A 69,086-nucleotide genomic window follows, 5' to 3' on the forward strand; every position below is an offset into this window, starting at 1 on the left:
ATATTATAGTTGAACTTTTTTTTAAGGTTATATGATTTAAAATATCAAATAAAATATCGTAATTTTAGACATTAAAAATAATATTTTAATATTCATCAAATAGAATTTTTTTTATTTTATTTTTGTAATTTAATTGAGATACTATAATATGATAGTTGAATTTCTTTTAAGATAATATAATTTAACATGTTTGAACAAGATAATATTTTAATAATTATCCGCGCATCGCGCGAATACGTATACTAGTAAATAGTAAAACCTTAGGCATGTCATATTTGATGCTAAGGCATGTTGGTTAATTTATTGATATAATAAACGTTTGAGAACACGTGTAAAAAAAAAAATTAAAAATTTACAGCAAAAGTGTCAAATAAGGAATAATTAATTATGTGTCTAGGTACTCAATTGAAACATATCACAATTTAAGTATCCAAATAAAATTTTTACTAAAATTCTTAAAAAGTTATCAATATATTCTAGCCTAATAAAATCTTGTTTTTCTTTCATATGCAATATATTTAATTAGCCAAACATCCCTAATTTTATACAAGTACCCTATAATATGTTAGGGAATGCATATCTTAATTAACCACAACTTCACCGATAATAGTATAACAGAGTGATAAGTATTCTTTCATATTTACTAAAAAATACGTGTTAAAGTTCATGAATATGAAATTACTTTTAGTATAAAACGTTTTATCCCAATGTGAATTCAGATTTAATCTGACCTAAATATGATAATAATAAAAAATAAAAAGAATCATAACCTCATTTTTATAAAATTAAGGGCTTCCTAGGAAGGATCAACTAATCCAGATGAATTGTTGAATCTCCAAATACAACAAATAAAAGAAGAAAATAACATTAAATTATGGGTATTGTTGTATATATCTTGAAGGTCATAAATTAAATGTGCAGATTCTCTCATAAACAAAAATTATAAATATGAAATGCAATTAAAAAAATAATTTATTTTGCGGCATAATACATAAACATTACCTTTAACATGACCTCAGTTGTTATCTATGTCGTCCTACTTTGAGCGTGCAAAAGTAGACACTTAAACTTGTATAAAGTTGAATAAGTAGATACACGCGTACCACGTAGCGTCCTACGTGGTGCCTTACGAGAATGATCACGTAGGAGCTACGTAGCACGCGTGTATCTATTTGTTAAACTTTATACAAGTTTAAGTGCCTACTTTTGCACACTCAAAGTATAGGGGAGTGCAAAAATCGAACCGACCGATAAACCGAACCGATAAAAATGTTATTGGTTTATTGTTATTGGGGTATTGGGTTAATGATATTTTAATGGTTTTATAAAAAAAATTATTGGGTTGTTGGTTCGGTTCGATTTTTTCTTATTGGGTTATTGGATAAACCGACAACCCAATAAGAATATATATATATATATATATATATATATATATATATATATATATATACGACTTATTATATATTTCTCTTTAATTTCTATGAACTAACAAATCTATTATTTCAATTATACAAACTTTTGATTTTTCCTAACAACATTTAGTTCAAACTTGAAGATTCTTATAATTAAAACACATCATATAGTATTTTTGGTTGTAACTAAGATTCGTTTTTTTTTTTCATGTTAGTTACTACTATTTCTATTTTATGAGTATTTTCTTATCGGTTAAAACGAAAATCGAACCGTTAAGGACTAAAAATCGATAAATCGAAAACCGATAAAAAATATCTTATTGGTTTAGCATATTTAAAAATCGAAAATCAATAAACCAAACCGATAGTATATAAAACCGAACCGAATTGACCGATGTACGCCCCTAAAGTAGGAGGACATAAATACCCGCACTGGAGTTCGACTTATTCAGCTTCGCGCCGCGTAGCACCCGTTCGAAAAAAAACCTCCTTACTAAGAATTTTTTTCATATCCAGGGCTCGAACCCGATAACTCTGATTCTTTTTAACTTGTTATACATCAATTCCATAGCCTAACCAAGCGAAAAATAGACTCTTTTCCCTACTCTCTCTAAATTAAATACCACTTAATGTTGTTCTTTAAGAATCAATTAACTTGCAACTCTTTTTGTTACAAATTTGGTCACTATGACAACCAATAGACAATTGGACAAAAATATAGAGATTTGTCAAATTTCAAATCTTATACATATTGGAAAAAAATTGGTTCTTTCTTTAAAAATGTGTGTATTTTTTTTTTGTTTCTCGTTTGGTGTTCGATAACTGTTTAGGGCCCAATTAGTGCCAGAAACTCGCACTTTGGTGTAAAACGCTCCCTACCAAAGATGACTTCATATCCAGAACGCAAATTTGTACTTTTGGATACAAACGGTATGGCATTGACACAGTTAACACTATTTTTCAAATACAGGACCGAAGAGTGGACAGTTAACACGATTTACAGCGTCTGGCTTGACAATGTGAAAAGGTGTAGCAGAGAGCTAGACAATAGATAGAATATGTTTGCTCTGTTCCAGTTTATGTGACACGGTTTTCTAGACTAATGGAGTATGATGCAACTTATAATGGACGTCTAACAATAGAGTTTCGGTTTTTTACGTCATCAGGTCATCCAAATGATATCTATAGGTAAGTCTCCTTAAGATGTGAGACGTGAAATCTTTAAAATAAGATACGTTACCTGCTACAACATAAATTATTTGCAACGACAATATATATTACTTAAACTCTTATCATATACCACAAAAAAAGATAGATTTCTTATTAAAAGCAATGATCAAAGAACATATGCAAACTCAACAACAACAACAATAATAACATATCCAGGATTGCCCTACAAGTGGGGTCCGGAGAGGACAGGGTGTACACAGACCTGACCCCTACGTACCTTAGCGAGGCAGAGAGGTTGTTTCCGTTACACCCTCGGCTTAAGAAAAAAACATATGCATGCAAACTCATCACACATAAATGAATGTTCCAATGAAGGATACATAAGTTATTCAAATATGTTGCCTTTGTGAAGCAATTTGACATCTTAAGGCTTTATGTTTATAGCCTTGGCTGAGGAAGAGCAGCCCGCGGAGTCTCCCAATCGGTCACAACATGGTTACGTGTGATCTCCTTCAGCGAACGACAGCCACTCAATGCCATTGTTAGCTCAAACTCATCGCGCATCATCTGCAGTACTTTCTTGATACCGTTTTCTCCATCAGCAGCCAATGACCAAATGACTGGCCGCCCAATCTGCAAGCGCGATCACAAACATCAGTTCTCTTAAAACATGTGAGTTATATGAAGTAACAAGAATAGAATGTCATAAAAACATGAGTATATATGTCCATTTCTCCGAAAAGCTGGCCTTATATACAGGGTCCGGACTGTATTATCGTTGTATATTAACTTAAGGTCGTTGTAGGACTCCCTAAACTTCAACTTCTGAATCCGCCTCCATTAATATATGTACGCCTCCGTTGCAAGTTGTCACAAGTGGAAGTGACATTATTGATGGAATGTCACATTCTTGCATCACAAAGGTAGAGTTAGTTATCATCCCAACGACACACAAGCTTCACAGTAACTTTCAAAATGGTTCTAAACTGAGGCGGATCTAGGATTTAAGCTTGAAGCGTTCAACCTTATAAAGGTCGCGCTGACTCTTTGTACTTTTGAAAATTATCGGTTTGGAATTTAGTATTCGTTGAAAATCTAGTGTTCTTTCGTGTATTATATTCCGCGTTGGAAATACAGGATTCAGTTGAGCCTATAGAACGGTAGGCTTCATCCGCCTCTAGTGACTAATGCACTGTAAAAGATTGAGAGACTTACAAACACGCCTGCGGCACCAAGTGCCAGAGCCTTAAAGACATCAGTTCCACGACGAACACCTCCATCCAGGAACACGGGGATACGGCCTTGTGCAGCTTTCACAACCTAAATAGTCACATGAAAGCGATGCGCGTCAGGAAGAATGTACAAGCTTTCAAACAAACACAAATCGGAGAGGACAGACGAGGCGACAGGAACCAAAACAAGAATCAGTAAATTAAGAAACAAGTTAGATACCTCTTCAAGAGCCATAATTGTTGCAGGGACATAGTCAAGTTGGCGAGCACCGTGGTTCGATACAATGATACCAGCTGCTCCAGCCTGAACTGCAATCCTAGCTGCAGTTCCAAAGTAAAAAGTGTTACGATAGACAAAATTGTATCGTTGTCCTGGACCCTCGATGGAAAGAAAAATCGTTCTTTGCTTACCATCCTCAGCTGTAAGTACACCCTTTACCAAGATTGGTAGTGAAGTAATTGTCTTTAGCCACTGAACATCCTGTCGATATTCAGAAAGAAATCGTTCATATCTGATTGAGTGACTGTAGCTTAAACCGATAAGCCAGTTTCACAATACTCCCTCGGTTCCAACTCTCAATTTATGCAATGCAGTTTGACTTTACACAGAGTTTAAGAAAAGTTGAGAGATGCTAAGGAAGTTAATGTACCTTCCAGCTCAATGAGCGATCAACTTGACCAGCGACATATGAAGCCAATCCGGAGTCCTCAGCCTGCAAATAGAATTTTGTTAACAAGACACATGAAAATCGTAGAAGTTATTTAGAATAAACTCCGTTTTCTCCACTCACTTTGTTCAACTTTCCAATGTCCAGTCCTTCAAAGTTCTTCAGTGACAAATTCGGTGGCAAATTAAATCTGCAAAAGACGGAGAGTATATTAAGCGCCTTAAGCTAACAGGACGGGGTAATACAGTTACACGATTTGGAATATGCACCTGTTCTTAATATCAGCTTCTCTACGTCCCAATCTTGGTGTATCAACCGTAAGAGCTATAGCCTTGAAACCGGCCCTTTCAGCTCTTCGCACTAACTGAATAACAATGTTTCTGTCCTTATAGACCTGGATAATCGACACAATATATATATATATATGTTTTAGAGTAGTAACATGTGAATGTATAGTTCTGATAAGCTTTCAACTACAATATCATGCTTACATAGAGCTGGAAAAAACGGACACCAGGTCCTGTTGAAGCAACCTCCTCGACACTAGAAGTCCCCCAAGATGACAGTGTCTGCAACACGAATTTGTGAGGCGTATCAACTAAGTGAAACAACAAAAATGGATATCGCTAAATTTTAACAAATGAGGACTTAAGACTCCAAATTTCATTTTCAACGCTTATCACAATCCGCTAAAGCCCATCGAGTACATAATTCATTGACGCTAGTTCAAAGTCCTACTTGACAGGACACAACAGACTAACCATAATCGTGTCTGCTGCTGCGGCTGCTCTCGCTGTAGCATACTCACCTACACATAATCAACGAAAGTCATCAGAGTTAAACAGACTTAAAAAAAAGAATCTTTGACATTATACATATAAACTCATATCATCCAGGCGCACGAACATAAGCAAAATGATTAAATAAAACATGATTCACAATCGCTAAACATGCTGTTCTTTGAGCTTATGAATGTTACCACGAGACACTTGTAAGTTTTCGCTAAAAGAAGTTATATCGCGACATTAGTCAAGGTGTATACCATCAGGATGAGCCATTTTCTGCATAGCTGTTGGTGCAACCATGATAGGCATTGAGATCTTGTAACCGAGCACGGTTGTGCTTATGTCAATATTGCTTACATCAATAAGAATACGAGGCCTAAACCTGCATAAACGGAGAAAGAAAAGCTCGTGAATATAACATATATTGTGGATATTGGATAACAACAACAACAACATACCCAATGTATTCCCACATAGTGGGGTTTGAGGAGGGTAGAGTGTACGCAGACCATACCACTACCTCAGGTGAAGTAGAAAGGCTGTTTCCGATAGACCCCCGGCTTAGGACCGATAACAATATCAATAACATAAAACATAAATGCATATAAACTAGTACAGTATGCAAAACTAACACCGCTAGCCACAAGATAATACTACAGCCACAAAAATCATCTGAATGATCTCTTAGGTTAGTTTCTCGTATGATCACTGAGCTTTATCCGCTATGAAAATAAAGTCATGATACTATCTTTTGCCTACGATAGACCCTCGTGGTCCTGCATTTCCCTAGACCCCACCCGTAGCAACTTTAGTGCACCGACCTGCCCCTTGTTTAAAGTAACCAACTTTATCTGCTATAACTGTTTATCACAAAACAACTTTATCAAAAAACTGTCTCTCTTTTCCTTTAACTTTATCCACTATAACAACAAAATCAGAAACTTTTAGTCAAACATATAAAAAAGGGCAGCCCGTGCACTAAAGCTCACGCCATGCAAGGTACGGGGAAGGGTCCCACCACAAGGGCATATTGTACGCAGTTTTACCTTGTATTTCTGCAAGAGACTGTTTCCAAGACTTGAACCCGAAACCTACTTGTCATATGACAACAATTTTACCAGTTACTCCAAGGCTCCCCTACTTAAGTAAAACATATAGTTTTGTAATTTTAATTATGATAGGTGAGGTTATTATAATGTGTCGATAAAGTTCAATTACTTCAGTATTGTAATAAATAAGTTAGTTATGTGTGTTGGGGCCGGTTAGAGTCCCGCATTGATTGATGAATGGACTTGAGCAATCCCTCCCTCGTGATCTAACTTTTAGAGTTGAGTTAGACCCAAGATTCATTTCTTTATTACGGTATCAGAGCCAAGTTCATCCTTATTTGGGCTCCCGGTCCGCGCTCCATTGGGGACCGGGCATAAAGGACTTGCACAATCCTCCACTCTTGATCTAGCTTTTGATAAAGTTAGATCCGAGATCCATTTCTTTACAATATGGTCTTTACTTCTATCATGATAAAGTTCAGTGACGATACGTGAAAATTGCAACTTACAGAATTCTTGAAAAGGCATTTCTGTTCTCAGCCAAAGTCCATTGGTCCTCAGCTCCAGATGCATAGTAGTCATACACCATCTTTGGCAACTTTTGCTTTGCAATTGCTTCATACTCCATCACATTGGTAATCTCTCCCATCTTTTTGTTCTTTTACTATATTCAAAAACCTACATAAAAAGTACTTAAAAGTCATGACAATTCAAAATATTTGAAAAGCATACTAAAGATCTCAGTCAAAGGAAAACTTCTTTCACATAAAGTGGAAAAGAGGGATTAAAAAATAAGGCCTATGCTACTCGAACTCTTCAAAAATGTCCTGTCAGATCCTTCAAAAATAGTGCATTTTTAGAGGATCACTCGATCTCTTCAAAAATGTCGTCAGGTGTATGTCGGATCCTTAAAAAATAGTGCATTTTTAGAGGAACACTCAAACTTTCAAAAATGTCACCAAGTACCTGTCGGATCCTTCAAAAATAGTGCACTTTTTAAGGATCATTCGAACTCTCAAAAATGTCGCTAGGTACTTGTCGGATCCTTAAAAAATAGTGCATTTTTTGAGGACCACTCGAACTTTTCAAAAATATCGTCAGGTGCGTGTCGGATCCTTCAAAACTAGTCCATTTTTGGAGAATCCGACACGAGTACTGCAACACATTTTGAGAGTTGTAAATAGGATAAAAAAAATATTGTATTATATCTCTATCCATGAAAAAAAAAAATGAGAAAATAACACCACCAGAATAAGTGCAAATAAGAACAATGATAAGTGACATCAACTATCTATCCTTTAAAAAAAAAAAAAGGTGCCAACATGCATGCAACAAATGTAGCAATATTTGCGACAAAGGTGTTCAACTGACCGTCCTTTCAAGCCGACTACAAAAGTAACAAAGCAATCAAAAATTTACATATATGCAATGTCTGCGATAAAGGGTGTTCAACTGATTGCTCTTTTAAGTATACTACAAAAGTAACAACGCAATCCAAGCTTTTTACATATATGCAATGTTTACGACAAAAGCTGTTCAACTGACCGTCCTTTTAACCCGACTACAAAAGTAACAAAGCAATCCAAAAGATTTACATATATGCAATGTTTGCGACAAAGGATGTTCAACTGACCGCCCTTTTAAGACAACTACAAAAGTAACAAAGCAATCCAAGATTTCTTGATAAGAAAAAGAAAGAAGTGTATATGTTTGAAAGGGAGATAAGTGCAAACCTTTGGAATACTCCCAAGCAATGAAGAAGAATGAATCTACAATAATTGAAAGAATATTATGTTTGATAATAAGATGTAGAAAAAAGAACCAATATATATATATATATAAAAATAAATAAAGAAGAAGACAAAGTGTGTGTGAGCCCAAAATAAAAGAGAATCACATATTGAAGATGAGATATTTGGATTTTGAGTATTTAAAAACCACAACCTATTAGAAAAACAAGATAAGTGACTCACTACCACTTGCCTTTTCTTATCATACCATCAATAATAATTTTCCAAAATGTTGATATCCACCATTCCGGTGCATTAAAACTTTCGCTGGGTCCGATCACGAGGGTTTATTGTACGCAGTTTTACCTTGTAAAAAAAGTTTTCAAGGCTTGACCACGTGACATACTGGTCACATGCAGTGACGGAGCTAGAATTTTCATTGAGGGGTTCAGAAGTAAAGATACGGACTAGTTGAAGGGAGTTCAACATCTACAATATATACATAAAAATATTTTTGACCATGTAAAAATAGTACAATTTTCTGTCACTGGTCACATGACAATAACTGTATCGATTACTTTAAGGCTCGCATTCCAAAATATTCATATATTAAGACATATTTGGACATATAATAATTTTTTATGACATTTTGTCAGCACAACTTATCCATACTTCCCCTTTCCTATGTCATTTTCTATGTAAAAATTGGAGGCTTGAAAAGTCATGATAAGTAAAAGAAATAGTGCAAAATTATATATATGAAATATGATAAGACCTATGCAATTTCAGTCTAATAAATTAAAAATACTTCATAAAAAAGGTCAATTTTAATAATTTAAATTATTTCTAGTTAAGTTCTAAAATCTCAATAAATATACAGAATTCAAACTAAAGTTACTAAATTCTGTCGATCATGTATTTCATTTGCTAGCTCTACCCCGATAACAATAATTGTGCTTAGTCCCAAATATTTTGGGGTCGGCTAGCTATATGAATTTTCACTGATCATGTTTAGAATTTACGTATTATGCACCGTCAGGATACAAAATATTCTACACTATCAGGTAAACTTGACTTGCTATCATAGGTCACCCAATTTTTTTTTAATTTTTATGTAAAAAATTGTGTAACTTGCAATATAAGATCAAATTTTGTTTATCTATTTAAATGGTTGTATACTTGTATTATGAGTATTTATCATGTATTCAATAGTTTTTCATTGGCTATCAATTTATTGTAACATTTATACCTGATATTTGAAATTATACCACTATCAACAAAATTAAAAAATCATAAACATACAAAATATAATATTCTTTTTGATAATAGACAATTAGATATATTAATATGTCACAGCAAAAGTAGGGTCTACACGGACAGTTTAAATAGTACTTATTAGTATTATCCATTGCTAAATAGTTTTATTTTGTTTAATCCTATGAAATAATAATGAATATTTGCTCAATAATTAGGGAATTCTAAAAGAGTTTGGAAGTAAAGAAACTTTTTTTTGTTTGTTTATAGAATAAATCATCTAGTACCCTGAATTATAACCAAATTTGCTACGAGATATTCCAATTTTACAGGGTCCTATTATCCTCGAACTCAATTTTAGCGTATTTTTGTTACTTTTTTTAGCTGACGTGACACTTTTGACGTGGGTCCCATTTTTATATAATAAAGGTGTCACATCAGTACAAAAGATGATAAAAATACGCTAAAATTGAGTTCAGGAGTAACAGGATCCCTGTAAAGTTCAAGCGTGTTGTAGCAACTTTGACCATAGTCCGAGGGGTACCGGATGCTTATCTCTTATTTATATCAAGTGATGGATGTATATTCAATTGAAATGACTCATCATCTGATAATGTTTGGTTTATCAGAGGCGGAGCTAAAATTTTAAGTTTATTGATAATGAATTTATCACCAAATTTATAAAGCATTTTAATCATGAGTTTACAACTAAATATTTTTATATACTTCATAAATTTTCTAATATTATTTTTTAAAAAAAAAATAGTTCGATGTACTAAAGCTCCTCGAGAATCCAAAGAATCTTTTCGAATCTAAATTGGTGTATTATAACAATAAATAATTAGGCAATTATTGGAGCAATAATATCAAATCAATTTTAAATTATTAAGTAGCATAGTATACTTATCCATAGAAGAAAATTAAACTTTTAGTCCATTAATATATGGAGATTGGACTATTTTGGTCTTTGTATATATCCTCAACATAAATAGTTCTTAGAATATTCAACAATTGAACATTTTTAGTCCCAAGTTTTTTTTTCCACCAATGTTTGCTATTTGTATTGTAGCTCGATTAATCTAAATTCACGTCGAAAAGTCTCACATTGGAGGGTATTGAAGGCCGATTAATTTGAATTCGCGTCGGAAAATCTCACGTTGGGGTAAAGCGCTTTCTAATAAAGGCGACTTCGTATCTCGGGGGAGGGGGTTGAACTTATGACCTCTGATTAATGATGAAGGAGTACTTACCATGCCACCACAATTCTTGTTGGTTTTAGTTTTAAAACTAACGAAAATCTTCACAAAAACTATTTTCATTGAATTAAACCGTTTTTTTTAGAGGGTTACCGTCTGAAAATAGTCATTTTATTTTTATTCATGTATTCAAAAGGTCACATTTTCAAGCTGTTGAACTAATCTCTAACAGAAATATAAAATAGGATTACATATAATATTGATTCTTATTGTCCGATCCTTTATCAAATTTTACACATAGCGAAAACTTAATGTTCCAAGTTTTTTTTTTTTTTTTTACTTTCAGAAAAGTCCATATTTTTCTTTGAGATAATACCTTATTACCCCCTGAACTATACCCAAAACGGCAGAGATACACCTCAACTTAAAGGGGGTCCTATTACCCCCTTAAACTAATTAAAAGTGTAATTTTAACACTTTTAGTGCCTATGTGGCACAACGCACTGAAGTGTCCATGTAGGCACACGTGTGTGCCACGTAGTCGCTAAAGGTGTTAAAATTACACTTTTAATTATTTCAGGGAATAATAGGACCCTATTTAAGTTGAGGTGTGTCACAACTGTTTTGGATATAGTTCAAGAAGATAATAGGGTATTTTCTCTTTTTCTTTTCTATTTATGTAAAAGCATATATACATTAAGGATCAAAATAAATATATGGGTTCCAAACATATATTTTAGTATGTATGTGATTATATTCTTACTTTAATTTGATCTTTTATCTTTCATGATTTTCACCTATTTTATTAAGAGAAAAAACTAAATAATTATCCATCAAAAATCAAATTAATTATTGTTGTTTATCCATTTTTGAGAATTTAAAGTGGGCGAAAAACAAATAGAATTTGCTATAAAAGCTGGCCAACGAGGGCAATCCTGGGAATTAGAATATAGTAATGAAGATGGCAATAGCCAAATTACGATTCGTTTTGGCTAGAGTGCCCAATCAACTATATATTTCACGTGATTTCCCGCAATGTTAAAACTATGGCGAATGCATCTATGTATATAAATACCGCTATTTACCCCCAAATTTATGAAAAAATAGCAAGATTTTGTTTAATCAACAAATGTATTAAGTGTATATGCACATATACAATATCGCTATAGTGAAATGCACTTTTTCCTCACAAATAACAATAGTGAAATACATCGTATTTATGCGTTTAATTAGTGTATCCACTATAACACCTTGAAATTATTATGGGTCGATTGATACGTAAGATAAAGATGATAATCTCAAGAAAAAAAATAGAATTAACTTATTTAATGTTTGATATGAGATATTAATTAATTTTAAAATTATTATATTCAATTATTTATATTATTCCATATATAAAAAGTAAAATAAAATAATACCTATGGAATATTCATGCATATCCCATTAGCACACAACTACCCTTACTACATTATATAACTTTTTTTAAATTATCACTATAATAAGATAAACATAAAGTCTTAATTTGTTGTGTCAACTAGAATTTGGACATATATGATGGGAAATTTCTAAGCCCCATAAAGAATAAATACCCCACAAATGTGACCTATCAACATGGGGACATTATTATAATTATCTCAATAATAAAATACATTATATTCGTATGCATAATAATAGTGAAATATATTATATCTACGTATACATAATATCTCAGTCGAATAATAGTGTATTCACAAATAAACAATATCTTTATTCCACATGCATAATAATAGTGAAATACATCGTATCTCTATGTATATATACAATATCTCAATTGAATTATATCTGCACATACCTGTCGTAAAATCCTAAATTATTTCTAGGTTATACTCCTTGTGTTTCAAAATAGTTGGTCCGTATTGAATACTTTCCTTAAGAAAATATTTATTGGAAATTTATTTTACCAAATTAACTTTATTAATTATGCTTTGAAAATATAAATTTGAGTATATACATTTTATTTAGTCATTTAATGATAAGAATAGTATTTGAAGAACATAATAATATATATTGTCTTGAATTCATGAAATTGACAACTAAATTAAAACAAATCTTTTTAGAAAGATGACCAACTATTTTGAAATGGTGAGAATATACATTTTGTTTAAGCTATCGATCACTATTTCAAATCAATATAGGACCTTAATTGGTCACTTAATGTTTCGGCATAATACACAAATATTTCTTTTAACTTGGCTTCAACTTGCATTTATACCCTTCAACTTTGGGTGTGCACGAGTAGACACTTAACTAACAGGTAGACACATATGCTATGTGTGACATTCTACGTGGCTAATTTTTCTTCTACATGGCGTCCTACGTGTATTATGTCACATATGACGTGTGTGTCTATTTGTTCAACTTTATACAAGTTTAAATATCTACATGTGCACATTTAAGGTTGAAGGTCATAGACGATGTGAACTGAAGCCAAGTTAACAAACATACGATACATAAACATGCCCTTTAACTTGACCTCAGATCACATCTATGAGCTCCAACTTTGACTGTGCATAAGTAGGCACTTAAACTTGTTTAAAGTTGAAAACGTTGACACATATATTGCGTCCTACGTGCATTATGCCACATAGGACGGGTGTGTTTACTTGTTCAACTTTATACAAGTTTAAGCGTCTGCTTGTGCACATTCGAAATTGAAGGTCATAGATGTGAACTGAGGCTGAGTTAACGAACATGTTTATGTTTAGGCATAATACACAAATAAGACCTTTTCCTTGACACCAAATTATAACCATGTCCTGTAATTTTGTCAGTGCGCAAGTAGGTCCTTAACTATACTAAAGCTGAACAAAAAAACTCCCCAATTCTACAACTTACTTGTGTGAAACTCAATCGCTACTGCGTGGATTAGTAATCCACTAAGATGCTGCCACCTAATAAAAAAGACACATTATAACTATGACCTTTAATTTTGTCAGTGCACAAGTAGACCCTTTAACTATACAAAAATTGAACAAACTATACAGAAACTGAACAAAAAAACACTTCAATTCTAACTCTGACGTGCGTGGTTTTGCGTGTATACACACATTTTTTCAGGTAGGATTGAAGTGTTTTTTGTTCAGCCTTTACATTGTTAAAGGGTCTACTTATACACCAATATAATCTGATCTCAAGTTAAATTTCCTGATTTGCGTTTATGTCTATGTATGATGACTAATTTTTCCAACTACCTACCCTATTCTAGTTTGCAATTTCCTTTGAATTTTGGACATAAATGATTGTGGACCTTGGTATAAATTAAAACAAAACAAATAATAAAGTACCCCACATGAACATGGACAAATTATTATGGTAGATATGAAGAAATTTCCTGCAGATATGGGCCATCAACATTGAGAAAGACATTGACACAACCATACAATAAACGAAGCTAGACCCCCAAGGACAGATATACAAACATTACATCTCACAAGGACACAAGTAAAAGTCCAAATTTATGTAAATTTCACATGTGTTTCTCTTATTATGTTGTTGATAGTCCTAGCTATATCTATCGTAGTTGCGAATTCAGGATTTTTATTGAGGATGTTCGGAAGTAAATATACAAATTAATTAAAGGGGTTCAACATGTACTATATATAGATTAAAAAAAAAATATTTTTAACCACGTAAAAATAGTATAAAAACAGTATAAATTTTTGTTGAAGGAAGTTCGAATGAACCTCCTGAAGCAAAGATAGCTCTGCCGAAAATGAACTAACTGTCGCATTAGCCACGTTCGACAAGCACCTAACTCTTTCAGCATGCTTTAAATAACAATCGTTCTGACTCTCCTAAGGCTCGAATGGTCCCCTAAATGTGCTAATTTCTTTAATTTCCCTAATTTCGTAAATAAATAAGGGAAAATGCTCTATTTTCATTCTGAACTATACACGAAATTGTTGAGACACACACGAACTTTAGGAGGGTCCTATAACCCCCTGGACTAATCAAAACCGTATTTTTGACCACCTTAATGCCTACGTGGCACATAGTGTTACGTTGATTGCATGTGTTACTCTGATTGCATGTTGTTGATGGTCCTACCTAATATCTATCGCGATAAAAATCAAGTAATTGATGCATTAGCCAAGTTCGATAAGCACCTAACTCTTTCAGCAGATTGACTCTTCTATGGTCTGAATGGTCCTTGAATGTATTAGTTCTTTACTTTCCTCAATTTCGAAAAAAAAAAAAATAGTAACCTTTTTCAACAAAAATAAAGTCTAATTTTATTTATTTATTTATTCAAGTCATTATTTCTTATAAAATGAAGCTAAAAAGGTAACGATATGAAACAGGAAAGTAGGGTAAATTTCATCCATGGTCATTTAACTTTGTATCTATTACCGAAGAGTCATTTTTCTTTCATTCATTTCATCCATGGTCACTTAACTTTACTCCGACGATCACAAAGTCACTATGACCAGATTTTATAATAATTCCATCCGGAAAATGATGTGGCAACCTTAATTAGTTCTAATTTTAATTTAAGTGAATATAGAATATATTACTCATATCTTGACCCCTTTTATATATGCACATCCCAATTTTTCTTATGGACTGTTTAAAGAAAGAATACCAATTAAATTTCTTAATAGATTAGATTACCTAATGAAGACTATTTTCATAAAAAAAAAAATTGGTTGATATTTTTATGAAACATTTCATAATATTGCATTCATCTGCCAAAAAGGTGCATCGAAAAAGAGTGATAAACAAGATAAATTCTTCAAAACACATAAAATAGAAATACATGTATGATATTATTTTAAAAAAAATATATTTTAATTCTTTGAAGATAAATCAACATGCTAAAAATAGTATTAAAATAAAATCTTTTTAATTGTGTCATTGAATAAGTATTGTCAAAATTTGTACAAATAATGTTATATTAGCGTACAGTTTTGTTAATAAAAGTAATAAAATATAAGTACTTTAATAGATAAAGAAATTATTCGATATCTAATTTTTATATTTATCAATTAAATTAATTAAATAGTATGTAATTTATTAGAAATTGAATATTATAATAAAAATTTTAAAGAGAATTATCGATTAGTCAAACAATTAAAAATACAAAGACAAACTCAATAAATAGAGTAGTTTATCATATTATTATGATATACCAAATGCAAAGACTCAAGTGGCAAGAAAAAGAATATGTGAAAAAACTAATTTTATCAACTACATATCACATTTTAGAGGGAGAAGAATAATTTTATCAACGACATACCATAATATATTAGTGAAAAATAATAATTTACCAACATATGTCTCAACTTTAGAGGATTTTAAGAATATATAAGTAAAATTTTATTTCATAAAAATATCAACCAATTTTTTTTTATGAAAATAATCTTCATTAGATAATCTAATCTATTAAGAAACTGGTATTATTTCATTAAATAATTCATAAGAAAAATTGTGTTATGCATATATAAAAAAGATCAAGATAGGAGTAATATATTCTATATTCACTTAAATTAAAATTAAGAACTAATTAAGGTTGTCACATCATTTTTCCGATGAAATTATTGTAAAATCCGGTCATAGTGACTTTGTGATGGTCGGAGTAAAGTTAAATGACCATGGATGAAATGAATGAAAGAAAAGTGACTTTTGCGTAATAGATACAAAGTTAAGTGACCATGGATGAAATGAATGAAAGCAAAATGACTTTTGGGCAATAGATACAAAGTTAAGTGACCATGAATGAAATTTACCCCAAGAAAGTATATACGAATAGAGAGAGACAAGATATACAACATTACAACTTACAAGGACACGTAGATGGTGTGTGCCTTATTAAAAATTGGTCAGCGGCAAACCCTTAAATGGAGCTCAGATCCGCGGAGGATTAATCCTTGGTCTGTCGGGCTGGGGATACCTTGGGAAACCCCCCAAAAAAAACTTTATTAGCTAAATTTCAGTGAGAAAAAAAAATCTAGTAAAAGAAAAAAAATACATATATGTTTTCATATGTATTATATATACTCCTCGTTGCATAGTTAAAAATCTTATCAGAAAAATTCAGTGGGACAAATTTTTGAAGGGATTGACAGTGCTTTTGTAAGTATACTCATAGAGAATTAAGAACGAAGGTAAGATCATGACCGACTGGTCGATATCTAAAGCTCTAAAGCAATCACTTGGTTATTATGAATAACTTTTTGCATGTTTGTCTAGATATAAGAAAAACGTTATTGTAAATGGCATGAAAAATGAACTCACTCCGACAGTTTGGAGTTTAATTACAGAAAATTTCGACATTTTGTATAATTACAGAAAATCTTGATTTTGAGTCTATCGAGATACATAATTAGCTCCCGATACATTCAACGACGATACATTTTTCTTTTATAAAGAGACATAATTAGCTCTTGATACATTTTTCTGATTTTGGGTCCGTCGAGATACATAATTAGCTCCCGATACATCCAATGAAGATACATAATTAGTTAAAAAAATTATAATTACTTTGTGAGGACGAAAATTTATATAAATATAATACGTTAAGGTGTATGTTTATGTTATTTTTCCGCATTATTGCTATCACAATGGGATTTGGATGGGCTGCATATGTAATTGGATATGGAAAGATGGGCTGCAAATAAAAGAGATTGGGTTGGACTGAATGGGTAATCGTTTGGGCTCCATTGAGGCCTCTTCTAGGCCTTTTTTGCCTCTAAGCAAACTGAACCGACGAAACTCCTTTTGCTTTGTCTCGGAATCGACTCAATCAATGAAAACCGCACCCAAATATTTTTGGAATGCCAAAACAAGGTAAGTGATCGAAGAAATCGATTTTATTTCCCATAGTCCCGGGGCGGACCTTGGTGCAAATATTTGGTGCTTCGGCACCCATTAGACTAGATCCAGATTTGGTATAATTATATAGGACCCTCCTAAAGTTTGAGTGTGTTTCAGCATTTTTACGTATAGTTCAAGGTGGAAATAGAGCATTTTTCCTTTATTAATCGCTAGACCACTACCTTGACAATGAATATTTACGTATCATGTGTGTCGTCATATTTTTATTTGAGTAAATTTTGACTATTGTCACTAGGGGTGGGCATTGTATGGTATATACCGAATACTATATCAAAATCAAAAAAATTTATATCGTGATATGGATATTATGGTATTTAGCAGGATTTTTAAATTATTTTGGTATTTGGTACGGTATTTGGTGTTTACGCAATAAATACCGAAATCCATATACCACACCGAAGTTTTTTAATAATATATAAAACCCATATATATTATATTTAAAATTATTAAATATATTTATATATCATCCATTAGCTAATTGAACATAAAGGTAACTTTTATTCAGAAATAATTTGTTTGGGAAACGTATTATTTAGGAGTACCATGTTTAAATTTAGGTAATGTTGTTTAGAGTTTGCATCTTGGACTACTCAATTATGATTGAAATATTCTTTTTGTGTAATTAATTAACAAATATAGTTGTTAATATGATACGATTGAGATGTTTTTAAAGTTTAAAGTTATATTTTTTCTTATATGAATATATGTAAGTCGAAATCAAATAAAGTATGGTTACCGAATTACCATATCATAAAATATCAAATCATATCGAACTAATTTGATATGATAATAGTATTGTTCTTTCAGATACCGAAAATCAAAGTTTAAAATATCATATCGTATCGTACCATGTTCATCCCTAATGGTCATTAAATTATTTTTTTTATTACGTTAAGAGAATATTTTTGTTTCATTTCGAATAATTTAGGAATAGTTTTGACCTTTTTATATTTTTAATTAACTAGTTTAGGTGTACGCGTCTCACGCGTGTACATCACTTATTGAGTTTAAATATTACACTAAATAGGATATTTGTTTAAATAATAAAGATAAATACAATAATTAAATTCAACATCTTTTGGAAAATTTATTTAATTAAAACTAACCTTTACCAAAAAATTTGTTAAGCCGATCGACATTCATCTGTTGATTAAACCTAATCTTTACCAAAAATTTCTTGTTAACTAATCTACACATAATGATGTTTAATTAATTAAATGAATTGCCTTTAAATTGACGAATGGATTGTTCAACTTTTCTAGCATGTTCTTCACCATGCAAATCTAGCTTAAGCAAAACAACGGTAATGGTCTTCATTTGAAATTTGAGAATTCTTCGAGGCTAAATTATTGGAAAGAATTAATTGAAAAGTTTGTGTAGAAAAAATAATACGATAAAGAGGTCAATATATAGAAATTTCTATGGAGTATTTTTGTATCGTATTTTAGGAGTATTTTTTAATTGATCAGTACAAAGAAAAATATTAATTGATTCTCTTTTCATATATTTTAGGAGCCTAGTTAATAAATAATAATTAAATAATAAATTGAAGAAAATATTGAAAACAAATTTTGTCTAAAGAAGAATCTTTTAATGAAGGGCAAAAAGTTCAAATCACTTTTCAAAGGCTTTCACACTTTTAATATATTATATATATACACATTATAGATTATAGATATAAATTATAGATATAGACATGGATATAATGACAATTATTATTGTAGAGAGAAAGTAAATGAAAATAATTTAATAAATTTAATTTTACATTTAATATTTTTCTTAATCAATATCAAATAAACTAAAACGACACTTATTTTAGCACTAAAACAAAGTAAACAAGCAAAGTTGATCCAACTGAAAACTCTTCCAACAAAAATATCTTGTCTTAAAGTCTTATTTTTCTCTTTAGTTCCAACTTTTTCTCTTTTTCATTTTCGCAAACAGTTGGTGTGCACACACAAAACAAAACTCTACAAATCTCTTCTTTTTTTGTTGCATATTGGTATTTAACAATGGCGGATCGAGAGAGAAAATTGATGAAGGAAGGTGTATTAACTTATGCATATATACTTCTCTATATTGCCCTCTCTAGTGGTCAGATCTTCTTCAACAAGGTAACATAAAATACTACTCTCTCTGTCTCAATTTATGTGTCATTTTTTATTTTTTGGGAGTGAAGTAGTTTAAGTTTGATCGTAAATTCGGGCACGAAACGTTAAGTTTCTTTGAAATAAAATTTATATATTTAGAAACTAGATAAAAAGTAGAGTAAATGCTTTGTTTCCACTCTGAATTATACACGAAATTGCTGAGACACATTCAAACTTTAGGAGGGTCCTATTACCCATTGGACTAATTAAAATCGTATTTTTGGCAATCTTAGTGGCTACGTGGCATATATGTGGTACATCATTGAATCAACATACTAAAGGTCCACATAATGTGCCACGTAGGTACTAAGGTTGCAAAAAATACGGTAATAGGACCCTCCTAAAGTTCAGGCGTGTCTCAACAATTTCGTGTATAGTTTAGGGCGGAAACAGAACATTTTTCTCTATAAAGTACTATAAGTCATAATTATTAATAATTCAAAATATTTAAAAGATATATGAAAAAATTACAGTCAAAGATGAACTTGCTTGGTTTTGTTCATTTCTTTCTGTCAGTGTTAGAGTCAGAAATTTCGTTAAGAGTATTCAAGAATTATTACTCCATTATGTCCCAATTAGGAAATAACCTCTCTATCTCACATTTGAGGTAGTAGTATGGTACACTTACCCTCCTTAGATCCCACTTGGTGGGAATATACTGGGTATGTTGTTGTTGTTGTTGTATGTCCCAATTTATCTAAGGTAGTTTGATTTGATACGGAGTTTAATAAAGAAAAGGAAAAATACTCTGTTTCCATCCTGAATTATACACGAAATTGCCGAAATACACTCAAACTTTAGGAGGGTCCTATTACACCCCTGAACTAATTAAAATCATATTTTTGACAACCTTAGTGTCTACGTGGTGAATCAACGCACTGAAGTTCCACGTAGGCACACGTATGTGCCACGTAGACACTAAGGTTGTCAAAAATACGGTTTTAATTAGTCCAGGGGTAATAGGACGCTCCTAAACTTCGGATGTGTCTCAACAATTTCGTGAATAGTTTAGGGTGAAAACAGTGCATTTTCTCTAAAGAAAAAAAAGGACTTTTGAAACTTGTGGTCTAAAATACTCCCTCCGTTTACTTTACTTATTACATTTTGACTTGACACACACATAAAGAAACCAATTATTTACATAGATATTTTAACATAGTACCCCTATTAAGTGATAGTTGCTATTGTGTCTTGAGTTTAGTTTGGAGAATAAATAATTAATGATGTGGGTAAAATGGGAAAAAAGTAGTGTTTTCTTGATATGTCAAAAATGACAAGTAAAATTGAAAATCCAATTAGGAAATAAGTGACAAGTAGTTTTGAATAGAGCGAGTATAACATTTTATATTTACAGTATAATTTTTCGACTAAGGGTGTTTCAAGAATGAATATGTATATGGGCAAAATTGATATATTATTTTATATTTACATAGAAACATTTTTTTTTCCAGCTACATTACTAGATTTGCTCATTTCTTTCAATTAGTGGGGAAGTTAGAAATTTCGCTAAGGGTATTTAAGAATTATATTAATATATATGTAGAAAAGTAATTTGTGAACCATATACTTGTATAATGTTTTATATTTATAGAATAATTTTTCGATGAAGGGTGTTCAATTGGGTATAGGAGGAGAGAAATGAGTTTCACATTATGTTGAATGAATTAGTTTGAGATTAAATTGATTGATTAAATTGGTTGCTTTAATGATGTCTAATTACCTTTTGGGTTTAGTCACCAAGAGAGTGACAAATGGTGGTAGCTAGAAATTACATACGTAATGAGAAATTTAATATAGTTGTTGAGGGTAAAGATATTACACCTGGACCTAACTCAGCCACAAAAGTTAGCTTAGGTAGGATCGCCCAAGTTTATATAAGCAAACCATCAGTCTACTTTTTGGCCCGAGTGCTATATGTTTACATGGTATCAGAGTAAGAGTCATGTCCATTATTGTTTGGGCTCTCAGTCCCTACTCTACTTGGGCATGGCCCTGGAGAGGGTTCTTAGAGTGGGTTGGCGTCCTACATTGGTTGGTTGGGGAATGGACTGATGGTTCTACATGGATTCGGGCAATCTTCACCTCTTGAGCTAGCTTTTAGGGTTGAGTTAGACCCATATGTCATATCTTTACACTGAGTGAAGTAAAACCTTTAGGGAAGTGCCTATGTTTACGAGCAAGAGGCATTTTAGTTGGTCTATAGGTAGAAGTATTTAACTTTCTCCATTGTCCTATGTTAAAGTGTCTCACGTTGGTTGAGAGATGACTTAGGTATTGGACAATTTTCAGCTCTTAAAGCTAGCTTTTGGGTTGAGTTACGCTGTTACGGCCAATGCATATTTCTTTTTATGATATCCGAGCCATGATCATTCCTAGTGATTGCGTGTCACAATACTGGGCTTCATGTTATGTTGTTCATGCTCCAGTAGACCTGAGAGTGCGAAGGGGTGTTAAGTGTCCCATGTTGGCTAAGAGGTGAGCAAGGTATTGGGAATTTTTCACCTCGTGAGCTAGCTTTTGGGCTGAATTAGAGTTAGTGTCCATTCTTTTTCATACATTGTGTAATCTCACCCAGTGGCGGAGCTAGCTTAGGCTTGGGAGGTTCACCCTATAACCTCCTCTGGCGAAAAATTACACTATTCATACATGATTAAAAATATTTTTGTATATATGTTATAGATGTTGAACCCCCTTCGACTAGTTCGTGTGTACACTTTTGAACCCCCTTAATGAAAATCTTGGCTCCGCCACTGATCTCACCTCATGAGCAAGTTTGAGTTGAGTTAGGCCCAAAGTTCATTTTTATGACACTGTTTTAGTTGGATACTTGTGAATTCTAGGATTTGGTAAATAAAGTCATTGTTACACATGAAGCATATATATTGTTTTAAGAAGTTCTTTTTCTCAGTGTGGTGTCGAGCCAGGTTGTCACACCGTGACTGTCTCACCGGATACTTGTAAGTTGTAACCTTCCACCACAGCATGTACCAGGTAATTATGTTCACCAAGACTTAAGATCTTAAGCCGATGGCAGGAAATTCCCGAACTTTTTTTGAATTTACTGAGTTTCGAAGCTATTATCCCATAATTTTCATTATTTGCTAGTTATTCTTCTATATAGACATATTGCGAGTGCAATGATTTAGAACCTCAACTTTTGGCAAATGTTACTCAAATGGAGATTGTGGAAGTCTAGTACTATCCTATAATTTGTGATTTGGTTAGTTTGGGTACTCTCTTTGTGTAAAGATATGACAATTGGTCCTAACTCAACCGAAAAGCTAGATCGTGGGGCGAGTATTGCCGAAGTCCATATAGCCAAACCACCGGTCCATTTCCCAAATCAATGTGGACGCTAACCCACTCTAACAATTAGAAATGGTTGGAGTGATTTATCAGAAGGATTTTTAAAACGCTCAAGGATAAGCATTTTTACATTGGACAATGGTCAGCTTTTCATTGAAGGTTCTCGAGGTGCACCAATGCGTACACATAGGTTCGTATTCGTAGGAATATATTTCCGAGCTAAGCATATAAGGAACCATTGACTGGTTCAATATATTTTATTGTTTCTTCCTGGCATATCTAAGATCCGAAGTCATTATTTAGTCACATGCATAGGATATTTCATGAATATTTCAAGTGTTTTATGGTCTGTTTTAAAGTAAATCTCTAGAAGACCTCAATCTTCTGCAGTTTTGAACTTTTGCTCAATTCGCTTCTAGTTTGCGTTTATGGTTTCAAAGCCAATTTTTCTTAATAAAACCAAATGTTGTAAACAATTTAGGCCTATGAATTTAAAACCAATATGGACAAACCCCTCAATTAAAACGAACCCTCAGTCTCCAATTTCATTTTGGGTAAAAAATTATTGAATTTTAAAGTACACCTTTCTGTGGATATCTTTCAGACACAGATTCTATGTTCCCTATTCTTTCCCTTTAATTTTCATTTGTAGCAGGTTGGGATGGGGTAAATTAGTTCAAACTATGCACATCCTATTCTAGACTATCAATCTTGATCGGATAATTTCCTTAAACCGGATCAATCGCATTAGGTATGCTCCTCCACTCCACATTGTTAAGAGGGATCTATGTCCTTACAAAAGGCCCTGGAACCTAGATCGTTAGCTTTTTCTTCATTCTTCTTTGTGTATAAGTTGACCAAAGCAACCAGATTTAAACTCTAGTAAGCTAAATCTCCTTAGCGAGTTAACTGCCTGTGAATCAGCCCTTTGCTAATGGCTTTGAAAAACGTTAAACCATAAAAGGAAATGTAAATTTCAGGTTTCTTTGAAGAAGAGGCCACTAATGCTTTGGCTGATAACTGCATCATTGTTGGCTTTTATCTAGCATGATTTCCTCTGACTACACTTATCTGTTGTTGCTTCAAGAGTAGTTCACGTGTCTAACATTTCTCAGCTCCTTTGTTGGTGCAATAATTTGTTTATTGCAGTGGGTTTTGTCATCTAAAGAAATAAACTTCCCGTATCCTCTTGCGCTGACGCTACTTCACATGGTCTTCTCCTCAGTACTATGTTTTGTGCTTACCAAAGTTTTCAAGGTAAGAAATTTTCTCCTTTTTACTGATTGTTTCGGAAGCTAGTAGTGCTAATTAGACATTTCTTTGCAGATAATGAAGGTTGAAGAAGGAATGACTCTAGACATGTGAGTGCATGTAAAAAAATGTCTTGTTTAATGTTTTAGATAGCAAGTTCTATATCCGAGAACCTTATTACTCCCACTATTCCAATTTATGTGGTAACATTGCTGTTTTGAGAGTCAAAGAGGTTCTTCTTTGACCACATTTTCGTAATTACTTTGTAAGTATGTTGAATTGCATAATGACTTCTAGTACTTTTTATGTAGTTTCCATATATGTAAATTATATTTCCAAAATCCTGAAGAATCTATATCCGAATTCAGACCGAAAATTAAGTACTTTGACAACTCTGAACCTTGCCATGCAATGTAGAATGGAGGGAGTATCTTTTATGACTTTTCTTCCTTAAAGAAAGCTCGTTTAGCTAGATTTTGTCCTACCAAATTCTGTGTAGATCTCTGCCTTCTGCTATCTCATCGCTTTTTCTCTGACGGTGCAATAACTCTTCCCCTGCTTGGCTTGGTCCGCCTTAGAGAAGTTGGGTAAGCCAAGACGGGAGTAGTCCAGTCAACGCGAATTCCTAGGCTTGTTGGTTAGAGATGTTCACTTTCCTTGAATAATTGTGCCATGCATTGGACGATATATTGTTCATTAGAACTATATTTTTATTGTCATTCCTAAAATGATGAAAAGGAATTTTTTGCGCCCACAAGTGACAGAGCGCCACATAGTTTCAAATCCTCATCCTTATAATTATGCTAAATCAGACATCTAATTTGGCATGAAATGGATGTTTTAGGATAACTTACTAAAATGAATTGTACGGACAAGATTTTTAAAAAAATAGCATTTAGCATTCATCCCCACTTATTTGTATAAACAAGATACTTACTTGAAGTTGCTGACTCTCTCAATTAGCACATCTTTGCATTATAGACAATAGTTTGTTACTGTTCTACCTTTTTCCTCTCAAGTTTTGTCCATTAGGCTTTTTGAAGACTATCATTCAATGCAGCTAATTAAGATTTCAATCTGCAGATACATTAGCTCGGTCATTCCAATTGGTGCTATGTTTGCTATGACTCTTTGGCTTGGAAACACCGCTTATCTTTATATTTCTGTTTCATTTGCTCAGATGTTGAAAGCAATCAGTAAGTATTTCTGCTATCGAGTTGTCTTATATTCTGTAGTTCATAGATGTTAGAGGTATGTAAAACTTCATTCTACTTTTATGCTGATAGATGAAGTGTCAGTTGATGTTTCACGCCTGATGTTTAAGACTTTAGATGTTGGGCTCGGGGATGGCGTCTGTAGTACTCTATACTCTTTGGTTTCTTGTGTCGGGATATGATTTCACATTTTTAGGCTTCATCTGCAGTGCCCGTAGCTGTTTTCATCCTTGGAGTTGTAGCTGGACTTGAAATGATGAGCTGCAAGATGCTTCTCATAATGTCTGTAATCAGTTTTGGCGTATTAGTAGCTTCTTATGGAGAAATAAGCATTAACTGGGTTGGTGTCATCTACCAAATGGGAGGCGTTGTTGGAGAAGCGTTGAGGCTTATATTTATGGAGATTCTGGTAAAACGGAAGGGCCTCAAGCTAAACCCCATATCTGTCATGTACTACGTTAGTCCATGCAGGCAAGTACATTTATTGTCTTAAAGGGGGATGCTTCCTGAATTTTGATATTATGTTATGCCTTAACATTATAAGAAAAACAATTTAACGGAACTCTCTTGTTACACAATGCAGCGCTCTTTGCCTTTTAGTTCCATGGATCTTTTTGGAGAAACCAAAGATGGACGAACAACTAACATGGAGCTTTCACCCTATTGCTCTAAGTCTAAATTGTATATGTACCTTTGCCTTGAATCTCTCAGTTTTCTTGGTGATCTCACATACAAGTGCCCTAACCATTCGTGTCGCTGGAGTTGTCAAAGATTGGGTGGTTGTACTGCTATCTGCACTACTTTTTGCTGATACGAAGCTGACACTAATTAATCTTTGTGGTTATGCTATCGGTAATTTTCTGACAACCTTATCTGATGCGCAAAGAAACATGTTACTTTAGCTAGCTTTGCAGAATATTCATCATTTACTTGCCTTGGCTCATTTTCTATGCCCGGTTAACTGGATAATCCCTTTGCCTTGTCTATATGGATTTGCGTAATTGAAACAACGCTGCTTCTAGGCCTTGAGCAACATCTTTCTATATTTATTACATCTGCTTTAATCGTAACTTCTACATTAGAGCTAACCTGAGACTGATACAACTGATGGTTGTAGACCTCCGTAATGACCTTATTGTTCTTGATGAACACGTTGAGAGGACTAATTATCAAGTTATAAACACTGCCGAGAGCTTCATGTCGATTGAGTACTTATTTTATGTTTTCGTTTCCTCAAGTACGATTGTTAGACTTGGAGCAAGCCTAATCTTGTCTGTATTGTGTATATTGGGAAAAATATAAAGATTGATGGTACTATTTCGTGAGCGCATAATAATATGGAAAAGATGTTTTCTGCAGCTATCGCAGGTGTAGCTGCATATAACAGCCACAAGCTAAAAAAGGAAGCTTCTCGAGTAAGCTCAAACGAGTCTCAAGCTGCTGAATCTATACCTTTAGTATCACCTTCAGCGTCCAATGCGTAGATCTTGTATGTAAAGTAGCAGAAAAGTCGACAAATTCCAGTATGCTTATTGTTCCTCCCGGTAAGGAGGGGTTGTTTCATTCTTAAAATTTGATGCATTATTGAGTACTGCTTTGTATTGTTGCATTAGAAAGTGATATTCACGTCAGGAACTTGTCTGTGGACACGACATTCTCTGGTTGTTTCTGCCGCTTTTGAATTTGAGACATCGGAGCTCAAGAAAGAGGAACTGTTATAATGTTGTATTTGAACGCGAAATGGTTGGGACACTGACATTCTTTTGGTTGGAACATAGACATCGATGACTGTTAAGACTCTTGATATGTTAAAAACAGATTTCAGATGTATTAAAAGTGTATAGCTGTTGTTGGAATTGAGTTGTTCTTGAGACAATTTTCTTTGTAAGGTTGATCTTTTGTTTGCTTGAAGTCAAGAGTTATGAGCCGGGGGTCTATCGGAAACAACCTCTCTACTTCATCTGAGGTAGTGGTATGGACTGTGTACACTTTACCCTCTCCAAGCCCCACTTTGGTGGAAATACGCTGGGTATGTTGTTGTTGTTGTATCCATTTTCCCCGAGAGACAGATAAGATATCCAGAACAAACCATGTTTTTACCAAAAGGCTCAACACTTGTGAATCCTAGCTGAGGGAGGTATTTGAAATACGTCAGTCCGATTCAATTTGTTTGACCTACTTTCTTATTTAGTTCGTTTGAAAAAAGGATGACCTTTTTCCTATTATATCAACTCTTGAACTTTAACTTCCCGAATGATATGTTTAAGACCATCGTTCAAACTGAAAAAAGGGGAGCAATTCATAGTTGTGTGTTTTGCCGAATAGTTGGTGATAGTTCAGATAGGAAAAACGAACCCCTGATATTCAGGTAGTAAACTCGCAACAACGTGATACTTCAGGATTATTTTTTGCCATTATCTTATTAAAACATGATATCAGAACAGACAAAAGTTCTCAAATTCACCAAAGATTCATCTACTCTATACCATAATGCTTTCTAATTTGCAAAGCAAAGTCATAAACCTTTAGGGGTTCAACAACATATTTGGAAACACTTTCCCTTTTCATGCATCTTTTCATCCATGCAATAATCTTTGGTGTCTCAATTTCTGTATTAAATTCTCCAAATTTCTCATAAGTATAGTACCAACTGCAAATTCCTATGAGTGAAATGTCCAAGTACCCAAAATTTTCACCACCAAAATAAAGTTTATCTCCAAGTATTCCTTCTAGCATCCTTAAACTTTCTATGTAGTTTTCCTTTCTTGTGTGTTTTTCTTCTCCTTTTCCCATCCATAGCTTACGCCCCGAATCAAACACCTACGTAGAATTTAAAGTCAGTGAGTTCAGAATCGGGCGCGATCTATAAGTTATGTGTATACAATTTTGATGGTTTGTTACCTATATAACATAGTTTGATATAAAAGGGAAATACTATACTTGTACCTGCTTGAAATAAAAAGTGCAACCTGGTGCACTAGAGCTCCCGCTATGAGCAGGGGTCGGGGGCAGGTTCCACCACAAGGGTGTATTGTATGCAACCTTACCAGAGGCTGTTTCACACAGTTTGAGATAAAGGGAAATACTATACTTGTACCTGCCTGAAATAAAAAGTGCAGCCCGGTGTACTAAAGCTCCCGCTATGCGCAGGGTTCGGGGAAGGGTCCCACCACAAGGGTGTATTGTATGCAATCTTACCTTGCATTTCTGCCAGAGGCTGTTTCACTCTGTCTGAGATAAAGGGAAATACTATACTTGTACCTGCCTGAAATAAAAAGGGCAGCTCGGTGCACTAAAGCTCCCGCTATGCGCAGGGTTCGATGAAGGGTCCCGCCACAAGGGTGTATTGTTCGCAGCCTTACCTTGCATTTCTGCCAGAGGCTGTTTCCAAGGCTTGTAAGTTGTACCTTCCCGAAATAATAATACATTTTTCCCCTTTATTATTTGGACACTTGAGGAAGGGGAGTCTTTGTGCAACGGTAAAAGTTGTCGCTGTGTAATGAAGAGGTCGTGGTTTCAAGCTGTAGAAACAACTTCTTGCAGAACTGCAAGGTAAGGCTTCTCTGAATCTGTGCATAGTGGGGGCTTAGTGCATCGGATTTTCCTATTTTTCTTACATTTGAAAGAAAGAACTTCTCTTATATGCATCGATTAGTATATTTCAACCTATCGTATATATAATTCTACTTTTAATGTACAATTAAATGTTAGCGATTTTTTAAGTGACACACGCTCTTCTATAGGACGTATGAACCCTTGTGATCACATAGTTCATAAGTGCAATGAGTTTAGCGATAAGAACCTTGAAGGTCGAATCCATCAAGTTTAAATCCTGGATCTACCTTTGATATCGGTATATAGAAAAACAAACTCTTGAAAGAACAATAACGTTGTTACCTTCTCCACATAGTCAGCCCAGAACAAAGCTTTATATTTCTCATAAGGATCAGTAGGAAGAAGCGTAACGTTGTCCTTCCAGACCTCATCGATATACCGGACAACATTTAGTGATTCACAAATTGGTTTTCCATTGTGAATCAAAACTGGTATTTTCTTGTAAACTGGATTCATTTCCAAAAGAACTGAACTTTTTTCAGCCATGTTTTCTTCTTTGTACTCAAACTTTACACCCTTGTCAGCTAGTGCTACCCTTACTCTCATGCCATACATACTAGGCCAAAAGTCCAGCAAAATCACCTCTGTGTTCGCCATTTCTTAGTTCGGCTAATCGGAAAAATGTCTAGCAGTGTTGGTGAGCACTGTATTGATTAGTTGGGAGTTAAGAAGTTTATATATATATTGATTCTTGAATTGCTGGATTCTTGTTTCATCAGCTTATGTATTAACGATATGTGTTCGAGCCAGAGTTGCATAGATTTTGGCTCTTTCTACCTGGCATGTTGAACGGGTCCAGTCTGTTAGATAGCGACTAGCAGATCAGGTCGCGCAAGCATTGACAGTGCGATCATGTTATAACGAGTTATATAAAGATCATTTCTTGAATTGCTGCATATCTTGTTTCATCAGCTTATGTATTAACGATATGTGCTGAAGCCAGAGTATCATAGATTTTGGCTATTTCTACTTGGCATGTTGAATCGGTCCAGTCTGCTAGATAGCGACTAGCAGATCAGGTCGCGCAGTATTTAAAAGAGTTTATAAGTTTTATGCATTGACAGTGCGATCATGTTATAACGAGTTATATAAAGATCATTTCTTGAATTGCTGGATTCTTGTTTCATCAGCGTTTGTATCAACGATATGTGCTGGAGCCAGAGTTGCATAGATTTTGGCTATTTCTACCTGGCATGTTGAACGGGTCCAGTCTGTTAGATCGCGACTAGCAGATCAGGCCGCACAGTATTTTAAAAGAGTTTAAGTTTTATGCATTGACAGTGCAATCATGTTATAACGAGTTATATAAAGATCACTTCTTGAATTGCTGGGTTCTTGTTTCGTCAGCCTATGTATTAACGATATGTTCTGGAGCCAGAGTTTCATAGATTTTGGCTATTTCGACCTGGCATGTTGAACCGGTCCAGTCTGTTAGATAGAGACTAGCAGATCAGGCCGCGCAGTATTTACAAAAGTGTATAAGTTTTATGCATTGACAGTGTATATGTTTTGTTTTTGTACCATCAAGTAAAATGAGTGCGATCATGTTATGATGAGTTATGTCTTTCTACCCGGCATGTTGAACGGGTCAAGTCTGTTAGATCGCGACTAGCAGATCAGGCCGCGCAGTATTTACAAGAGTGTATAAGTTTTATTCATTGACAGTGTATATGTTTTGTTTTTGTACCATCAAGTAAAATGAGTGCGATCATGTTATGACGAGTTATGTCTTTCTACCTGGCATGTTGAACGGGTCAAGTCTGTTAGATCGCGACTAGCAGATCAGGTCGTGCAGTATTTTGACGGAGTTTAAGTTTTGTGCGTTGACTGTGTATATGTTTGTTTTTTGTACCATCAAGTAAAATGAGTGCGATCATGCTATAACGAGTTAAACTGTACCGATATTGTAAAGATTATTTACGATATTCAAAGGGTGATATAGTGAATTGCTCTTGTTGTTTCTGAAGGTGTGCGTCAAGTCAATAATGGACGAGTAAAGATAGATGGAGAGAGTAATAAGATTTTGGCTATTTCTAAGGAGTTAGAATTTTCACTAAGGAGGTCCAAAATCGAAAGAAGTAAGCACATGAACTAGCCATAAGGGGGTTCAATATCAACTATATATACCTAAAAAAAATAATTTTAAGCATGTATAAATAGTAAAATTTGTCGCTGAAGAAGGTTCGGATGAACCTACCCCTAGCCATACGATGGCTCCACCCTTGCTCGTCAAAGATGACGAAAATAGGATTCATCCTTTGAACTCATACTCGATTCGATGTATAGATAATGCGACCCTGACCCTCGTGCTTAGGGGTGTGCAAAAATCGAACCGACCGATAAACAGAACCGATAAAAATGTTATTGGGTTATTGGGTTAATGATTTTTATTGGTTTTATAAAAAATTTTATTGGGTAAACGATTCGGTTTCAGTTTTAGCTTATTGGGTTATCGGTTAAACCGATAACCCAATAAGGATACACTAAGTTATTGTTTTATCCCTATTTATGTTATATATATAAATCTCTCTCTATATATATATATAGATAGATAGATATGTGTATGCATATATATATTATATGCACTACTTATTCATAATTCAGTGATTCACAAAGTATTAACCTATTCAGGGCAACAAAGACACAATATAAAACTCAGCTATTATCGTGTTGAAAAGCTTGAAGCATTTATAGCTTCCAACAATTAGGATTTAATTTTTTTTTCTAACTAATATTCAGTTCAAGTTTGAAGATTCTTGTAAATGAAAATGCATTGCGTATGGCGGTAACTAAGATTTCATTTTTTTAAGTTAGTTGTTACTATTTCTATTTTATAAGTATTTTCTTATTGGTTAAATCGACAACCGAACCAATAAGGACCAAAAACCGATAAACCGAAATCGATAAGAAAATATCTTATTGGTTGGTTATTGGTTTTACATATTTAAAAATCGAAAATCGATAAATCGAACCAATAACACATAAAACTGAACCAAACTGACCGATCACACCCCTACTTGTGCCAAAGTGGCTAGTCCAGAGGCCTAATAGAATCACCTTATCTTTCTCCATCGCTACGCGATGAGAAATTCAATTCTATGATCGTGTGACACTCATGATGGAGGGCAGACCGGCAAGGGCGGGCGGGTCACAGAGAAGGACTGAAAACTTCTCGAAGAAAGGGTGCACATGACACCAGCTAAGCAAATCTCACATCAGAATGGGAGAGGAAAGTGAAGCTGCATTTTTTATAAGGGATAACATGAGTTCACATGGTACATTCGCTTTTGCCCGGATGATGGTGTAACCCAAGGCTAAGTTGCTCGGACTCTTCAAAAATGTCTACGGGTGCATGTCAGATCCTTCAAAAATAGTGTATTTTTAAGAATCCGACACGGGTGCAACAATATTTTTGGAAAGTCCAAGCAACTTAGACCAAGGAACTAATCCAAAGTCTCACACTTTGATTTCATGCGTTTCTCAAAGTCATATTATTTTCAAGATTTTGATACTTGATTAGTTGGTCTTTTTTTTTTTTTTACACGTATGTTAAGAAATCGTAAATAAGAAGATAATTTTACTAATTTACCCTTTAAAAACTTATTGAAAATTTTACAAACAAGTGCGGACACTTTCAAAAAGAACTAATTACAAGGTTAAAAAGGAAAGAAGTTAATTAATGTTTTCTTGATTTAGTAAGGTGATCAAATAATATAGGGATAACTAAGTCCTATTTTAACGGAACACCTCCTAATAAAGTGTTTCAATTAAATACGTTCAGCTCATTTTTTCTGAATTTTTGTGTATTCTCGTTCATTATTAAATAAGTAAATTAATCACATAAAATATGTCATTTCCTTTAGTTATACACATTCGCCTTAAAACTTAGTACTTTCTAATTGACGTTAATGTGTATAATTAAAAGAGATTACATATTTTCTACAGCTAACTTTACTATCTAATAAACTACTAAAAACACACGCAATTTTTTTTTCAAAATTCGAATCGAAAATGTCTAATTGAAACATTTTATTAAGAGTTGAGGTATTCAATTGGAACAAGATTTAATTCGGATGTCTAAATGGAATATTCTGATAAGTTTAAAATGCTGACAATGTATCTTAATTCGAGTTTCTAAATAAAATATTATGACAAGTTTAAGAGGCTCAAAATGTATAATCCTTTAGATTATTTTACACACATCCAAAACATTCCAAAATCCGATTTATCCTAATTGGACACCTCTCCAAAAAAGGAAAAAAAAAAAGACACCTCTCCTTTTATGTAACTTTATAGAAGCATACATATATATTTTATGTTTTTTTTTTTTCAAATTAGCTCAGAATTAAATACCCCTCGAACTATAATCAAATTTACTACGACATATTTCAACTTCATAAGGATCCTATCATTCCTGAACTCAATTTTAGTGTATTTTTATCGGCTTTTAGTGTATTTTTATCGGCCCTTTTATGCTGACACGACAACTTTTTTTTGTAAATTTCTATGGTCCACGTAATTAATTTATTTATTGATTTAATAATAATTGAATAAGTTAAATCCTTAATTTATATAGAAAGTTACCTAGTAGGATAATTACTAACTCCTAGTAGGATAATGATTGTATCCGCTAATCACGTTGATGGAATGTGAAAACATAACTGACTATTCTCATTATAAAAGGGTCCTCTCTCTGCCAAAAGAAGAATAAGCTCAATCACAATTATTCTGAAAGTAAGGTAAAGAGAGAGAAACAATTCAGTGCTTCTGGTATTACGCTTTTGCTTACGCTAAAACCATGGAGAATTCAGGTAAGTAATTCTTTATTGAATTATTGTTATTATGTGTATGTGAAAATTATTAAGTTCAACGTTCTTGAATAATACAAAGGATTATGGATAAGATTGTTTATGTATAAGATTGTTTAAGTTTATATAATCCGTTTTATGATTACATTTTTTACATAAAATGGGGCCCACTTCAAAGGTGTCATGTCAGCCAAAGAAGTTGACAAAAGGTGCCACGTCAGCAGAGGCGGATCCAGAATTTTAAACTTGTGGGTTCCTAGGGCTCCTTTCTTGCCAATAAGCTATCCCTTGGTTTAGTTATGGGTTCCCACCTATTAATATTTATAACTTTTGGCGATTTTTCTATGTAATTTTAAGCCTTACGATAGCGGGTGTGGGTTCCCGGGAACCCACACCTTCTACTCTACATCCGCCATTGCACGTCAGCACAAAAAAGTGATAAAAATACGCTAAAATTGAGCGTAATAGACGCTTTACTCTTAAAACAAATAATTTTAAGATAGAAAAAAAGAAGAAAGGTAACATAAAGGTAGTTAAAGGGCTAGGATGAACATAGTACTTTACAAGTACCAAACACAAGCATTTTACTTCTGATTTTCACTTAACACTCTCTAAATGTGTTGTGTATATTAACTTTATGGTAAAATTATTAACATTATTAACAACTGTTCTATTGTAATTCTCACAAACAATAAGAAAAAGAAGAACACATTGCAAGTAAAGATGGTTTTGTTGAAGAAAATTTCTGATGCTATGGAAGAGATTGAATGCAAAAAATTTGGCCTCGTTCGCGGTTTTCTAACGATGATGTTAGAGTGGAAAAGTTTCGAAAAACACTTGGATGTAACTGGAGAAATGTATAAAGAATGCTTCATTGAACTCGAATCTAGGGAGAAGCATATGTGTTCTATTCAAGAATCAATCGACGAAAGCTTAAAGGAAGTTGAACTAGTAAGAGAATCACTTAGCGCGAAGCGTGTTGAAGTTGAGGATAAAGAGAGAGAGGTTTTAGGATATGTCGATGACTTGAAAATGAGAGAGGAGAAGTTGAAGGAAAAAGAGTTGTCGATTCGTGGTGATCTTGAGGAGTTTGAGAATGTGATTGAGGGGAGGGTTAAGGAGATCGGTATGCAAGAGAAGAAGTTTCGTGAGCTAGCTTATGAGCTTGAGTCGAGGGAAGAAAAGTTGAAACAACGAGAGAATGAGGTGAAAGCGCGAGAGGAAGAACTTGATTCTGCGCTGATGTTCAGTAAAATGCAGCTGAATTCTATGAGTGAGTTGAGTCCACGGGCGTGTGACTCGAGGAGGAAAAGAGAGAGGCCGGAGCTGGTGGAGTGCAATGTGTATAACAATCCACTGAAAAGGTCTAAGGCTGTTGATACGAGCGATGTTAGTCTGGCGATAATTTGTTCTGATAAAGTTGTTCGCGATGAGTCTGAATCAGAACCGGAGAAGACAGATCATAAAGGTGTAACGCAAGTATGTGACTGTCCTCGTGGTAAGTTTCACGACTTTGACAAGGAAAAGGAGATAGAAAATTTTGATGTTGATCAAATATGGGCGTGTTATGACGATTTTGATGGTATGCCTAGACTCTACGCTCGAGTTGAAAAGGTTTCTTCTACTCCTGAATTTGAGTTACGAATGGTCTGGTTAGAAGCTGATTCGGATGAAGAACAACATCGCGCAGATCATGAGTTACAGGTTGGTTGTGGTAGATTTAGACTCGGTAGCTCTCTAGACGTATCAACTGACCTTATATTCTCTCATCGAGTGCAATGCAGAAGCGATGTGCAAGGTTGTTATCTGATATATCCTATGAAAGGGGAGACTTGGGTCGTTTGGAGTTCTGAACGACTAGAAGACCATCATCGACAGCTTAAGTATGAGATCGTGGAGGTCCTTTCTGATTTCGTTGATGATGTTGGTGTACACGTTAGTTATCTGGATAAAGTCCATGGAGTCGTGAGCATTTTTGAAAGGAGACGTCCTGGAAGTGACTCGTTTGTCATACCAGCAAACGAGCTGCGCAGATTTTCTCATAAAGTTCCCTCGTTTAAGTTGACACAAATGACAAACGAGTCTTTTGAACTCGATCCTGCTGCACTACCTGATTGTTCAGATAATGGAAGGTACAACGACAAGGTTAAGGTCGATTATGAGGAAGTAGATGATGTCTCTACCTTCAAAATGGATCGACCTGAAGAGTTTCTCGTGACTAAATCTGATCCTGATGTGATCTTACCGATCACTTGAACCAGTCAACGGATCCTTTGAAGGTATAACACAGTAACAAGAATTACGATTAGGATGAACACCACATATGTTTTGCTTTTAAGAAGCGGAATTACAGACAATACTGACACTCCACAAGCCAGCGCTTGGCGGGTGTCTTTATTCCTCCAACGCTGAAACTATTACTCAACGAGGCAAAACTAATTGCCTTTCATGTATTAAAAACGACATGAACATGTTTATTCTAATCCATATTTCTTTCTGAATTCTACTACTGCCTCGCAGATCTTGTGAGCGTCAGCTAGAGATTTAGAGACACTCTCCCTCTGCATACATCTTTTGCCCCATGCAGCGATCTTTGGGCACTCGGCTTCTATGCTGAAGTTGCAGATTGTCTCGTACGTATAAAACCAGCTGTAGAACCCAATCAGGGCGATATCCAGAAAACCGAAACTTTCTCCTCCAAAGTAAGGTTTGTCTCCCAGTGCAGCTTCCTCCAGTAACTTGAGCGGATCGATTAAGTCCTTCTTACCTGCCGCGAACTCTTCTGTTTTGACTGTCCATATTCTTCTCCCGAAATCATACAACTGCAATTTCAAGATTTCCGATATAAAAATCTCATTTCTGTGATCACGTAAAACTGTATCAATGAACTACAACGTCTGCTATATGAACCCTCTATATCTACTCGGTCCTACTCAGATCCGTTTCCCTCTAACGCCATATGAGAAGATAACAACAACAATATACCCGGTGTAGCCCCACAAAGTGGGGTCTGGGAGAAGGTAGAGCGTATGGAGACCTTTCCCCGACCGCAGAGGTAAAGAGGTTGTTTCAGATAGACACTCGAATCAAGGAAAAACAGTCCTTCCTAAACATTCCATAAAACAACAACATACCCGGTGTATTCCCACATAGTGGGGTCTGGGGAGGGTAATGTGTACGCAGTCCATACCACTACCTCAGCTGAAGTAGAGAGATTGTTTCCGATAGACCAAACATTCCATAAAAACAAAAGTAACGAAAATGAAAGCATAACAAGGCATTCTGAACAGTTACTATAGAAAAATAATACGATAACTGAAGTACAAGAAACAACAAAGAGTAACAGAAATCAAAGGACAAGAAACTACATGAGCAATACTACGACTATTAGAACGACAACATGATCTTAAGATCTACCTTGTCAGTGTAGTTAGCCCAGAACCTAGCTCGTGCAATTTCGAGATCTCCTATACAACGTCTGCTATATGAATACTCTATATCTACTCGGTTCATTCTAACACCGTACGAGAAGATATCAACAACAACATACCCAGTGTATTACCACAAAGTGGAGACTGGAAATGTAGAGCGTATGTAGACCTTTCCCCGACCACAGAAGTGGTTTCAGATAGACACCCGAATCAAGGAAAAACAGTCCTTCCTAAACATTCCGTAAAACAACAACATACCCGGTGTACTCCCACATAGTGGGGTGTGGGGAGGGTAATGTTTATGCAGTCCATACCACTACCTCAGATGAAGTAGAGAGGTTGTTTCCAATAGACCAAACATTCAATAAAACAGAAGTAACGAAAATGAAAGCACAACAAGGCATTCTGAACAGCTACTACAGCAAAACAACACGACAGCCAAAGTACAAGAAACGAGTAGTAACAGAAATCAAAGGACAAGAAACTACATGAGCAATACTACGACTACTAGAACGACAACATGATCTTAAAGATCTACCTTATCAGTGTAGTTAGCCCAGAACCTAGCTTGTGCTCTCTCATAAGGATCAGAAGGTAGCAACGGTGCTTCGTTATCCTTCCATACCTCATCAATGTACTCAACTACAACGAAAGATTCACAAACTGGTTTTCCATTGTGAATCAAAACCGGGATCTTCTTGTGAACCGGATTCATCTTAAGAAGTAGAGGACTTTTCGAGCTAAACAAGTCTTCTTCTTTGTACTCGTATTCAATCCCTTTTTCAGCTAGTGTAACCCTGACCCTCATGCCAAACATGCTAGGCCAGAAATCCAGTAGAATCACCTCATCATTCTCCATTACTTGTTAACAGCAAGTATAAAAACAGATATAGTTTTAGCTAAAATGGCATAACTACTTGCATTTCTCAACTTCTTTTATACTCAAGAGAGCAAAACATCTAGCATCCCCCGAACAATGAACAAAGTTGCTACGACACACTCTAACTTCACAGGACTGAACATAATTTTAGCGTATTTTTGTCATCCTTTTTAGCTGACATGACACCTTTTTATGTGGGCCTCATTTTTACATAATAAAAGCCAGGGCGGAGCTACAGCACCCTACAAGGGTTAGAGCGAACCCAATAACTTTTACGTAGATCCTATATTTATACTATTAAATTCTGAATATATGTATATTATTATATTCCGCGAACCCAGTAGCTTTTACGTAGATCCTATATTTATACTACTAAATTCTGAATATATGTATATTATTATATTCCGCGAACCCATTGTCAAACATTTTTGCTTGACCTAGTGGTTGTTGGTCAGTTTTAAGGCATCTTTGGGGTTTTTTTTTATGCTTTTTTACTTAATTCAAAACTTAGAAATTTTAAATTCTGGCTTCGCCTTTGAATTAAAGGGCCACATCAGTATAAAATAGTGATAAAAATATATTAAAATTAAATTTAGAAAGGTAATAGGACTCCTGTGAAGTTAGAGTGTGTTGTCGCAACTTTGTTTATAGTTCGAGGGGGTACTGAATGCTTATTTTAGGAAGGTAATAGAACTCCTGTAAAGTTGGAGTGTGTCATCGCAAATTTATTTATAGTTCGAGCGATATTGAATGGTTATCTCTACTCAAGATCTTGACTTTTGGGCCAATTTGAAGTTTCCAAGAAAAGGAGCTGCCCTTTTTTTAATATATCTCTAACCAAAAGTAGGTTTGCTATTGAAAGGGAAAAAAACAAGATAATTCACCTAATGTAATTGTCATCTACCACTAGTGAGTACACAACACAACTACTAATCAAACTTCTACTTTATAGATTTTGGATTTACTAAATTTGTTGAATAATTAGTATTAATCATCTAGATTCTAATATTGATAAATCAATTTTAATTAGCATGTTTGCAATGTAAGGTATGATCTTTTTTGCAAAACATAAGAAATCAAAGTATTTTGACCTCTCTCATATTTCATAAACCAATCTCGAAAGGGGTTGATTAGAAAATTATGATAACCTATTGATTCATCTGGTATCTAAATATATGATTCGTTTCTAAGTTTATTAGATCGAAAATTTAAAACATTCAAAAACCTAGTAAAGATTTATGATACGTGTATAGAATGTACTCAATGTGTCCGAGTCTGCCCCACCGAAGTATTAGAAATGATATCTTGGGACGGTTGTAAGGCTAAACAAATTGTTTCCGCGCCATGAACAGAGGACTGTGTTGGTTGTAAGAGATGTGAATCCGCTTGTCCAACAGATTTCTTGAGTGTCCAAGTTTATTTATGGCACTCGAGCCCATGTGTTGATTTTGTATTGTGGGCCCAAAAGGAAAAAAAAAACATCAAAGCTATAAGTACCGGAGTGTGGGCAATATAACATGGGGTCACGACGTTAGATCAATCAATAATAGAAAAAAGTCTCCGAAAGTTAGATATATATTCAAGATTTAATATCGTTGACTGCATGTTCTTAGCATTTTCTTCGTCGAAGATATTCAAGTGTAAGGCTCATCTATGCCATCGAACTTTGTGAAAAAGCTCATCTATATCAACAGTTAATAATTTAGCTCAACCATGTCACTGTTGTTACAGAAAGAGCACATTCATACCATTATTTTATAACAGTCAGATTTGAAGGTTTCGCAAAATCTTTTTTTCCAAGTGGCCTCTTATTAGAGGTTCATGTCACCAAAATTAAGCCCACCAAAATTAGGATCGTGATAGATCACTTAGGGTTGCGATACATTACTGGACCGGAAAGATACATCATGGGACCGGCCAAGTAATGTATCGCAACTCTAAGTAATGTATCGTGACCTTACGTAATGTATCCGGCCAATTTAAAATTTGGGATTTTATGCAATTTTAAAAAGAGTGAGATAAGGTGTAATTAGGTACTAAACAGTTTGCTCGTCTTGATCTATGAAAACCAAGATTTTTAAGTCTTGTCTTTGGTCAGTTCAACCAAGAATTTCTCATAGTGCAAATTCACTAATCAAACACACTGAATATTCCGATGGTCTATCAGAAACAACCTTTCTACCTCCGAAGGTAGAGGTAAGGTCTACGTTAACTCGCTGGATATGTTGTTGTCGGAGAAAGAAGATTAACGCATAACACAATGAAGAGAGAGATACATATCTTTAACTTAACAACAGAAGATTCAAAAGTTTTTTTACTTTCTTAAACCTCGTGTCAGATCAAAACCAGACAATCAAATTGAAACGGATTTGATTCGCAAAGAGGTTTTCCGTGTTGAATCTAAACCGGGATCTTCTTGTGTACAGGGTTCATCTTTAGATATCCTTTTCAGCTAGTGCAACCATTACCTTCATGCCATACATGCTAGGCCAACAGCTCAACATAGAGAAAATATAGCGAAACAGTGAAGGTAGTGTGTACGCAGACCTTACCACCTACCTTGTGAAGTTGTGAAGGTAGAGAAACTGTTTATTATAGATCCTCGTCTCAAGTAAAGCAGGTTTAAAAAGGAAATACATTAATAAATAAGCGTCATGAGAATAACATTAGACATTACTTAATCGTTTTGATTCCTAGAAGGTATACATAAACATGCCCTTTTAACTTGGTCTCAGATCACATCATGACCTCCAACTTTAGATGTGCACAAGTAGACACACACATCCTATATGTGGCGTCCTACATGGTCAATTCTTGTCCTACATGTATTATGCCACATAGGACGTATGCGTCTACTTGTTCAACTTTATACAAGTTTAAGTGTCCACTTGTGCACACTCAAAGTTAGAGGTCATAGATGTGATTTGAGGCCAAGTTAAAGGGCATGTTTATGTCCTACTCGACGAGGAAACACTAACAAGTATATGTCTATTTTACAGTCCGTAAGTCTTTTTAAGATGGAGTATCATCTCATAGATCTTATGAGGTTCAGGCAGAGACTTAGCGACGCTCGCCCTCTGCCTGCACCTCTCGCCCCAAGCAGCTAGCTTGGGGCATTCAGCTGCTACGCTGAAGTTGCCAAAGATCTCCAACGCGTAGAACCAACTGTAGATTCCAATCAGGGCAATATCCGCGAAACCAAAACTTTCCCCTCCGAAATAAGGCTTATCTCCCAATGCAGCTCCTTCCAGTAACTTGAGTGAATCTATCAAGCCCTTCTTAGCTCCCTCCTGCGTTTCGCCTTTGGTCATCCATATTTTTCGCCCATAATTTTCATACAACTGCAGTTTCAAGAACATCAATTAACTACGGGGGGTTAATTTCACGTATGATCACCAGACATATAACTGTAGCGCTACTAAACTATACACAAAAAAGAGCAGCCCGGTGCACTACTAAAGCTCCTGCTATGCACAGGGTCCGGGGAGGGGCCCACCACAAGAATGTATTGTAAGCAGTCTTAACTTTCATTTCTGCTACAAGTTGTTTCCAATACTGAAGTATACTCACTATAACGAAAATAGTTATGGTTCAAGTGACTTTGCGTTGTTTTTTTAAACGTTAAAGTAATTGAACTTTACTCGCTATAACTGTAACGCTACTAAACTTTACTCACTACGATGAAAAACAAAAAGTTACCCATCGATGTGACTTTAAAGTTATAATGGATCAAATTTAGTTACTTCCACATGACGAAATAAAGTGAAATATAGTTACGGGTGACTTTACTGTTATAGTGGATAAAGTTAAGTGACCAATGTTAAACTAGTCCAGACTACAAGATCTACTATATGAATCATCTATATTTACTCGAGTAAAGCATCTGGTATCCCTGAACTATGACCAGATTTGCTACAACACACTCCAACTCCACGGGGGTCCTATTACCCCCGAACTAAATTTTAGTTATTTTTTTCAACCTTTTTAGCTGACGTGACACCTTTTGTCAATTTTTTTAGCTGAGGTGGGCCCCATTTTATGTAATAAATGTGTCACGTCAGCACAAAACTGTGACAAAAATACGCTAAATAGAGTTCAAAGGGTTAATAGGACTCGTGTGAAGTTGGAGTGTGTGGTAACAACTTTGGCCGTAGTTCGGGGGCGTACTGGATGCTTATCTCTATTTACTCACTGTAAAGTTGCTTGGAGTAAAGTTGTTCCTATGTGACTTAGCAAGTCATGCGTTCAAGCTGTGGAAACAGCCCCCCGACAGAAATACAGAATAAGGCTGCGTACAATAAACTCCTGTGGCTCGACCCCTTCCTAGACCACTGTCATAGTGAGAGATTTAGTACACCGAACTGTACTAAATCTTACTCACTATAATGAGAGATTTACTGTTATATTCATAAGACTTTTTGTCATTCTACTGCTTTACAAGGCAAAATTCTGTTTTCATTTACTTTAACATGACTTAACTCTCGTACCTTGTCAATGTAATCGGCCCAGAACCTAGCGTTCGCTCTCTCATATGGATCGGAGGGTAGCAACCGCGCTTTGTCATCCTTCCATACCTCATCAATGTACTCGAGCGCAACGAGAGAGTCACAAACAGGTCGTCCATTGTGAATCAATACCGGGATCTTCTTGTGTATTGGATTCATCTTCATAAGCAAAGGACTTGGGACATTGCTAGCTGAGTCTTCTTCTATGTACTCGTATTCGATCTTCTTCTCAGCCAGCGCGACTCGAACCCTCAACCCAACCATGCTAGCCCAGAAGTCTAGTAGAATCACTTTATCATTCTCCATTTCTCTATGATGTGAGAAATGCTCAAAGTGTTAGTAACAAGTATGAGAATAGAAATAAGCTTAGCTAAATTGGCATAAATGAGGTTTCTAAAGCATCTAGTAACCCTCAAGTATGATCAAATTTGCTTCTGAACTCAATTTTAACGTACGTCTATCACCCTTTTGTGCTGAAGTGACACTTTTGTTAACCTTTTTAACTGATGTGGGGCGCATTTTATGTGATAAAAGGTGCCACCTAAGAACAAAAGGGTGATAAAAATACGTTAAAATTGAGTTCATGGGAGCAATAGGACCCCTGTGAAGTTCGAGTGTATCGTAGCAACTTTGGTCATAGTTCGAGGGGGTACTGGACGCTCATCTCTATTTAATAGTCCAATAAAAATCACCTGATCATCTCATTTTAACTGTTGCTTCACCTCTTTTCACGTTCATTAACATAGATAGACGCTTTAGCTTGGCCTCGACTGACAACTAACATTGTGTCGACCTCAACTAGTCTTCATTGTGTCAACTGAACACTTCAACTTACAAGATAATCATCTAGACACCTTCAGAATTTATTGCTACGTCACCACCGTCGAGCGTCCACTTGTGATACTTATATAATGCTAAGTATATAGTTGAAAATAAATACTCTTGAATTTGTTATTACGACAACTATTTCGAAAGAAACTTTTTGAGTTAAAATGATACGTATTCAAATACACATGTGACCAAGACAGGTCATCAATTTTGTCTTCCAAGGACAACAAGGTTCTTTTTTTTTTTCTTTTTTTTTTTTTTTATATTTTGCATCTCATGTTTGACATCTGCAATAGAATCTAATTAAATTTAGATTTGCATCGAAAAATTATATTAAGGGGTAAAGTGCTCCCTAACAAAGGCGATTCCATACCAAAGGGGATTCGAATCCAAAACCTCTAATTTCTATATCAACGAGGCTGACATTCGAATCCAAAACTTCTAATTAAGAATGAAGAAATACTTATCATTCCGCTAACACCTATTATTGGTAGGTACAACAAGGTTCAAATACATGGAACATTTTTAATGTGTATTTGAAAAAGAGCTGCAGATAAGTAAACAATTAAGTATTTTAATGGATCTTTTTGTCCTATACTATTTAATTATTCACAATATAATCCAGATAACATGTGCATGATATGCAGTTGGTCTAATATGATGTAATGTTACACCAACTAATGGAGAGAAGATATTCATATTAAAGTTATCACTTTTTTTTTATTATTATTGTAAGACATTTATTACTTAGGTGTATGACCAAATTTGTTATGATACTCTCTAAATTTACAGAAATTTTATTATTTTTAAACTCAATTTTAATGTATTTTTATTACTTTTTAGCTAACGTGACACATTTAACATGAGCTTTATTTTTATATAATAATGGTGTCATATCAGCATAAAATAGTGATAAAAATACATTAAAATTGAGTTCAGGAAGATAATAGGATCTATGTGAAGTTAGAGTGTGTCATAACAACTTTGATCATAGTTCGAAAAAATATTGGATGCTTATCTCTAATAATAATATTCTCCCTCCGAAATTTATGCGATGCTATTCGATTGGACATTAATGAAATGGAAGGAGGACAAACCAAGCTATATTGTATAATTATAAATTATTTTATTCAAGTGAAATAGAAAACTTAAAGTTAAATTATTATTCTCTCTTATCCTAATTATTTATATGACAAATTTTAAATTTTAAGAATCAAACGAATTTTTCTTTTACCGTGATCTTTTTATATGTCTTGGAAACCCCCCACTTGATTAGTTGTAATATATCTGTTTTTATTAGGTGGCAGCATTTGAGTGGATGACTAATCCACGTAGGCGTAAGTGAGGTACACGCGTCTAAGTTGTAAAATCAAAGTGTTTATTTATTCAGGTTTTATATAGTTAAAGGGTCTATTTGTGCACTGTCAAAGTTTAAGGTCAATATTATAATTTAGTGTTAAGTTTAAGATCATATTTATGTGTTATGTCTTTATATTTTATTAATTTTATCTGCTCTTATATTCATCACGTTCCGCTTAAGCTCTCACGTCGAATAATAATAATAAGTACACATCAATCTCAAATTGGGGTTGATCATATCAAATAAACTAATGACATCACAAAATAACAGATCATTACATAACAAAAGAGGACAACAATATTAGTAATAATGGTATATTTTTATTTTTATTTTTATTTTTAAGTTAAAATGAATGGAGAAGTATTCGAGATGTTCACAAGTGACCATTTTTAATACAAGCAAGGATCATTTTTTATTTTTTATTGTGTATTGGAAAAGAGCTGTAGAAAAGTCCAAACATAAAAAGACTAATAAAAAAGAAGATTCTACTTATCTCAATTTTTTTTTAATTGATCTCTTTGTCCTAAAATATTATATTTAACTTATTCATATTATAATAATTCAAATATATGAAAAACAGGGTGAACATCTGAAAAAAGCTCAAGGCTGAGCTAACTCATATGTCACATCACCAACTCATTATGAAATCTCGAATGGTCCAATATACCTAGAGATGAGTTTGCCCTTCTACTCTAGCTTCGTTACGCCCTTTATGAGCTACACTCGAAGGAATACTCGATTACCAACTTCAAACTCCGAGGCTCGCACCTTATAATCAATTATAATTTTTTTACCAGCTCTAAATTGCACGAAGCCTATCCTGAATCATCCGAATTCTAACATGTGTTTTACTTCATGTGATGGTATTGGACTGGAGAACGATAATTAAGAATAAAAGTTTTTTTTTTTTTTTTTTGAAACTTATGGTCTAAAAATGGACATATTTGTGTGCTTCATAATTGACAAAAGACAGTTAGTTCCGCCTCATCGAGTAATCGACAAAAGATCATTATACAACAATATTAATATACTCAGTATATTCTCATAAAGTGGAATCTGAAAAAGATAAGTGTACGCTCCATCAAAGTCCAATTCTTTTGAAAAAGAATCAAATTTCCATGAAAGTAACAGTTTTAATCCACAATGTAAACACAATTTGTGAATCACTAAATGTAGTTTTAGTACATTGATGAGGTCTACTAGAACAACCAAGTTACACATTTTTCTTGCGGATCTGTCAAAATGTGCTAACTCAATCCAACCCAATTTAAGTGCATGGGTCAAAGAATTTGATGGGCTAAGTTGGGTTGATAGTTAGTTGGAAGGGGAAAGGACAGAAACGACACTTCAAATTAAACCATTTTCATGAAAATGACCATAAAATTTAAATTTCACTGTCACGACCCGGCCCGAGGCCCTGTCCGCGACGGGCATCCCAAACCACACAGGACTGAGATACCCCTGCCACTCCCCAACCCACTAGTGATATTGTCCGCTCTGGGCCCAGGCCCGCATGGCTTTAAAACGCGTCACTAGGGAGTAAGGATTTCTCACTTATATACCCAGCATCCGTCCTGTGTTTTGCCGATGTAGGACTCCTTCCTAAGTTGGGGTGTCACATTCACTTTCTAGCCATTTCAATTTATTGGCTTGTTCAATACCGTTTCTACACACCATCTATACAGTTTCTATACATGTCTTATGCATATAAATATTCTATACGAAAATTATACAATTTTGATACACAATTTATACAATAACTGTACTTTTTTTTTATATACGTTTTATACAACAATTGTATAATTTTCATACACTTTCTATATATTTTTTATATATATCTTATACATATACATATTTGATAAAACTACACAATTTCTATACATGTATCTTATATAGATACATATTCTATTTAACAATTATATCATCTTTATATAATTTAATTATTATTTCTAAACAATAAAAAAAAGACAGAATATTTGACTAGTTAAAAAATTTATAACAAGAAAAATTAAAATATTTTTAAAAGCGCTGAATTGCCCAAGTTGAATGCTGTATCAGTATTGTATATGGACTGTATATGGAGGCCAAAATGACCCAAATTAGGAAATGACGATAAAGCGGAAATAGTTTATCCGACTGGCCACATTTTGAAAAGTTTTCAAACTTGGGCTATTTGTTTTAAAAAGTGTTATAGAGTGTCATTTTCCCTAGTTTGAAAGGCGTTAAAATGGTCAGCCCACCCCAATCCAGACCTCGTGGACCTAGGAATTCGTATGGGTTAGGATAGGCCGACCCTTCGTTTGAAAGACCTTAAAATGGTTGGCTCAACCCAATCCAAGCCTCACGGACAAGAAATTTGATGGGCTAGAATATGTTGACCTTTCATTTGAAAGTCCTTAAAATGACCAGTCCAACCTAGCTCGTGGACCTAGGAATTTGTATGGGTTAGAATAGGTCGACCCTTTGTTTGAAAGACCTTAAACTGGTTGGCTCAACCCAATCCAAACCTCACGGCCAATAAACTTGATGATGGGCTAGAATATGTCGATCTTTCATTTGAAAATCCTTAAAATAATCAGTCCAATCTAGTCCTAAAAGGGCCAAGGGCTAGCCCTTATTTTTCTAGAAAAAATAATATAAAGATACACCTTAATTTATCATATTTATATAAATTTTCACCCTTACAAAGTAATTACAAAAATTCAACTAATTATGTATCTTCATTGGATGTATTAGGGGGCTAATTGTATATCTCGACAGACCCAAAATCATTAAAAAAAAAAAACTGTAGCGAAAACTAATTATGTATCTTTACAAAGGAAAAATTATATCTTCATTGGATGTATCGGGAGCTAATTATGTATCTCGACTGACCAAAAATTGAGATTTTTAGCAATTATACAAAATATCAAAATTTTCTGTAATTAAGCTCCAAACTGTCAGGATTTATGTTGTTTGCAACTTTTTAAATGTTATTTTTTAATATAAAAGGTTTTCTTTGCAACATAATCATCTAAACATAAAAAAAACATTTTAAAAATAAATATTTATTTGAAACTCCATTGAACATTACACTAGTTTCAATTTAGCTTCAAAAAAACTAACATATTTTTGTGCTCCAATCTAAAACCAAATGACATGAGCCTCCAACATTAAAACACATTCCTAAACATTGAATTTGCCAATTACAAGTTTTTGTGCCCTTCAGAGTTGAACCACCATCACAAATATACCTATCTCTATCAAAATTAAACATCTCAAAATTCCCATGCGCGCTACTACCCAACACTTTAGCGTCACAGAATACGCGATTATCGCCTTTTACAATAATTGGGATGTCAACAGTGTAAAAAGAACCTACACTGAGTGTTTGTTCACCAAGATTTTGTCCTCTCAAATTGCAACTCATGACAACTTTATTTGTGTCCATTAAACTTCTAATAGAAAGCTTATAATTTTCCAAAATAAGTGAATTACCACAAGAAGCTAAAAATAGGAAGCATAGGATAAAGAAATGTGATAATAAAAAAGCCATGATTTTTTGTGTTACTTTTTTTTTATGTGTATGTTGATTGATGTGACTCCAATTTATAGTTGTATTAAAGATTTAATACTTGCTTAACTTAGGCAATTTAGTTAATTCTAATCCATATATACAAGTTTTAAGTCACCCAATCTTTAAAAATTTAAATTAACATTTTCTCTTTTGGTTATATTTGACTTGCTTACCAAATTTTAATCCATAAAATTTAAGTCAACAAACCACAAACATTTTGTTTTGGGGTATTCTTTAATTGCTTACCATGATGGAGGAGTTTAGTTAATTTTAAGAAAGAATTACACATTTCCACAAACATTCTTATCATATTTACTTATTCTCCCAATATTTTAAATTAATTACATGATATCCCAGAATAACTGCAGATACATGTTGTAAGTCTGTAACCATCAACTATATGTTATAAAATTCGTGTCTACAATGTATTTGTCTTTACAATATATCGACCTCAATATATAATAAGATATTATATAACATTAAAAAGTGGTAAAAAAAAAAGGAATAATTAGCTCTTATAATATTGAGATTTTTGTTGTTTATCCTAATTGTAATCCACAAAAAATTAAGCCAACAAATGTTGAAATGTTCAAACAAAAAGAGTTAGGAAATAACCCAAAGTACAAGCCAAAAAATAAAATAAGAAAATGGACCAAAGCTATTTTAAAAATAAGAAAAATTATATTATTTTGTATAAAAAAATATATATATTATGTATCTATAATTTATATCTATAATCAATATCTATATCTATATCTATAATCTATATCTATGATCTATAATATATTAAAAGTGTGAAGACTCTTAGAAAAGTGATTTGAATTCTTTGCCCTTCATTTAAAACATCTATTTTAGACAAAATTGTCATTTTACAATTTTTTAAAAATTATTATTTAATTTATATATATATATATAATATTTTATAGTAAGAGTCCTAAAATATATGGTAAGTTTTAAAAATTATGAAGTCCAAAAATAAATGGTAACAACAAAATTTATGGTAAAAATTATTATAAAAATTAATAATTAAGTAGTCCTAAAATATATGGTATTATCCAAATATATAGGAAAAAATATTATTAAAATTAATAGTTAAGAGTATTAAAATATATAGCAAGAGAAGAAGGAAAAATTTTAAAAAGAAATACACGTTTATGCACTAATTTTCTATTATAGAAGAAGTCAAAATTGGATAGGTTTATAATCAATTAAATGTGTAATTTTTTTGTCCTTTATTAAAAGAATCTGTAATAGATAAAATTATTTTTTACTATTTTTTTAAAATTTATTATTAAATTAAATTAAATTAAATTAAAATTTTCTAAAAGAAATTAAGCACTCCCTAAAACATATGAAAAGAACCCTAATAAACTACTAAAAAATTCTAATATTTAGTAATTTAAATTTAATAAAAGAAGAATACGTAGAATATTATAATAAAATTACAGTACAAGTTAAAAAAAAAACAAGAATGAAGAAATAGATGTTCATGCACCTAAAAAGTAGAAGAAGGAGAACTTATTATTTAACATTATAATATTTAAGAAAAGGAAAACTTAATAAATAGAATAATTTTTTGTTTACTTTTCCTACGCATGAGTTGTAGGATTTACTAACATATATTAGTTGGATTTGATTATTTAACTAAGGTAATATTTGATACTTTTAAGTTAATTAGAATTCTATCATATATATCTATATCTATAATTTATATTTATATTTATAATTTATAATATATTAAAAGTGTTAACACCCCTAGCCTTCCTTAAAAGTCTTTGTAATTGACAAAACTGTCATTTACTACTTTTTTAATCTTTAAGACTATTATTAATTAAAAATCTCACAATTAAGTTTTTCCTAATTTGATTTAAGTAGGAATTCCCTTTTATTAAACTTTGCATGTAATCAAATTCACCTTATATAAATTTTGTGTATTAATGCCTATAAATGTACTTAAAAAGAAAATCTATGAGTGTAATAGTGAAATTAATGTTGGATGAAAATTTATCACTTGGATCTTCATTCTTAAAAAAATGGGGTTTGTATTAATACTTTTAAATCAATTAAAAATAATATCTTATATTATTATTTATTATTTATAATAGGTAAGAACTCCTAATAATACACTTCTAAATCAATTAAAATACTACCTTATGAAATTATTTACTTAAACTATAATTCTATTTACAAACCCTTATTTAACCCTCATTAACATGACATTTCTTTTACAAATTCTTATTTAATCCTCACCAACGTGTCATTCTTTTTTCTTCTTTGTTTGTCTTTTAATTATTTGATTTTGATTTCATTCAAGTTATTTTTCTGCATTTAATGTGATTTTCTTTTCGTCGCTTTGTTTTAGTTAATTAATAGTGATAGGGTGATTTGTTTTTGTTATGGTGTATGCTGATATCATGTTTGCACAGATATTCTTGCATCCAACAATATCAATGAAACAAGTAACGTAACTAAAAATGAGGAATGTAATATAGGGGATGAGGAGAAGAAGGTTGGCTTAAGAATTTAAGCAGAGGATCAGAAATTATGAGCGACAAAGATTTAAAGCAACACATGAAATTGACTAATGCGAGATCAAGCAACCTTTCTGAGAGCATTAGAAGCGACAAAGGTAAGCTTTTGTTGCATCCTTTGTCTCAAATTAAGTGTCTTAATTTGATTAAGCATGAAGTTTAAGAAATATAAAGAGATTTTTAGATTTTGTTATCTTAAATAAAAGATGTATATAGTCTTTTAAATCTTATGATTTTAAATTTGTCATTTGAATTAAAAAGTATGTAATAATATGTTGTCAGACAAGTTTTGCTAAAGTACTTTAAAACCTCTTCTTAATAGAAATGTGTATATAAATTTACATAGAACCTCTAAAACTCATTCAATTGTTTACCTATTGTAAAATATGCAAATTGGAGTATATGAATTTCACATGAATAAAACACTTGATTTATCTCGTACCACTATGGCACTATATAAAAAGTTAAATACTTGCAAGTCGCTTACATTTTGATCATGAAGTGGAAGATTTCATGCTATAATATCTTACAACGAAAGTGCAGCAATACACACTGTCTATTTAACTATTTTCATCAACATAAAAGTTTGGTATTTTTTAAATTACTAATCAAACGTGCTAAATATTTTCAAATAATATTTTTTATATATGCACTTATGTGGTTCATAAGATAAGTATTTCTCTCTTCTTCTTCTTTTTTTTTTTTTCTGCTTTTAGTTGGTTTTATTTATTTTAAAGTTAATTACTATTTTTAAATAATTTTATTCTTTTATATATAATTTTAATTATTAACACGAGACACACGTGCAAAGTATGTACACTTGACTAGTATCATATAATAACATACAAAAAAAATATACATTTGTTGGCTATTATTTCGATGGACAACTATATAAACATCTATATTTACGGTTTAATCTCCCAATTAAATCTAGTGCTCATAAATACTTCTAGAAATTTTTTTGATTAGTCGAAAATTCTTTTAATCCATCTGTTTCTAAATACATATCATCCTTACTAAAATATATATTCTACAATATACCTGTCATTGTAGAAAATTAAGACATGACTGAGTCTATAAGTCAATCTAAGGCTCACAGGCTAGAACATGTCGACCTTTCATTTGAAAATCCTTAAAATGATCGGTCAGACCTATCTTTAAAAGGGTCACGGGCTAGCCCTTTATTTATTTATTTTTTAGAAAAAATCACCGATTTGAGTACCTTTTATCAAATATTTACTGTTTTTAATATATTTTTTGTAATACCATTTTTAGAAAATATTTACCACCTATAATAGTTTCACTATATATTATAAGTGAATTATGCATGCAATATAGATATATTAAAAGTGTATTAAAATGTATTATACTTGTTTTGGTAAAATAAATGCACTATATATTAAAAATGAATTATGCATGCGATATAGATTTATTACATTGAGTATTAAAAGTAAATTATGCATGCAATATAGATGAATTATAATTGTTTAAATGTTTATGCTTGTTTTGGTTAAAAATCTACAATATGTATTAGAAGTGAATTATGTGTGTATTAAAATTATATAGCTATAATTGGTACCCTCCCCATCCTTCTTTACTCGTGCACTTTCCTATTAACACAGGAATTAAGAAGTAGTAAATGATGGGGGCAGTTTTACAATATCAACCTTCTTAATATAATAAATTTAATGTCTTGAAAAATGCATTAGATAATGAATCATATTTAATGTCAAGTGTAAAATGGCTAGAAATAGGTAAATTATCTATTGATTTTATAAACTGGACAAATATTATTGGACATTCCAAAATAAAAAAATAGACAAGTAAAAATAAAAAGGAGTAATTTTTTTCTAGATATGGTATATTTAGATAAGTTTCCCTTTTTTAAAATATAATCTTTTAAATCTATAAAATTTTCTTTGTAACATAACCTCTAATCATATAAAAAAAATACTTTTAAAAGAAAGTACTTATTTGAAACTCCATTGAAAATTCCACTAATTTCTAACTTTAATTAGCTTTTAAAAATATAATATAAAGACTTTAAAATTGATTCAAGAACTTTCAATTAACTTAAAATAACTTAGCCAAACAAATTAATGACAATCACAAAATAACATATCATTTCATAACATAATAGGACACAACAATATAAGTAATAAAATTACTATTACATTTCACTAATCTAGGACCAAATAACATTTCTCAACAACACACATTCCATAATATTCATATTTTGCATAATTACTGAAAATCTTAATTTTGAGATTGTTGAGATACGTAATTAGCTCCCAATACCAATGAAGATATACTCCCTCCGTTTAAAAAAGAATGACCTACTTTAACTTGGCACAAAATTTAAGAAAATAAAGAAGACTTTTGAATCTTGTGGCCTTAAATTAAAGTTGTGTTAAATGTACCAAAATATTCTTTAATGTTGTGGTCCTAAATATGTCATGTGAAAAGTTGAAATTAAAGCATTGCAAAAAAAAAGGGGGGGGGGGGGGGGTCATTCTTTTTTAAACGAACTAAAAAGGAAAGTAGGTCATTCTTTTTTAAACGGAGGGAGTATTATTTTTCCTCGTAAAAATACATAATTAGCTTCGATACAAGTTTTTTCTATTTTATGTCTGTCGAGATACAAATACATTCAATGAAGATACATTTTAATTTTTCCTTGTAAAGATACATAATTAGCTCTCAATATATTTTTTCAATTTTTAATCTGGTGTGATACATATTTAACTTTCCGATACATTCAACAAAGATATATAAATAGTTGGAATTTTTATAATACTTTATAAGGGTGAAAATTTATATAAATATGATAAGTTAAGATATATGTTTATGTTATTTTTCCTTTAATTAACTTAAAATAACTTAACCAAACAAACCAATGAAAATCATATCATTTCATAACATAACAGGACACAACAATATAAGTAATAAAAGTACTACTTATTACATTTCACCAATCTTGGACCAAATAACATTTCTCCCCTTCAAGAATAAAACATATTCCATATATCTTCAATTTTCCTATGACAAACTTTTTTTCCCTTTTTTTTTTTTTTTGTTTCCCAAGGTATCTTCACTGTCGGTAGCCGTGAGATTAATCCTCTGTTCTTACGGTCAGCGCACTAAGCGGTAGGAAATTGACCATAGAGTTTTTTTCATTTACCAAAGGTGGGGATCGAACCCCCAACCATTTTAGCTTAAGGGGTGAGGTGCTGAACCACCACACCAACTCTTGTGGTTAACTTTTTTGCCCTTCAAAGATGAACTACCATCACAATAATACCTATCTCTGTCAAAATTAAACATCTCAAAAATTCGCACGTTAGGAATCATCTTGCATTTTAGTGTCACAAAAGACGTGATTATCGCCTTTTACAATACTTGGAATGTTGTCAACGGTATGAACAGAAGTACCATTGAAAACTCTGTGGTCAGTTTCCTACCGCTTAGTACGCTGACTGTGAATTGGAGGATTAGTCTCATGACTGCCGGCTGCGGGGATATATTGTCCTCTCAAATTGCAACTCATGACGATTGTATCTGTATATATTGTATTTTCAATAGAAAGAGAGAAGTTTTCCAAAATAATTGAATTAACACAAGAAGCTAAATATAGGAAACATAGGATAAAGACATGATATAATGAAAAAACCATGTTTTTTTGTGTTACTTTTTTTTTTGTGTGTGTTGATTGATGTGACTCTGAATCTATAGTTGTATTAAAGATACAATACTCGCTTAACGTAGAGGAGTTTAATTAATTTTAATCCATAATAAATTAAGAGAGTGTTTGGATAGAATTAAAATCTGGTCAAATTAAGGGTATTAAGTGGGTCGAGCCTCGCACCTAACTCGGCCCGGTTTGACCCGACCCAGTAAGCTCTAGGGCTTTAGGGTTCCGGATCCCGGGTCGGTTATTTTTTAAAATGGGCCCGGCTAATCCGACCCGGTCCAGGCCCGGTCCAGGTCCACCAGTTAACTGGCCCGGCCCGGTATTTTTTATTTTTATTTTTTTAAAATATTTTGGCTTTTGGGCAAAACTAGCCGTTGGCCCAACGTCTATATAGCCATTTTTGGGTCCAAACGACTAGTTTGGGCCCATTTATTAAAAAAAAAAAAAAACTTTAAAAATTTTTTAATATAAAAAAAAAATCTGTAAATACCCAACAACTTCAAATCATTTTTCACTCTCTCAAATCTCATTCTGCCTTAAATCTCAATTCTCAATTCTCAAAATTCAATATATTTAATTTCTTAAAGTGTTCACTTTAATTTTTTAATTTTTCGTTTACAAAGTACGAGCGGAAGTTTCTAAAGTCGCAATCTTCGGATACTTCCAAAATTTGATATTGTCGTTCTATCTCTTACGTTTAATTTTTATTTATTGTATTAATTGTTTAATATTTAATTTTATTATATTTGTGTATTTTGAATATTTTTAGTTTAATTTAATTTATATTATGGATAAATTAAGAAACCTCGCTACTAAAGGTGTTAAAAATTTTTGTCCCGGAAGGGGTAGTGGTAGTAAAAAGCGAATTACTAGCGGTAGAGGTAGTTCAAGTAGTAGATATACCCGTGTACCTTTGCCTCCGGTACCACTTGGTACACCTTTTAAGGAAGAAATAGGTGTAGGTGCTCACGATATGGATTATGTAGAAACTCAAAAAAATTACGGTATAGAAGAAGAAAATAAAGTAGATGCGGTTAATTTAGCCGAAGATAATGAAAATATTGCTGAGATACCCGTAGTAGGAGATGCTAACGTTAGATCTGAATCAGTTAATCTCTCTTCCCGTCCTCCCAGTGCCCCAAAACCTCGTAAAAGAACTAGTATTGCATGATAATTTTTTGAATGTATATCAGATATTGAGGTGCAATGCAATATTTGTCAACAAATATATAAGCATAGAAGTGGAGGCAAGTAAGGGGGTACGGGTACGTTAGTGAGACATGTAGCTGAAGATCACAAAAGAGAGTTAAATATTGCAAAAGGTGGTGGGGATGTTGGTGGGTCAACGCAAACTAGAATGGACCCAGCAACCGGTCACGTAGCGAAGAAGTATAATAAATTGAGGGACAGGGAAGAAATAGCTAAAATGATAGCTGTGGGTTGTTTGCCTTTTAGTTTTCCTTCTTCTGATGCCTTTATTCGTTATATACAAACAATTTATAATCCTATGTTTAATGGTATTCCTAGAACTACTTGTCGATCTGATATTTTTAGGCTCCATTCACAATATTGTTTTTATTTATCAACATTGTTAAAAAATATTCAATGTAGATTGTCCCTAACTTCTGATCTTGGTCGTGCTGTAAATAAAAATGATTATTTAACCGTTACTTGTCATTGGATGGATAGTAATTTTGTGATGCAAAAACGTATTCTTGCTTTTTTATATGATGAAGATTGTAAACATACTGGACAATTTATTGCTGATTCTATTGTTAAAATTGCCGGATATTATGGTATCGAAAATAAAATTTTATGTATTGCTTTTGATAATGCTTCTAACAACAAGACTGCTATAAGAAAAATAAAATCTACGCTATCTCCGTCCTTGCCTGAAATTTTTCTTATTAAGTGTGCATGTCATATATATAATTTAATTGTAAAAGATGGTCTTGAAGAAACTTGAAGAAATTATGACTTCACGGGAGAACTCAGCAGAATCAAGTCCAATGCATGATTTTGCCTCCGTTGACTTCGACTATCCTATGCAAGTTCCCATTAATATTAACGTGAATGAGTTGGAAAAAATGATGCATAATTTATAGATTTTTCATTCATGTAAATTATAAATTTTGGATCATTTTGCAATCAATAAAATTCCACAAATTCATTCACTCCTCAGTCCTTGCTTTTTATTTTTTTTCATTTAACGATTTAAAATTTTAAATTGAATTTCTAGTTTTCTACTTTAAATTAAAAACTTACTTCTAATATATTATTAATTTACTACCAAATATTATTAATTTATTATATTAAGTAGCATATGTTTTGTATATTTGTGCATATATCTTCTATAGAAGTGTATATTTAACGCATACATGTGTATATATTTTATAAATTAGTATATAAGTATATCTATATATATTGTAATGTATATATAGTGTAGTATATTTTATAAGTAGTAGTATATATATACATAGAATAGAGTGTATATATGTGAATAGAGCTTCTATAGACGTGTATATTTAACGTATACATGTGTATATGTTTTATAAATTAGTATATAAGTATATCTATATATATTGTAATGTATATATAATGTAGTATATTTTATAAGTAGTAATATATATACATAGAATAGAGTGTATATATGTGAATAGATCTTCTATAGACGTGTATATTTAACGTATACATGTGTATATATTTTATAAATTAGTATATAACTATACAAATATATATTGTAATGTTTATATATTATAGTATATTTCATTTAAAGTATTACATATACATAGATTAGAGTGTATATATGTGAATAGATCTTCTATAGATGTGTATATTTAACGTATACATGTGTGTGTGTGTATATATATATATATTGTAGTATATTTTATTTAAACTTTAAAGTTTAAAGTAGTACATATATATTGGATGGTGCGTATATATGTGTAATTGTGTATATGTGTATATATTTTTTAAATTCTAATGTAGTATATACTATATATATAGTATATATATTGTGTTTAACGTATTTATAATGTATATAGGTGGGTATATATAATGTATATTGAAAAAAAGTTTTTTTTTTTTATATTTTTGACCGGGTTTGACCGGTTTTTTAAACGGGTTTGACCGGATTTAGGTGGGTTTGACCGGGTTGGGTTAAGTGGGCCGGGTTAGGGTGTGTTTTGATTTTTTTACTGTTGGGCCCGAACCAGCCCGGCTCACCTAGACCCGAACCCGGCCCTCAACCCGGTTAAATAACATGGGCCGGTTCCGAATTGGCCCGGCCCGGCCCACTTGACAGCCATAGGTCAAACTAGATTTTAATCACTTTTTTTTAGTTTTTTTAGGTGTTTGGTAAAATTAAAAAGAGTTTAAAAAAGCTAAAAGTGGATTAAGAAAAGCAAAAATTGGGAAGCTAGATACCCCCAGTTTTTTACTTTTTAAATTAAAATTTTTTTAGGTTTTACCAAAACATTTATTTTTTTGTCCCTTATATTTTCTTCTAATTCCAACAATACCCTAAACTTTGTAGCCCTTAATGATTTTTCGTTCTTTTTCTTTTTGCCGCTTTTTTTCATCTTTTCCCTCCAGTTTTCTCTTCATCTTTCTCCTTTATTTTCAGAAAATCCATCATTACATAAGAAAACACTCAAAAAATTTATCATCAAATCGAGCTTATGGTAAGTTCTTCTTTATCCATTCATATAAAATCTCTGTATGTTATTTAAATTTTTAAAATTGATTCTTTTTAATAGTTTGTTTCATTCCTGAAAAAATTCATATTGTTTACTGCTTTACTTTGCACCCAAGGGATGCATGTGTGATATTCTTTTGACAAACTTGATGCATTGTATTAGGAGTCATTTTCACGTGTAATTGATTATCGTAATAGCCATAACAATATTTCAGTAACATATTTTTTAACATTACCAAATTATTACAAGCTTGCAATATTACAATATAATATTATATTTATATAAAAAATATCTTAAAATTTTTATTTTTTAATATTTAAAAATTAAAAAGTAACTTATATATATAAATTGACCTGGCATAATTACTTTATGTTGAAAGTGTATTTTAATAGAAATAATTTTTGAAGTATTAGAATTAAAAATCATAAATAATTTCCGTTATTATGTGTTAACAACTGTAAGGATATTTAAGTCATTTTGACAACAAAAAAGTGATTGACAACACTTGTTTACCAAACACATCAACAATTTTTTTTCAGTTTCAGTACTTCTATCAAAACACTTATCTGCATAATTTTAAAGCATTTATTTTAAGTTTTTAATCACTTAAGCTAAAAAGTAATTTTTTTAATCCTATCCAAACGGGCTCTAAGTCAACAAAGGAGTAAAACTAATTTTAATCCATAATAAATTAAGTCAACAAATTATGAAAGTGTTCAAATAAAAAAAGTAAGGAATTAACACTAGCACAAGCCCAAAAAATATACAAAAAAAAAATGATATACTATTTTATATTAAAATATATATATTTAATGTAAATCAAATAATAACATACAAAAACATATTTGTTGGTTATTATTTTGGTGAATGACTATTGTTGTTAAGACAATTTAACTTGGATAATCAATCTCATCTTCTATGTATAATGATTTTAGCTAATACTTTCAACTAAATACGGAATAAATTTAATTTCAAATTAAAAATTTATACCATAATAATCCACCTAATCCCTTGAACCAAACAAGCCCTTAATTTTCTCAATGTGTTTGCCTGTTAAATAGGGCAAGTCCACTTAGGTTCGTTTGGTTGGAAATAAGTTATTTCAAAATTATAAATTTTGGTATTAACTATTTTGAAATTAGTGATTTTATTCTTAAGGAGGGATAAGAAAAACACTATAATTTTGGAATAACTAATTTCGATATATTTATTCCATGCATTCTGTCCCAACCAAACATGATATAAGCTTTTCTTCTAAATTAATCTCGCGGCTAGTTTTCCTCATCTCTCCTACCAAACGACCCCTTACTTTTTTCAAATGAAACACATAATACAAGTTCGTTTGGTACGCCGGATTGAATAAATAGGGATATTACACGTGTTAGGATATCTCATGAGTCTATTTTATACCATCCTCCACATGGATAGTAATTTCGTTATTTTAGTATAAATGATAAAATAATCTCGAAACTAATTAATACCTCATACCGAATATGGGATAAAGTTAATCACAAACTTTATCTTGAAATTATTTTTCTTATCTGGTGTATCAAACGACCCCTTAATGAAACATGAGCATCCACCAGTAAAAACGGAGTTAGAATTTTAACTTTATGAATATTTTAGAATGACGAATTCAAATGATAATAATCGAATTCCAGACCTGATATTTGCATATCTTTAATGAACTTTTAATATGAATACATTATTTAAGTAAAAAATATTTTAAATTCCACCAAATTTATATCATGATGTTTTATTTGTTCTATATTACATAAGAAATAAAAATATGGAATGCAATTTGAGGTACTAAAGTTCTCGCTATGTATATGAATGGAGCCATACTTTTCATTCAGAGGTTCATCCGAACCTCTTCGATGGAAAATTATATTATTTTTACATGGTTAAAAGTATTTTTTTATGTATATATAATAGATGTTGAATCTCCTTTGGCTAGTTCGTATGTTTACTTCTGAACCTCCTCAATGAAAATTCTGACTCCGACACAGGCTATGCGCGAAATTTGGGAAGGGATCAGACCACAAGGGTCTATTATATGCAATCTTACCTTACATTTCTATCAAACGATGTTTCCGTGGCTTGAACCTGTGAGTCATGACCTCCTGGATACGTGAAAATAACTTTACTGATTACTTCAAGTCTCTTTAATACCGATGGAATGACATATAAATTGATTTGGAATATCATATTGTGTATATATACTCTTTATACCTTTTCCTTCTTTTCAAGTAATTTTCTCTCTCATATGAAACAAAAAAAAAATGGCTCTCACCAATTCAAAAGGCCATCAAAAGAAAGTTGGAAAAGAGACAACAAGGATATACAACAATCCTTTCTTAGTGTGGCGGATTCAGAATTTAGGAGTTGTGGGTGTTCGACAAATTCAAATACGCATAAATTAAAGCATCCAGGTAATTTCCTGATTATTAAGTATTTTTCTAAATCTTATACTAATTTTATACGTTTTTTTTTTTATATAATATTACATCTAGTCTACCTCAAACTTAGTGAGTGTCGGAACAACTAAAATGGACATAGGTCCGCCCTTACCTTTTCTGACAAGTGAACAACAACTAATCGAAAGCTTTAATTTTGTCCTATATGCCACAAACTCAGCGTGACGATTCTTCCGTTTATAGGCTGATAAACTTTTGAAGATGGAGGTGTATGTATATGATATTTAATTTGAGATAAAATCTACATTGAAAAGTTAAAAAGAGTGAAATATTGTATTAGACAGAGCATAAATATTCAAACGATACACGCGCTTTTAATTTGTGTTCACTAACGATGTAAATTGAGTGATATATCGTTAGGTCAAAGTAGAAAATACGCGTTATGACTTGAGTTTTGAGAAATGTGTTGCCGAACCGGACTATCGCGGTATAATGAGCTTTTGAAGATGTGATGCACGTGACATCTTATGCAAATTGTATATTATAAAACGAAAGAAAAGTGAAGTTTATATAAGATATATAGAGCATAAGTTCACATAATACACACACTATCGAGATGATGAAGCCATAACACAAGGAATTTAACTCATGAACTCTTTGAATCAAAATGAACAATACGTGTTATGGACTTATTATAAACTTTGGTTATGTATTTATAACCCATTATTTTGGTTAATTAAATCCCTAATATCACCAATGAAAAGTTTAAAATATAGAATTAAAGCTGCAAAAAAGTCACATAAAGAGAAAAAAGTTCGAAATGTATCTAAACTTTGACGAAATTTACTATAACACACGTCTCAACCTTGCGGGAGTCCTATGACCTCCTAATTATTTTTACCGTATTTCTGTGGCATATATTTGTTTAGCTGGACCACTTTAAATCCTTACACGCTCAGTGTGCGTGTATTCACACAGTGGTCCAACTAGCAAATATATGCCACAGATAAATGATAAAAAATAATCTAGAAGGATTATAGAACCCCCACAAAATTAAGGTATATTACAGTAAATTTCGCCAAAATTTAAGTGTACTTCGAACCTTTTTCCCTTAGTGAAAAACGTTTAGAAAAAGGGAAAATATTTTTCAAAGATTTTTGGTCCCCCTTGTATAGGTGTTTAGTCAATTTTGGCCAAACAAGACATTTTCATGCAATTAATGCTAAAAAGTAAAGGACGGCTATATTTTAAATTTGGTGTGTAATGTTAAAAGGTAACAACGTATTGGACACGATATGATGTGTATTAGATAATTTCGCTTTAATATAATAGTATGCAAATCATAGAGAAAAGATAATTATTAAATCGCACTAAACAAGTCTTATCATGCTACAAACTCGGACGAGGAAGCATATAGAAGGTTATAAACCTGAAACCGCGAGAATCCCTGCTTTCAACCATTTTTTGGGCAGGTCAAAGAGAAGGACTGACAGACTTCTAAACTAACGAACTTTTGAAAAATGGGATATATCTCATGTTGAAATGAGCGAGAAAAGTGAAGAGTTTGATAACACATATGACAAATTTACATGGTACGCACACTTTTCGTATTGATGATGGCGTAGTCCGAGAGAAAAAAATTGTGAGGTATGTCAAGGCAAAGTGGCAAGAAAAATTTGTGATGTGTATGCAATAATTTCGCTCTAATATAATAGTCTGCAAATTACATAGAATAGATAATTAAATTACACTTGACAAGTCTCATCATGTTACGAATTCGACCGAGGAAGCATCTAGAAGGTTACAAACCTGAAACCACGAGAATCCCTCCTCTCAACCAACTCGATCAACCAATTTTCTCCAACCCGAAAGTTGGACGAAAAAAGGGTGGGAAGGTCAAAGAGAAGGACCGACAGACTTCTGAACTAACGAGCTTTTGAAAAATGGGCATACACATGATAGCTTAGACGTATCTCATGCTGAAATGAGCAAGAAAAGTGAAGAGTTTTGTTACGCATATGACAAATTTACACGGTACACGTACTTTTCAACTTGATGATGGCGTAGTCCGAGAGAAAATTTTGTGCGGTCTGTCAAGACAAAGTGGCAATACGTGCCATGAGTTGCGTAGTGGAGGTTGAGTGTCAATAAGCTTGAGATCGACTATATGAGATCTGAGGTAGAGCGCGATCTAGAGGAGTTATTATGAGGTGAGTGTTATCCGAGCGTGATCCTACCAAAATAGCGCGATATTCTAGTACAATTGCAATTTCAAGCGATCTTCTTATACTGATTTTTCTCCTTCATAGCGAAAAACTCTTTTTAATTTTGTAATTCTGTCTTGACTTGACGATGATGGTTCTGAACCTCATTTGTGTGATTAAGTGTTAGTTAATTAACCACCCATATCCCTAATAAATATAGCTCTCACTTTTTTTTCTCTATAAATACAATAAGTTGATAAAGGTGTTATCACAACCTTTTTCCAACTTCTTATCATATACAACCACTTTCTTTCCCCTCCAGAATTGCATTACAATTATGGCCAAAGTTCTTAAATTACGATTCTCAACAGAAGTCGCACCGCAAAAAATTATCAACATGCCGAAATCATGTCAACTTTCTAAAAAATTGGATACAATCAATGAAGAAGAAATTTATGTATCAGTTATTTCATCTTCTCTCGATCGAAAACTCGAAAGAGATAGGTGCTCTATATTAGCTTATTATTAAGCTATGGCCTTACAAAAACTGCCTATAATATTGTCCTCCAAAAAAAATAAAAGCACTAGCTACTACATACGGTCTTAAAATCTATGTCATTCAGACTCATCAAAATTTACTATCAGGTATCTGTCGGATCCTTCAACATGTGTAGAAATTTATCTGATTTTTCTATCAATGCCATTGCTGGAGCGACATCGATCTGAATGGCTTGGTGACACAATATTGGTTGCTGTTGGAACAACACCATTCACAACCAGATTAATCTGTTGCTCAGTTTCATTCGTCATTTTCATTTCAAGCTGCATGTTTGAAGATTATTCGACACTGATAGAACAACGATGTTGAAAGGTTCGAGCAACATAGATTAAAATTAACTATAGCAAGTGCCAAGTTCATTAATTCATATGAAGAAAAGGACGTTTTTTATTCCTTTTTTTTTTTAATTTATTTTTTTTGGTCTTAGAATTTTAATTACTTAGACCTTACTCTTCACTGCCATAGACTGCGCACAGCGCGGGAGCTTTAGTGTATCGAGTTGTCCTTTTTACTCTTCACCACCAATGAGCTTTAATTTTCTGAATTTGGATTTTTATTTATTTTTTGTTGAATAAACACTTTCCTATATAGGCAGTGAAATATAATTAATGGAGAGTATTGTCTTGAGGACTTAATTTATATATTCATGAGTATAATTTAATTTGTTATATCAATTATCTGTCTTAATTTTTTGTAGTTCAAATGTGATATATATGTTATAGTTTGAGGAACCAAAATTAAATGGTTATATTAATTGAAGGTTAAATAAGTTCATTCAAGTTAAGTTTTTCACCATAGTTGGTTGAGGGATCAAAATCACATGATTATATTAATTGAGGTTAATTAATATGATCTTTTTATCACACAATTGGATTAAAAAAAAAAGGTTAAATATGTTGAATTGAATAACATATGAATTAAAAGTGAAATATAGTTATAACGTAAGGACTTATTGTTGTTTTTTTTATATAATTCGCAAGGCATAAGTTATATTTTACAAAACATAATTTCAGTTTCTAACGTTATGCTTTAAGAGAAGTTCATAACTCACAAGTTATGCTTTTTAAGGCGAAAGTTTAATTTCATAATTCACTCGGTTATAAGTACTCTTAGTTCTCTAAAACTTTTGTTGGATGAGGCAAAAATTTTCTAACTTTTTGTCATGTGAATTAGATACTACAAAGCTTATGTCAGATAAGACAAAAGTTTGTGAAATTAGCTAATAATTAAGGATACTTTAGCCCATAAACGCTTATAAAATAAGAAGTACGGATAAAAATAAAAGACCACTAATTTAATGGTAAACATTAAGAGCAAACAACAAAAATATAGAAGGGTTGAATCTTAATTATAATACATACCGAAAGTTTGATCCCTAATTACAAGACATATCAAAAAAAGTACCCAGATGCACCAGCAAAAGTTAGGTGTTTCTAGATACACACAACAAAAAATGTGTGTATCCATGGAATTCCGACGAGATCCATGAGATTCCGGCAACGGTTATGATAGATCTCTAACTATGTATCATGCCCAATTAATATGTATTCATGTATCTCAGCCTTAGATAGACAATCTCAGATACACACAAGTTTGTGTATCTGAGATACACTAGTCCTCTAAGATATACAAGACCTCCGTATGTTTTGTAATTTAATTTAAAATTAAGGGGGCTTTTGTAAATAACCATTTGTTTGACTTTGACAAAAAAAATAGGGGCAACGTGCAAAAACTAGTAATCACGAATTTAGGGCAGGACTCATCACCCCTCTTCACTTTGTTCCGTCGAGATACATAATATATTCAATGAAGATACACTTTTTCCTTTGCAAAGATACATAATTAGCTCCCGATACATTTTTTTCAATTTTAGATCTATCGATATACACAATTATCTCCTGATATATCCAATGAAGATACATAATTAGTTGAATTTTTCTAATTACTTTATAAGCATGTATATTTGTATAAATATGACAAGTTAAAGTATATATTTATGTTATTTTCGATACATAATTAGCTCTCGATAATTTTTTTTGATTTTGAGTCTATTGAGATACATAATATATCAAACGAAGATATATTTTTTCAATAATTAACTTTCAATACAACTTTTTCCGATTTTAGATCTGTCAAGATACATAATTAGCTCTTGATATATCCAACAAAGATAAATAATTAGTTGAATTTTTTTAATTACTTTATAAGCATGGAGATTTGTGTAAATATGATAAGTTAAGGTGTATATTTATTTTATTTTCGATACATAATTAGATCTCGATAATTTTTTTTGATTTTGAGTCTGTTGAGATACATAATACATCAAACGAAGATATATTTTTTCCTTTGTAAAGATACATAATTAACTCCCAATACATTTTTTTCGATTTTGGGTTTTCCAAGATACATAATTAGCTCCCGATACATCTAACGAAGATATATAATTAGTTGGAATTCTTATAATTACTTTGTAAGGATGAAAATTTGTGTAAATATGTTACGTTGAGGTGTATATTTAAGTTATTTTTCCAACTAGTAATCATGAGTTTAGGGCCGGACTCATCACCTCTCTTCACCAATCACCATTCGGCCCAGGCCCATTAAGTAACCCGGCCCAGCCCCCAAATTCTCTTCCTCTTATCTATTCTATATATAAACCCTATAAACCTCACCAAAAAAAATCGTTTTCTTGGCTATTAGGTTTTCGTCTCTCAGCTACATACAGTTGAATTGTCAATGGATTCTCAACCAGTTGAACCAGTCAGCTACATCTGTGGAGGTACCTATTCTATTAATTTTCCATATCAAACAATTTGTAATAATTAATTTTCCATATCAAACAATTTGTATTAATTAGTTTTTCATATCAAACAATTTGTATTAATTAATTTTTCGTATCAAACAATTTGTATTAAATGGGATCGAATATATTTGTACAGATTGTGGACAGGAGAATACGCTAAAGCCAGGAGATGTGATACAGTGTCGTGAATGTGGATACCGTATTCTCTACAAGAAGCGCACTCGCAGAAGTATGTATTTTTTTATTTTTTTTTTGAGTTTTATGTGTTAGTATTCGCTAGATTTTTCGGTATTGATGGAAGCTTTGGAAGGATAGTAAGTTAGGAAAGAAAGCAATTTTGTTGATTTACGGGTTTGGATAAGCTTGTTTAGATGTCTATGTTATAAGGGAAAGAACTTAAGTTTTATGCGCTGTCAGTGTACCAAAAAAATTGGTTAGCCTGCAATAGTAGGTCAAGCAAAACTTAAATTCGAAGGAAAATCAGTTGATTTTTGGGGTTGGAGAAGGTTGACCTTAGATAGTTCTATAAAAATTGGATAATCTGCCATAGTAGGTCAAGTTTACCTGAAAGTGTAGAATATATAACCTGCAATAGCAAGTCAAGTTTACGGGATAGTATAGAATATTTTGTACACTAACAATGCCCAAAACTTAAATTCTAAGGAAAATCAGTTGATTTTTTTAGGGTTGGAGAGGGTTGACTTTAGATAGCTGCTATGAAAAATTGGATAACCTGTAATAGCAGGTAATAGTGTAGAATATTTTGTACACTGACAGTGCACAAAACTTAAATTCGAAGGAAAATAATGTCTGTTGATTTTTTAGGGTTGGAGAAGATTGACCTTAGATAGCTGCTATAGTTCAATTGTAGGAAAGAAAACTCTTTTTGAGCATCCAAGGGTGCAACCTCTAGTGGTCAATGAAGTGTGTTGAAAATCATGAGGTTTTTGCTTTTCTTGTTACCCTTTTAATATTCATGGAAGCTTTGAAGGAACAGTAAGTTATGAGAAAAAAACAATTTCTTTGATCGAGGGGTTAGGTGAAGCTTGTTTGGACAGCAAATTATAGGAAGTTAGTTGATTTGAGTTTCAAGCAAGTTGACCTAGATACCTATTGCTCGATTGTAGGAAACAACCCCAATTGAGCAACCAAGCACGCGATGTAGTGGTCAATAAAGTTAGACCTACAATTGAACAATAGATGTCTAGGTCAACTTGCCCGAACCCTAGAATCAACTTACCGGAGTTCGAGTTAGCTTGTTCTTACATCACGTTATAAGAAAAAACAATTGATTCTAGGGTTCTAGCAAGTTGACCCAGACAACTACAATGATCATAGGAAACAACCCATTTTAAGCACCCCAAGCGTGTGACCTAGTGGTCAATAAAGTTTCATTGAAAATCATAAGGTTTGAGGTTCAACTACCTAAAAGGATTTTTTCCTACAATTGGTCCAGGTCAACTTTCTCGAACCCTAGAATCAATCTTCCGGAGTTCGGGTTAAGCTTGTTAAGCTTGTTCTGACATCACATTATAAGAAAAACACAGTTGATTCTTCTAGGGTTCTAGCAAGTTGACCCAGACAGCTACAGTGACGGTTGGAAACAACTTATTTTAAGCACCCCAAGCTTGTGTGACCTAGTGGTCAATGAAGTGTTGAAAATCATGACCATCTATTCAGGCCTAGGTGAACAAGTGTTGAACCAGAGTATCTGGTGCCTGGAGTGGTGGGAGGTAGAGGCAGTGTTGTGAAAAGCGATGAAGCGAAGCGAAGCGACAGTGGGTCGCTTTTTACACTTGAAGTGTTGGGGCGAGAAAAAAGCTCTCGCTTTAGGTCCAGAAGCGAGAAGCTGAAGCAAAAAAAGCGCAGAAAAGGTCGCTTAAGTGGATATTTAAGTTTTTTTTTTGGGGTTTTATTGCTTTATTTAATTTATTTTACTTAAGGCCCTTAAGTGACTATACGACTGCATTGCTGCTGCTGCAACTTTTCTGGAACAACTGCTGAAGGTATGCGACTTCTTCTTCTCTATTTCTCCTCTTTTTCTTCTTCTTCTTCTCCTATTAGGGTTTTCTAGTTACTTCTTCTCTATTACTCTTTTTCATATCTGTTTTTTTTTTCTCTTCTTCTTCTCTATTTCTCTTCTTCTTCTTTGTTTTCCATTTCTGTTTTACTTTTTTTTTTTTGCTATGTGTAATCTGACTTCCAACTTTTTTTTTTCTTTTTACCCTTTTTTTTTGTTGTATGTAATCTGACTTCCAACTTTGTTTTTCTTCTTTTTACTTTTTTTTTGCGGTATGTAATCTGAATTCTGTTTATCAGTATATATTTTTAGAATAGAAGTTCTAAACTTTTTGCTGTATGTAATCTGAATTTTGTTTATCAGTATATCCTTGTTGAGGAATAGGATGTAGAATAGAAGTTCTAAACTTCTCTCTGAATGTTGGTTTCTCTATTTGTGTTGGTTGATTAAGACGCAAGACTCATTTTTAGTATTTTAGTAGTTTGCTTGAATGCTTGTTATGACTATCTATTCTTTTTTTAATTTGAGTATTGAAAGATTATGTTATTTATTAAGCTCTTGGTTATTTATTTATGCATGTTTAATATTTTTAAATTTTGTACTAAATAGCGCTCTAATGGAAAAAAGCGTGCGCTTCACTTCACGCTTCTCGCTTTTGTGAAGCGAACCCTCGTCGCTTTTTTTCGCCTCTCGCTTTTCAAAACACTGGGTAGAGGTAGTATCTACTTGTGGATTTTTCTGTATTGATGAAAGCTTTGGAAGGATAGTAAGTTATGAAAGAAAGCAATTTTGTTGATTTAAGGGTTTGGATAAGCTTGTTTGGATGTCTGTGTTATAAGGAAAAGAATTTAAGTTTTATGCACTGTCAGTGTACAAAGTAAATATTCTAC

The 69,086-nt window shown here is 32.8% G+C and overlaps 7 protein-coding genes across 11 annotated transcripts in view; 3 read left to right on the top strand and 4 right to left on the bottom strand.

The window, feature by feature from the left end:
• Window positions 1-2,709: 2,709 nt before the first annotated feature.
• Window positions 2,710-8,203, bottom strand: LOC107845595 (glycolate oxidase). Of its 3 annotated transcripts, none has more exons than XM_047398412.1 (12): window positions 8,050-8,203; window positions 6,826-6,993; window positions 5,525-5,649; window positions 5,244-5,290; window positions 4,974-5,051; window positions 4,752-4,876; window positions 4,606-4,672; window positions 4,465-4,527; window positions 4,226-4,295; window positions 4,035-4,135; window positions 3,798-3,902; window positions 2,710-3,215 (listed from the first exon to the last, which is right to left on the bottom strand). In XM_047398412.1, the coding sequence occupies exons 2-12, from the start codon at window positions 6,963-6,965 to the stop codon at window positions 3,021-3,023; spliced, it is 1,116 nt and encodes a 371-aa protein (XP_047254368.1). In that variant the 5' UTR covers window positions 6,966-6,993; window positions 8,050-8,203; the 3' UTR covers window positions 2,710-3,020. The 3 variants fall into 3 exon arrangements, with proteins under 3 accessions (XP_047254368.1, XP_047254369.1, XP_016545501.1); XM_047398413.1 differs by lacking the exon at window positions 8,050-8,203 and adding an exon at window positions 7,283-7,424; XM_016690015.2 differs by lacking the exon at window positions 8,050-8,203 and having other exon boundaries at window positions 6,822-6,937.
• A 10,853-nt stretch (window positions 8,204-19,056) lies between these two features.
• LOC107845459 (probable sugar phosphate/phosphate translocator At3g14410) lies at window positions 19,057-27,146 on the top strand. Of its 3 annotated transcripts, none has more exons than XM_047398414.1 (8): window positions 19,197-19,483; window positions 22,428-22,510; window positions 23,975-24,082; window positions 24,152-24,186; window positions 25,160-25,272; window positions 25,500-25,761; window positions 25,874-26,142; window positions 26,650-27,146. In XM_047398414.1, the coding sequence occupies exons 2-8, from the start codon at window positions 22,502-22,504 to the stop codon at window positions 26,772-26,774; spliced, it is 921 nt and encodes a 306-aa protein (XP_047254370.1). In that variant the 5' UTR covers window positions 19,197-19,483; window positions 22,428-22,501; the 3' UTR covers window positions 26,775-27,146. The 3 variants fall into 3 exon arrangements, with proteins under 3 accessions (XP_016545287.1, XP_047254370.1, XP_047254371.1); XM_047398415.1 differs by having other exon boundaries at window positions 22,444-22,510; XM_016689801.2 differs by lacking the exon at window positions 22,428-22,510 and having other exon boundaries at window positions 19,057-19,483.
• Window positions 27,147-27,702: 556 nt separating this feature from the next.
• LOC107844887 (probable glutathione S-transferase) lies at window positions 27,703-30,260 on the bottom strand. The gene is made up of 2 exons (XM_016689219.2): window positions 29,188-30,260; window positions 27,703-28,110 (listed from the first exon to the last, which is right to left on the bottom strand). The coding sequence occupies exons 1-2, from the start codon at window positions 29,500-29,502 to the stop codon at window positions 27,766-27,768; spliced, it is 660 nt and encodes a 219-aa protein (XP_016544705.2). The 5' UTR covers window positions 29,503-30,260; the 3' UTR covers window positions 27,703-27,765.
• Window positions 30,261-34,436: 4,176 nt separating this feature from the next.
• Window positions 34,437-35,969, top strand: LOC107844097. Its single transcript, XM_016688592.1, has one exon. The coding sequence runs from the start codon at window positions 34,437-34,439 to the stop codon at window positions 35,967-35,969; it is 1,533 nt and encodes a 510-aa protein (XP_016544078.1).
• A 49-nt stretch (window positions 35,970-36,018) lies between these two features.
• On the bottom strand, window positions 36,019-38,349 carry LOC107845660 (probable glutathione S-transferase). The gene is made up of 2 exons (XM_016690090.2): window positions 37,683-38,349; window positions 36,019-36,535 (listed from the first exon to the last, which is right to left on the bottom strand). The coding sequence occupies exons 1-2, from the start codon at window positions 38,001-38,003 to the stop codon at window positions 36,188-36,190; spliced, it is 669 nt and encodes a 222-aa protein (XP_016545576.2). The 5' UTR covers window positions 38,004-38,349; the 3' UTR covers window positions 36,019-36,187.
• Window positions 38,350-40,572: 2,223 nt separating this feature from the next.
• LOC107845661 (probable glutathione S-transferase) lies at window positions 40,573-43,418 on the bottom strand. Its single transcript, XM_016690091.2, has 3 exons — window positions 43,222-43,418; window positions 42,512-42,839; window positions 40,573-41,365 (listed from the first exon to the last, which is right to left on the bottom strand). Exons 1-3 carry the CDS (start codon window positions 43,227-43,229, stop codon window positions 41,018-41,020), a joined length of 684 nt encoding a protein of 227 aa, XP_016545577.2. The 5' UTR covers window positions 43,230-43,418; the 3' UTR covers window positions 40,573-41,017.
• Window positions 43,419-65,914: 22,496 nt separating this feature from the next.
• LOC107845622 (DNA-directed RNA polymerases II, IV and V subunit 12) overlaps window positions 65,915-69,086 on the top strand; it is an 8,884-nt gene continuing 5,712 nt past the window's right edge. The window contains exons 1-2 of the mRNA XM_016690050.2: window positions 65,915-66,152; window positions 66,313-66,405. Of these exons, the coding sequence (XP_016545536.1) occupies window positions 66,110-66,152; window positions 66,313-66,405 (136 nt within the window). The 5' untranslated portion in view covers window positions 65,915-66,109. The remainder of the gene's footprint in view (window positions 66,153-66,312; window positions 66,406-69,086) is intronic.

This window comes from Capsicum annuum, chromosome 10, assembly GCF_002878395.1.
Source record: "Capsicum annuum cultivar UCD-10X-F1 chromosome 10, UCD10Xv1.1, whole genome shotgun sequence".
Lineage (NCBI taxonomy): Eukaryota > Viridiplantae > Streptophyta > Magnoliopsida > Solanales > Solanaceae > Capsicum > Capsicum annuum.

Excerpts from the sequence above, each read along its gene's own strand:
- LOC107845595 (XM_047398412.1), bottom strand. The coding sequence starts at position 6,965 with ATGGGAGAGATTACCAATGTGATGGAGTATGAAGCAATTGCAAAGCAA. Across the intron at positions 5,650-6,825 it reads AATGCCTTTTCAAGAATTCT|GTTTAGGCCTCGTATTCTTA; the intron begins GTAAGTTGCAAT and ends CCGTTTATGCAG. Across the intron at positions 3,903-4,034 it reads CAATTATGGCTCTTGAAGAG|GTTGTGAAAGCTGCACAAGG; the intron begins GTATCTAACTTG and ends GTGACTATTTAG.
- LOC107845459 (XM_016689801.2), top strand. The coding sequence starts at position 19,382 with ATGGCGGATCGAGAGAGAAAATTGATGAAGGAAGGTGTATTAACTTAT. Across the intron at positions 24,083-24,151 it reads TGCTTACCAAAGTTTTCAAG|ATAATGAAGGTTGAAGAAGG; the intron begins GTAAGAAATTTT and ends ATTTCTTTGCAG. Across the intron at positions 26,143-26,649 it reads TCTTTGTGGTTATGCTATCG|CTATCGCAGGTGTAGCTGCA; the intron begins GTAATTTTCTGA and ends TGTTTTCTGCAG.
- LOC107844887 (XM_016689219.2), bottom strand. The coding sequence starts at position 29,502 with ATGGCGAACACAGAGGTGATTTTGCTGGACTTTTGGCCTAGTATGTAT. Across the intron at positions 28,111-29,187 it reads GGGCTGACTATGTGGAGAAG|GTGTTTGATTCGGGGCGTAA; the intron begins GTAACAACGTTA and ends AATTCTACGTAG.
- LOC107844097 (XM_016688592.1), top strand. The coding sequence starts at position 34,437 with ATGGTTTTGTTGAAGAAAATTTCTGATGCTATGGAAGAGATTGAATGC.
- LOC107845660 (XM_016690090.2), bottom strand. The coding sequence starts at position 38,003 with ATGGAGAATGATGAGGTGATTCTACTGGATTTCTGGCCTAGCATGTTT. Across the intron at positions 36,536-37,682 it reads GGGCTAACTACACTGATAAG|TTGTATGATTTCGGGAGAAG; the intron begins GTAGATCTTTAA and ends TTGAAATTGCAG.
- LOC107845661 (XM_016690091.2), bottom strand. Across the intron at positions 41,366-42,511 it reads GGGCCGATTACATTGACAAG|TTGTATGAAAATTATGGGCG; the intron begins GTACGAGAGTTA and ends TTGAAACTGCAG.